At 45.6% G+C, this 68,307-nt stretch overlaps 9 protein-coding genes across 10 annotated transcripts in view; 3 read left to right on the forward strand and 6 right to left on the reverse strand.

Moving 5' to 3' along the window:
- Positions 1–5,966: 5,966 nt before the first annotated feature.
- On the reverse strand, positions 5,967–14,493 carry tdrd5 (tudor domain containing 5). Its single transcript, XM_067229453.1, has 16 exons — positions 14,265–14,493; positions 13,636–14,139; positions 13,043–13,251; positions 12,744–12,827; positions 12,302–12,358; positions 12,019–12,181; positions 11,602–11,780; positions 11,165–11,385; positions 10,774–10,983; positions 10,513–10,579; positions 10,195–10,395; positions 9,822–9,974; positions 9,121–9,189; positions 8,788–8,889; positions 7,067–7,259; positions 5,967–6,034 (listed from the first exon to the last, which is right to left on the reverse strand). Exons 1-16 carry the CDS (start codon positions 14,491–14,493, stop codon positions 5,967–5,969), a joined length of 2,709 nt encoding a protein of 902 aa, XP_067085554.1.
- A 1,644-nt stretch (positions 14,494–16,137) lies between these two features.
- nphs2 (NPHS2 stomatin family member, podocin) lies at positions 16,138–18,625 on the forward strand. The gene is made up of 8 exons (XM_067229930.1): positions 16,138–16,495; positions 16,596–16,699; positions 16,850–16,922; positions 17,072–17,154; positions 17,457–17,660; positions 17,836–17,891; positions 18,032–18,110; positions 18,371–18,625. The coding sequence occupies exons 1-8, from the start codon at positions 16,138–16,140 to the stop codon at positions 18,623–18,625; spliced, it is 1,212 nt and encodes a 403-aa protein (XP_067086031.1).
- Positions 18,626–19,070: 445 nt separating this feature from the next.
- Positions 19,071–27,822, reverse strand: axdnd1 (axonemal dynein light chain domain containing 1). Its single transcript, XM_067230040.1, has 25 exons — positions 27,714–27,822; positions 27,433–27,602; positions 27,192–27,295; positions 26,992–27,094; positions 26,697–26,782; positions 26,136–26,192; positions 25,777–25,885; positions 25,259–25,380; positions 24,894–25,034; positions 24,588–24,692; positions 24,199–24,319; positions 23,955–24,056; positions 23,496–23,662; positions 23,309–23,378; positions 22,855–23,089; positions 22,441–22,657; positions 22,107–22,200; positions 21,481–21,683; positions 21,252–21,345; positions 20,926–21,072; positions 20,651–20,737; positions 20,370–20,498; positions 20,161–20,252; positions 19,517–19,647; positions 19,071–19,301 (listed from the first exon to the last, which is right to left on the reverse strand). Exons 1-25 carry the CDS (start codon positions 27,820–27,822, stop codon positions 19,186–19,188), a joined length of 3,111 nt encoding a protein of 1,036 aa, XP_067086141.1. The 3' UTR covers positions 19,071–19,185.
- Positions 27,823–31,422: 3,600 nt separating this feature from the next.
- On the reverse strand, positions 31,423–42,554 carry nrd1b (nardilysin b (N-arginine dibasic convertase)). Its single transcript, XM_067229683.1, has 31 exons — positions 42,471–42,554; positions 41,511–41,720; positions 40,949–41,216; positions 40,756–40,837; positions 40,433–40,586; positions 40,047–40,120; positions 39,543–39,638; positions 39,153–39,275; positions 38,910–38,967; positions 38,746–38,819; positions 38,532–38,601; positions 38,367–38,444; positions 37,976–38,096; positions 37,821–37,879; positions 37,652–37,706; positions 37,378–37,482; positions 37,124–37,247; positions 36,771–36,857; positions 36,456–36,575; positions 36,321–36,372; positions 36,030–36,180; positions 35,596–35,723; positions 35,168–35,330; positions 34,957–34,988; positions 34,702–34,840; positions 34,540–34,587; positions 34,170–34,222; positions 33,868–33,951; positions 33,140–33,347; positions 32,675–32,764; positions 31,423–32,424 (listed from the first exon to the last, which is right to left on the reverse strand). Exons 2-31 carry the CDS (start codon positions 41,699–41,701, stop codon positions 32,200–32,202), a joined length of 3,312 nt encoding a protein of 1,103 aa, XP_067085784.1. The 5' UTR covers positions 41,702–41,720; positions 42,471–42,554; the 3' UTR covers positions 31,423–32,199.
- A 1,607-nt stretch (positions 42,555–44,161) lies between these two features.
- Positions 44,162–48,733, reverse strand: rab3b (RAB3B, member RAS oncogene family). The gene is made up of 5 exons (XM_067229647.1): positions 48,323–48,733; positions 47,327–47,551; positions 45,355–45,473; positions 44,801–44,925; positions 44,162–44,463 (listed from the first exon to the last, which is right to left on the reverse strand). Exons 2-5 carry the CDS (start codon positions 47,549–47,551, stop codon positions 44,279–44,281), a joined length of 654 nt encoding a protein of 217 aa, XP_067085748.1. The 5' UTR covers positions 48,323–48,733; the 3' UTR covers positions 44,162–44,278.
- Positions 48,734–49,080: 347 nt separating this feature from the next.
- atpaf1 (ATP synthase mitochondrial F1 complex assembly factor 1) lies at positions 49,081–52,242 on the reverse strand. Its single transcript, XM_067229847.1, has 9 exons — positions 52,028–52,242; positions 51,612–51,720; positions 51,399–51,449; positions 51,145–51,207; positions 50,981–51,031; positions 50,774–50,821; positions 50,363–50,458; positions 49,978–50,085; positions 49,081–49,738 (listed from the first exon to the last, which is right to left on the reverse strand). The coding sequence occupies exons 1-9, from the start codon at positions 52,240–52,242 to the stop codon at positions 49,556–49,558; spliced, it is 924 nt and encodes a 307-aa protein (XP_067085948.1). The 3' UTR covers positions 49,081–49,555.
- A 2,358-nt stretch (positions 52,243–54,600) lies between these two features.
- On the forward strand, positions 54,601–59,934 carry tal1 (T-cell acute lymphocytic leukemia 1). 2 transcript variants are annotated; one of them, XM_067229483.1, is made up of 4 exons: positions 54,601–54,715; positions 56,400–56,950; positions 57,514–57,605; positions 58,360–59,934. In XM_067229483.1, the coding sequence occupies exons 2-4, from the start codon at positions 56,433–56,435 to the stop codon at positions 58,791–58,793; spliced, it is 1,044 nt and encodes a 347-aa protein (XP_067085584.1). In that variant the 5' UTR covers positions 54,601–54,715; positions 56,400–56,432; the 3' UTR covers positions 58,794–59,934. The 2 variants fall into 2 exon arrangements, with proteins under 2 accessions (XP_067085584.1, XP_067085583.1); XM_067229482.1 differs by having other exon boundaries at positions 54,610–54,715; positions 56,314–56,950.
- Positions 59,935–63,799: 3,865 nt separating this feature from the next.
- On the forward strand, positions 63,800–65,937 carry pdzk1ip1 (PDZK1 interacting protein 1). Its single transcript, XM_067229484.1, has 4 exons — positions 63,800–63,953; positions 64,445–64,553; positions 65,043–65,129; positions 65,398–65,937. Exons 1-4 carry the CDS (start codon positions 63,890–63,892, stop codon positions 65,468–65,470), a joined length of 333 nt encoding a protein of 110 aa, XP_067085585.1. The 5' UTR covers positions 63,800–63,889; the 3' UTR covers positions 65,471–65,937.
- A 27-nt stretch (positions 65,938–65,964) lies between these two features.
- Positions 65,965–68,307, reverse strand: part of patj (PATJ crumbs cell polarity complex component) — a 67,989-nt gene continuing 65,646 nt past the window's right edge. Inside the window, 1 exon segment of the mRNA XM_067229454.1 lies at positions 65,965–68,307. This exon segment is cut by the window's right edge and continues 759 nt beyond it. The gene's annotated coding sequence lies outside the window, so the exon portion shown is untranslated.

Genomic DNA, 68,307 nt, shown 5'->3' on the forward strand with positions numbered 1-68,307 from the left:
CATTAACCACAGCCGATACACGCGAAAGGAAAATAACTGCAGAAAACAGCCCTTGGAGACCAACGTTACAGTTCAGGTCCTGACACATTTCAACTGACATTTTTTTTCCTCAACGCTGCAGCATTAACTAAAACCACAGTATATATTCCCTGGCAGTGTAGAACACGTCAAAGAGAGAGAATGACACGTGCATAAATGAACCTACTCAAAACAAGTGAATTTTTCTCATGGCTTGCCTAATCTCACGAATTTATCATGTTCTCATCAAATGTATATGAAACGAGCTAGACTGATGTTACACGTCGTTGACACTGGTCTATGTCTACAGAAATAAAGGAAAGGCTACTCACTCGTCTGGGCGGTCACATTGTTCGTTTCGTCAACTTGCAGTATTCCTCTCGAGTTGAACAGCGATACGGACAGCTGATTGTTACAGCATTATCGGGACAAAAGAGTCGAGAGCACTTGTAGGCTATGGGGAATGCGGTGCATGGTTCACATCGATCTAGTGAGAAGCTCAGCGCGCCGCCGATTTCCCTGAAAGAACGTAACGTAACGGTCCTGCTGAGGGATCGTGTTCGACAGAGGTCAAAGAGTACCCCAAAAGCCACGGTTACCTAGATGCATGTCAGGAAATACTCCATTGTGTTCTGCTGTTAGACAGAATCTTCTTTCAGTAGATTCTCCCGTTTTAGCGTTGTTTGTAAACCTTAATAATACAATCCAGGAGAAATAAGTAGCTTAACCAAGCCAACAAGTTATGTTGCAAGTTGCTTTATGCGAAAGGAGGAGTTAACTTGGAGGCGCTGCCCAAGCGGCAACGTTTTATGCTACAGGTATTGTTTCGCTTCATGGGGTGAAGTGTCTCAGCAAAAGACAACACTGAATATCCCTGTCGTTTGACAATACTAAGCTTTCTTTAGGTCTTCAATATTACTGACACAAGGTTCAAATACAGACAATTAAGCTATTATAATTGATTTGCCGCCAATTACGTCTGCCTCTAATCTCGTCACTTTCGAAATAAAGACTCCGCCAACACTGGAGTGGCTCTTAGACCTCCTCTTTATTGGAACTGGAGAGAGCTGTGCGGTCCAGAGATTTTCAAGGCAGCTGTCCAAGGTGCTGACGCTGGCCAAGGTGCTGACGCTGTCCAAGGTGCTGAAAGCCTGCAAGCGGTGCTTTGTGCTACTGTGGACAATGGACGACTCACTCTTTCGCTTGCCAGATAAACTAAACAAACAGGGAGCAGCCTACTACTAGACTACTAGCTCACTAAATACCACCTTACATCTACGCGGGGCTTATTGATCATCAGCATCTATGTGACTAAATTACTATAGCGGTACTAATGTTGATCTATTTTCTGAAACAAAATCTGAAATGTATTCTAGTTTTAGACTGTATGTACATTGTTTTTTTTTACCCACCAAACCTTTTTTGGATATTAGAAAACAAACAGTAGAGAATGTCATGATCTTGGAATGTGATACAAAGGGAAATGGTATAATTTTAAACCCAGAGAACCAGACGCGTACTGTCCAGACCGAAGTGGAGGTCACTAAAGCACATAATCCAGTGAAGGTTTGTGAACACGCTGGACAAACGGTATCGATGTGGTTGAGATGTAAGGACTAGCTTTGAAATCCGATCTCCACGTGAAGTGCTGGGTCAGTCAGTTCTCCAGACATAGGGAGCGTTCTCTCCCAGTGACCGTACAGTGAGACGTGACCTTAAAGACCAAACACTATGCATCAGCGCTGTCTGATGGTTATTAATGGGCCTCGGTTTGCCCATCGACTCTGATATTGCACAGATGCAAAAGGGTAAGATCAGCCTTGCATACAAGCAATCCATTTAAACTAACGACTATTCGGGCAACCGGCTTGCTCGCTCAAATTCCACCGCCCTAGCAACTGATGATTCAGTGAAATGGAGGCAGTAAAATGTACAAGTAAATGTTATTTGCTAAAGGACTTGATGGATAGGTCTATTAGAGAATACGGTTTAGATAGTTTGTTCCTACTAAGAGGACTCCACAAAAACGATGAAACACAGGCGGGAACAAACCCTGCTTTTAAACACCCGCTAAGACCAAGAGTGTGCCCCTGTCGGCAACACCTGGGTAGCTAGCACGAGTGGCTCCCACATCCTCCATCCAATCCCTTTTCTGTCGTTTCCTCCTCCCCCCCCCCCTCCCCCCACCCCCCCGGGGTCAGAGGGTGGGGTGTTAAAAGGCAGACTGACACAGAGCTGGATCATCTAGAGTCGTGGGGGTTGGAGTGTGGTGCGGTACACTGTTGCGGTTCGCCACTGTTAGATCTGGTGCTGAAGGACGCTGGCCTATCTCCAGCGTTATCTACGACTCTCCCCTGAACAGACCCCGTGATGAGATCCTGGGGCGGAATCCGTCGCATCTCCATGGCAACCGTCAGCTTCCGGCTGAGGGAAAGGTTGGTGTGCGTGGGTCAGCTCAGAGAGCTAATGTCATTTCCTGTACGGCTGGACGCTCTCACATGATGGCTATCTGGACCCACCCCAGGACTGGTACTACGTACTGTACCTTGCACATTTTCTCTCTTTCTCTCTGACAGAGCGAGGGTGGTGCTGTACTAGAATCATTCATAACTTTACCATTTCGTTCGAACAGAGCAGAGTGATCGAGATATACAGTCTGGTGTGTTTTTGACAAAGAGTTGAATGTTATGTTTAAGGTAAAAATCATTCATATTGTACTGTTCTGTGTGACAAGAGTCTATGCAGGAGACTTCATTAAATAACCTACACCATCAATATCCTCCTCAATAGCCTTCCCATGCTAGACCACGGACGACTAAGAATAGTCTTGGTAACTTATGAATAATGCTCTCTTCTTTTTATGCAAAACCACTCACCACATATTATTGAGACTGACATGAGGATATGAAGATGCAGAATGTGTAAGGGGACTGAATTACCTCAGGGACGGCTGAGAGGAGAATGGGAGATGATTGATCATGACTAAGCATTGTGCCGGCCTCACTGTAAGTGTATCCATCCGTCAGGTGATCACCGTCTCCGCTCCTCCAGTGGCTAAACCACACACACGCACACACACACACAGATTAGATCCAAACCACTAAGCGGTGACATTAGCTATGAGGATCAATCCTTCTTTGAATCAACAGTACATTTTCGGATGCCTCAACCCACATCTGTAAATAAGATGGGAGTTGATTTGTTGTCTTGCATTGGGGACTATTCTACTGATAAGGTTGTCAAGCATATCTCATATATCGTTTTTACACCACACCAATGCCAAAATAGATATCATTCCAATGTTCTAGAGCCAATCATGTTCCTGCTTACATTTGGGCATATCTGCATATCTATTATAAGAGCCGTCGTAAATAAGCTTTAATGGAACTGTCGTCTTGTGCCAACACATATTAACAGAGCTTCAATTCCAAACTGAGCTGACAGCTAATTGTGGTAACCCAATGGCACAACATCCATCTTAGCAAATACACTAGGACAAATGGGAATTATACCAATGTATAGTACACACTGCATGGTTTTTATAACTGCATGTTGTTGACAGGCAGGTATAGAACCAACAGACCCTATTGAGGGGAAAGTGTAAAGATTCCAGGCTCCAGTCCTCTTTCTCTTCAACACCCCCGCCCCCCATATCACAATCATGGCCCCTCTAAACATGAGCTGAACACGCCTATTCCATAATACTCTAGTTCAGTGGTCGAACTCCCGTTCAGCTCCGACCACTAACAGAGGGAGGGTTCCGTCCTCTTCCAGCCCATCCCTTCCGGCCAGTGAGGCTCCCCTTCATCAGGCTGAGCTGGAGGACTCTGTCCCCAGGGCCCCGTTCAAGGCCTGCATTAATTCACACAGCCATAAATTCTCCCTGAGAGGCCTGGACGTGGCTGCCCCGTCTGGCCCCCATCCTCCCGGGCGTGAGGCTTACCGCTCCCCTTCCTGCTGGAGTCTCCGAGGGGCCTCTCTGGGACTGACTTATGGCTCGATAGGTGGGGCTTCTGTCAACGGGAGGTTTTAAGAGGCAGCTGTAAAAGGACCGTTTCCTCGGACGCAGATTAAGCCTGACCCGACACTAGAGAGCCAGGGAGGGCAGCTTTCGTTGATTGCATCTCGTTGTTCCAAGATTTTGTTTTTGTAAATCTTAAGGGATACTGTTGAGGGAATATTGGTGGGGTTGGTGGTATAATGCCTCTATTCTGGAAGAATTTGGTGCAACTAGGAAATCTTTCATTATGGCAGTCCATACAATGAATGACACTGAAATACAGCTGAAATGCCTCTGGGTATTTTGAGGCCTCAAAGTGAAAGTGACTAGCTTCTCACTGGCTCGAGTTAATTTGTTCCTCAAATTCAGTAGCGGAGATAAGACTTTCAAAGGATGAAAATACCAAGGCCTTTCTTTTTCATGAATTATGCCGTGCAGCCTTTGCTGACTATACATACACACACACTCACATAACTTGAATATATTCGTATGCATCTTGATGAACTCAAATAAAGTAAATTAGAATTCAGCAGCCACGGTGCAGAGACAAGAGAACGGAAGGGCACAATCGAGCAGATGCACTGAGAAAATACCTTGTGGTTGTGTGTCAGGTCAGCACTGTCTGAATAGTACATTGGATTTCTGTAGGCCTGCAAGACCTTTGGAAAGTATTCAACCCCCTTTACATCCATCACCTTTTGATGTCTCACAGGCCTTCTGACGGCAAAAGCCTGCTCTGCTTTCCAGGATTCAAATGTAAAGGACGAAGCCTGGAAGGGCAAATGATCAGCTGTATGTACGCTCTCTGATGCTATATCTGGTCAGAGCTGATTACACCCAAGTTTCTGGGGCTAATAGGGTTTCTCTGCAGCTCGGCCCCCTCCCTCTGAGCTTAAATGAAGCATTAGCTCCGAGTTCTCCCCAGCTAAGGCCAGCTAAATGACCAGGCCCACTGGAGCAAGCCTCATTAAGACCCGTATGAAAAGACTAATTGGCTAAACGAGCCGAGGTCAGAGCCCAGCGAGTGAATATCCAAAAGACACAAAGCACGGGCGCAACCTCCCAGCCATGTGATCTGCGCCCAGATACATGCTGCTGATTTGAGAAATCCTTCTTTTCTTATGTTTTCCTGTTTCTATATCTATAACTCTCCTCCCTCCCAGCCCAAATGGAACATTTTGCTATTTCGTATGGAGGGACGGGGACGGGGGGCACGCAGGAGAGGGGGAACACGGCGAGCGGAAGGGCGATTTAGTGGAGGTAAAAACCTCGGCTCGCCACGGCTCGGTGAACAGCTCCAGCAGATGAGGGCTTACGTAAGCAGGGGCCCGGCTACTAACCGAGGTTGTTTTATTTATCGTTCCGGCGTTGTTATCATGCCTTTGGTTTGACTCGCTGTCGCGGCGTGGAGGCGTGAGCACGGCGGCAGTCCTGATCTGTTGTGACGCGCCGCCGCGAGTGAGGGAGCAGCACCGGCGAGGCCGCACCGACAACAGGATGGCTGCGGATTAAAATGGATGAGTCAGTGGGGTTGGTAGGAGGACAGCCTGCCACTGTGGCCGGGTCAGAGAGACGTCTCTGTCAGAGAGGATAGAGCGGCGAGGGCCTGAGGAAGCCTGGAGGAATATGACAAACGACAAGATGGAGGTTGTAAAATGAAGACGATTCTCATGTTTACAAAATAAGCAAAACTAAACAGTTCTCAGAAAGTTAAGGGACTTCACAGCTGAAGGGATACAATGAGATGTGTAAAAAAAATAAAATCAATGGCTGTCATTTTCTTAGTTGTTTCTGAACGTACAATTCGAAAAAAAAAAAGGTTTCTTCTCAAACCACTGAACAATTAACACAAACACATATGAAACACAATCAGTTCTACCAGTTTCCGACCATTCGGAAACACACAAGCTTCCCAGCTTCCCGAGCAGGTCTCATGATGTGGCACAGACTAGCCGAGTCTCCCAAACAGAGGGAAGATAAACTTGGTGGGCGAGCGGACAGGAGTGAAAGGCAGACCTGGAGAGAGAAAAACCATCAGAGTCAATCCAGAGTTCAACCGTGACTGTCATCAGAACATAATATACATTACAGTATTAACACCTACATATGACTGAATAATAACAGGATACATGAACTGATAACGCAATGGCTGATCTACTGAGTATGATAAACGAAGCACGTAAGAAATCTCCTTTCTTCCACTTTCTGAATGTGTGTCGCTCCAGATAAACACAAGATGATCATAATGAACGGTGTGAATCTGTGAGTGGGAAAGAACGCCAATGGACGACCAGGCTTTATACCATGGTCTGGCTGAATACTCGATTCTGATTGGCTGCAGGGGTGTCCATTATCAGGTGATATTGGACACCTCGTCGGGCATTACCCATTACTTATACAACCTTTGGATGTTTTTTTTTGTGTGCGAAGTGGGTGGTGTTCTCTTTGGATCTGAACTGGAACCACTGTGATCAGTGGTGTATCAATATCAAGGCCAATGCAATTAAAGAACACAACTGAGGCAGAGAGATATTGGAACAGGTCTAATTGAATCCATGTCAGTTCATCAGTGCAGGACTATCCAACACTGGGGCCGCAGCACTGAAATCAATACGCCCTGTATGCATCCATGGCACAGGCTAATTTCATTCGGTTTTGCTATAGCGTCATTAACGCAAAGGAAAAAGGCCTGCGCATGTCTATGGAAGTGTGTGAAGTGTGCGTTTGCATTTGTGTGTGGGGTGTTTGCTTGTGTGTGGGGTGTTTGCTTGTGTGTGGGGTGTTTGCTTGTGTGTGGGGTGTTTGCTTGTGTGTGGGGTGTTTGCTTGTGTGTGGGGTGTTTGCTTGTGTGTGGGGTGTTTGCTTGTGTGTGGGGTGTTTGCTTGTGTGTGGGGTGTTTGCTTGTGTGTGGGGTGTTTGCTTGTGTGTGGGGAGTTTGCCTGTGTGTGGGGTGTTTGCTTGTGTGTGGGGTGTTTGCTTGTGTGTGGGGTGTTTGCTTGTGTGTGGGGTGTTTCCATGTGTGTGCGTTGGTGTATGTGATGGCATTACCGTAATAGCAGCTCTGAGTCTCCATCAGTTCAGGGGTGTGGAGGCTGAGAGTCCTGATGCTGGAGGGCTGGGGGGCTGGGAGGCTGGAGGGCTGGGGAGCTGGGAGGCTGGAGGGCTGGGGAGCTGGGAGGCTGGAGGGCTGTGGGGCTGGGAGGCTGGAGGGCTGGGGGGGCGCCACGAGGGCCGGGCTCAGCTGCAACAGGGCGAGCAACAACACGTGAGCAAGGAATCCTGGGTAGGAGCATCACTGCTCTTTAAGGAGCTAGCTCCATCAGAACTCCATTCCAGGTGAAAGGCAGGGGAATAGAAACAGGAATACCAAGGCTTTAACTTCAAATGTGTGAAAATTAAACACATTTCCGTGGTTGGAACGATTGTATTTGAACATATGAGCCTTTTTACTCCCACACGCTTGTGCATAATGACTTGGCAAGTTAATAAAAACACCAGGGGTGAAAATTGCTCTCGTTCTCTTCCAATTAACAAATAATTAAGTCTGCCTTGCCGTGGGGTTTCCCGGGAGACTGGGCAGGGGTAAAGGCCTGATGAGTGACAAACAAGCCAACAAGAGGAGATGAGCTCAACTTGACACACACCCCAACAACAAGCTCCAGCTGCTTTCCCAAACATTAGGAACTCTATGGGACCAACAGCAGCTGTTTGGTAGCCAGTGTGCCTACTAGGCATGTGGCCAGAAAACAAGGCCAAAACTGTTATGTTTGGAATGTGGCTGGCTTGTTGATTGGACCGCGTTCATGTAGTAGCTTGGAGGGTGGTGTTTTTCTCTCCATTAACACCTAATAAATGTATTGGCTCACATTTATATGTATATCAAATTCCCAAACGACACCAGCAACTTGAGATCCAGTGCTTGTACACACCTGACCAAACTTGTTTTATATATATATATATATATATATGATATATCAAATGATATGGTTTAGATTGAATTTGATGCATTTTGCACAGTATTCGCTTTGCAGATGACAAATAAATGTAATCACTTTTTTAATTTAAAAACCTCAAATGATACGCAATGATTATCTTATCGCAACCCAAAAGACATGCTAAGCTCTGGTCAGCAAGTTTGTAATATGTAAATGACTTGCTACAAAGCAAGTGTAATCCACAGAGATCCCCCTCACTGATTCCATCCACAGCAAGGTCAGGCCTCTCACAAGCCTGCATCACATTACATTAACACAACCGGATCACAGATTTAAGCTGACGTTTAACGGATGTCAGTACCTCGGCTGCGTCTCTATGGTAACTAGGTTCCGTCTTGGGCTGTAAATACATACATTACGTTTGTATTTATTTAGTAGATGCTTTTAGCCAAAGCAGTAGTGCATATAGAAAGTAAAGTACAGTTATGTGCAGTATTTCTGTGGTTAGAGTCAAGAGTGTTTACTAGCCACATTGCCAAGTAGCCACATCTCAGCCTACAGGCACGATTAAAAAAAATACTAAAAGATTACTAACTCAGTGCAACAATTACATCTAAAATTGCTTACGTTTACACCAACAATAACATATTTATTCTAGTAGCTAGCTAAATAATGTATGGCGAATACATATAATAATACTAAAGTGCAGTAACACATTTCAATTCCTCAACTGCAGTCTTAAAATTACATCTCGATTCAACTTGACTAAATGACTAAATGTAACTTAGTGTCTAGTACAGGGCGGTGGCACCTCCCCGCTCTCCCCCACATCACCTCTCTGGGATCGGGGTCCGGTGTCCAGGCCTGGTCCCAGACGCTGCAGCACAGGACTGGCTCCTCCCTCCTCAGCACCTCAAACTGGTCCAGCTTGTGATCCTGGAGGAGGTCAAACCCACGAGGCATTACAAAAGAACCAGAACGTTCCAGAGTGTTCCAGCACTCATCTGTTGATGCACCCCAATACTCTCAGAGAAGGGATTTGTACTGTTTACACATTCAGGAAGATTACTGTTGAAGGCAGGGGCTCACTGTGATGACTGTACAGTGGAAGTCTACTCAATACCACTTGTGTCTACTCAGAGAGGTGTGAGAGGTCAGAGGTCATACCTGGACCTGGGAGTTCAGTTCCTTGAAGACCTCCAGTTCTGGAAGGTCGTCAAGGCCAGGATAAGGAGCCTGAAAATCAGTTACGTGCATAAACCTTTCTTTTACAAAGCATACAAATAGCAAAGGAATTCATATTATTACTGGTAATGATACCAAAAACGACGAGTTCATCAAGCAGATTCTTTTATCCTTGGAGACAAGGGAGGATTTGAACCTTGGATCTGGTGCTGCCCCAACCACTGAGCTATGCCTATCCTGAATAACCAATACAACTGAATATATTGGATAAATTCTAGCTCCACTGGGTAGCTTTTCTATTTTCAGTGGACCTAATACATTCTCAGGATTGATTCTGAAATGCATGGGCTGAACAGCCCCGAGGCCAGATCCTCCTCTCTCAGAACGTGCCCTGCTCTCAACACGGCTCTAAACTGGCCGCGAGTTATCCTCCCTGTCTCTGTAGAGCAAGTTTAACTGCCTCTCGCCACCACTCCCCCCCCCTCCCCTCCTCCCCCTCTCTTTGTCGTGCGCCTGGACACTAGTAATTCACCCAGGAGAGGGTGGGGCTCAGAGCTCCAGGGAGACAGAGAGGGAGCTAGGGGTAGTGGCAGCTAGGCTAGCAAGGTAGGAGAAAGAAAATGATGGGGGGAGGAAATGAAGATGAAGAGGAAAAAGAGGGAGCGTGGGAGAGAGGGTTTTACCTTCAGCGGTGGTGAGGGAGAGGGGCTGGGTTGTGGAGTTGTGGGGCTGTCGAGGCTGGGCTCTGCTGGGCCCGGCTCGTCCTCTATCTCCATCCCTTCATCAAACACGCCCTCCCCGAGGTACAGGGTCACGGGGTTCAACTGGCCACAGTGCTGACACGGACAAAACAAAAGGGCTCAGAGTGAGCAATATAGAACCCAACTCTCACTGGATGCAAAACATGCGTGTGTGTGCGTGTGTGTATAAACGGTATATGTGAAAGTGTGCGTGTATATAAAGCGGATGTGTGTAAGTGTGTATAAACAGTGTGAGTGTGTGGTGTGTAAGTGTGTCTAAACAGTGCGAGTGTGTGTGTGTGTGTGAGAGGCTGACCGCGGCGCTGGCGGCGGAGCTGCAGTGGAGGCCGTGGCCCTGGTCCTGCAGGGCGCTGTGCGCGTACACGTCCTCCTCCGTGTGCGTGTCGCACAGGAACAGCTGCAGGACGTCCCGCTGGTAGCTGTGGAGGGCGGCCACCAGGGTGCGCTCACAGCACAGCTTCTGGAAGGAGCCGGTGGCCTCGGCGCTCCACTCGGCCTGGGCGACCCGAGCGGAGCAGGAAGCGGCAGTAGCATTAGCAGCAGGAAGTTTAGCAACAAACTGCTAATCAGCCTTTGAGGTGGGAAGATTCTTCGGTGGACGATGGGTACTTACTCTGATAGGCTTGACTCCAACTAGACACGAGGGGACTGCTTGTGCTGGGAGCTCAGAATAACAAGACCTAGTAAGCACAACAAGATACAAGAAGGGCAACCACGTGTGATTGGTCAGGAGCATATAAATCAACGGCCTGCGGATAACCTGACACTAATGTGCCACGCAACATACATACAGACCCTATCGGTTAAATCATCCTAAGGGTTGACGCCTAGGGGAGAAGAGGTTTGGTCTACTAAACATGGATGGGGTTCCTACTTGAGGAACTTGAGGCTGGCCCGGTCCACGTTGGTGAGGTCTCCAAAGTCCACGTAGTAGACCTCGACCTGGGTGTCGCTGAGCACGCGGTGGATGACCACGCGGTAGAACCACATGTCCCTGGGCGCCACGCAGCACGCCTGGCCCCGCCGTACGTAGCGCGGGGGGAGACGGTAGCGCTCAGACACCTTGGGACAGGTGTAGCAGCTCCTGGAGAGGAGGGAGGGGTGAGACGTGAAAAGGTGGAGAAGGAAAGGAAGGAAGGGGTTGGTGAGACAGATGTCGAGAGATCTCATACTATCTGAGCAAAGCAGAGTACAAAATGACCTGACCAGAACATTCCCCCTCGCACCCCTCCTCTCGTCCCCCTGAGCTGTGCTTGAGGCGTCACCTCATCTCCATCATCATGTTCTCCAGGGCGCGGGTCTCCTGGTTCTCGTCGAAGCGCAGGTAGAAGTGGCTGGGCGACTCCACCCACTCCACCAGCACGGGCACCAGGGCCCGGGGGCTTCTGCGGGTGGGCGCCCGCAAGCGCTGCCCGCGCAGTGCGTCGGGGGGGACCAGCGCCTCGCCACCCGTGATCACCCGCATGGTGGGGTACGGATCTGCCATCTGGGAGCACACACACACAAAAGGTCTAGGAATGTAACACAGCACTACCATGGTAAAAATAGAAACATGCATGTGCACACCTCCATAGGTCAAAACATGGTGCAAAAAAAAAGAAAAAAAGGGATTCGACCCGACGCCATCAACTTTCAGTTCTTCCCTCTGTTGCCCTGAGAGACAGAGGCTCCGGCCCGCCCACCGAGAGCAGGTGAGCCTCACCTGGTGGTAGGTCTTGTTGGTGATGCCAAGCGCCTCGTCACACCCTGGGGGGTCATCGTCCTCGGCAACAGGGTCACTCTGTGGGCCTTCCCAGGGGGACTCCTTGGAGCTGAGGTAGTACCCTGCTCTGGACGGGTTGAGGCCCTCCCCACTCTCCTCTCCACCAGGACCGCTGGGCTCTGACACACACACACACACACACACACACACACACACAGAAGCTGAATGACACGTTCAACCCATTTAAACCTACTTCGCTCTATGGGCAAATGCATCAAACGCACAGCAGCACGACAGCACAAAACACTCAAGCTCCTTCAATAGACATCTATGACGTGATTTACATTCAATCCCACAAATGATTGAAATCTAAAGATTCACATAGGATGCAAGGCGCCCAGAACTAGAATAGCTGACCTGGCTGGGATTGGCTGACGTGTTTGATGTCCGCGACCATCCAGCGGACACCCTTGCCCTCCTTCACGGGTCTGAGGTGGAGCGTGTCGTTCAGAGCGCCCGCCATCTCCGTCACGCTCAGAAAGCCACTCTGTATCACGGGTAGCTCCTCCCCAAACGCCCTCTGAGGACAGAGGTCAGGGAGGGTTAAGGTCAAATACAGAGGTCAAGTTCAGCTGAGGAACCCAATGTAGTCTCACAACTGAAACACCATCATTGTACATTAACATACAGTACATTTTACCTTGTATTCTGAAGGGAGATCATGTACAGATATTCCTTCACTGTTCTGACTGACCACCTGGAAAAAAAGTTACAGGTCTATTTTAGGTTTCTAATATTAGAAACGCCATCATTGCTATGATGATGTACGACTTGAGCTTTCAATTGATGTCAGGGCAGACATACTAGTGCATCTGGAAACAGTCTCCTGCCTCCCATCCTTCATCCAGACTGATGTGAGAAAACAGAAAAATCACCGGAGCACGTTCCCCAAGGCTTCCCATAAGATTGCCTTCACCGGTGCTTGCTTCCAAACATCAATCAGGATGAAGGGGCAGATCGCTGATACACTTCCTTCTGTGTGTGTGCCGTGCTTATGTGTGCAGATGGACTTGGGTCCATGTCTGTGGACTTGGGTCCATGTCTGTATACGTGTGTGTGTGTGTGTGTCTGTGCAGACGGACCTGTCGGAGCCTGGTCTTCAGCTCTGAGCTGACTGTGCCTGCATGTCCATTCTCCAGGATGCACTGCTGCATTTCCTGCTCAAGCTGCAGTTGCCAATGGAAAATACAAATCATGGAATCAACTGGCAGGCAGGCAGAGCTGGATGGCAGACCTGAGTCATGTAGAATTATACATTCCTCATAAACTGCACACTAGAATCGATTTATAAACTGTAAATCTGTCTATGTATGCCTGTCAATCTATCGGTCTGTTCTCTCACTCAGTCCAACACTGCATTTTAGTAAAAGCAAAAGGCAACCTTGATGATACATTTCTGGAACAGCTGGTCCTTAGAGGAAGGCTGGGGCTCAGGTGCGGTGGGCTCCATGTGCTGGCCCCTCTCTGTGGCCCCTGGGCTGTGCTGGCCCCTCTCTGTGGCCCCTGGGCAGGGGCTTCTGGAGAGCGGGGCTTTGGAGAGACACGCCACATGGTTCTGAGTGCTCGGCGGCCTGGGGCTTTCCACTGGAGCTGAAAGGAGGGGGCAGATGGAAATGATGACCTCTTGACCTGCAGTCAAATGCTTCCCTACTGAGCATGACTATATATATTTATAGATCATCACAAATGTGAGCATACTTCCCTTTTAATATATGTATATGTATTATAGAATTTTACATTGCGGGCGCTCAGCAACTGCTGAAATTCAATAATCTGACAGTTCATAAAAAGAATAACATCGCTTGAGTTCAGTTTACCCATGGAAGTACAAGCTTGTGTCAACACGTTTTAGAAGCTGGAACGATGTATAAACCTTCCATCTGTGTTTTCAGTCTGCGACTATTCCTTCAGACAGAACATAAACATCTAATGTCGCCCGCGGTCCACACATCCCAAGGAAAAGCACCGACCCACCTTGCGAATTCACCGCTGGCCTCACGACCGCCTCAATTGTCAAGGCCGGCTTGGGAGGCTTCAGGGAAGGTGTCCTCGCCGGCTGGGTCCTGACCCGGGACGTGACCGGCGGCTGCCCCTTCAGGCTCAGCACTGAGCCCGACCGGCCCTGCTGGACCACCACCATGTCCGCCGCCGCCCCCAGCATCTCGGCGACGGAGTAGAAGCCGTAGTTGGTGACACGCAGCGGCTGTCCGAAGCAGCGGGCGAAGGAGACCTCCAGCGCCGACAGGCTGATGGGCCCCTGGGAGAGCAGCACGCGGAGCTGGGTGCGGAGCTGGGCGGGGAGGGCTGGGGGAGCCCATCCCCGCCTGGGCAGCACCATGGGGGTGATGGGACCAGAGCGGTGGAGGTAGCGGGGGGAGAAGAAGGCCATGCCTCCCCTTCGGTTGGAGGTCTTACCTTTGGCAACGCGTTGCCTGGCCACCAGCTCTTCAATGCCTCGGGTGCTGTCGTCTGAAATAGCTGTTATGGGGAAAGGCGGGAATGAGAGGAAGGGGGGAGAGAAAACAAGAGTAAGACATGACATCAAACATGAAGTGTACAGTTTGGTAAATAATGCAGAGTAACAGTCAACCGGGTGATCTTGCCTTTTAACATCAAGCTGCCATCTGCCAGGTAGTCCAAGGCAACCACATCAGGCATCTCCCTGACCATATCCAGCACGTTGCGGAACCCAAAGGACCTCAGAGGAAGTGGATGGCCAACCATGTTGGCGTAATCCCGTTTCAATTGGTCAGGGGCTAGGCCCATTTTAGCCGACATGAGGAGAGAGCGCACATCCTTCTTCAGCTCAGCGAGCATCTGTTCTTGGGTCATTCTTTCTATCGACTTCAAATCCTGTCAACACGTTTGGAGAGATGATCTGTCTCAGAAGAGATGGGGCATCAATTTTGATGATTTACGGGAGGAGGGAGGGAAGGGGGGGGGTCGTTGAAGAGTTAATAAAAAGGGTTAGAATGGATGAACGCATGCATTTACAAAGATAAATTGTGATTAAGGAAATAACATGTAACTTGGATGTCGGTACAATAACAAAGCATGCTCTCGATGGATGTGTGATGAAGATGGCTAGTTGGGTCAACAACTGCAGTATAATTGGCCAGCTAGCTACAGGTAATTAATTTGTGATTAAGACTTTCTCTCTAAAAAAAACTGACCAACAGGCCGACTGACCATTGAAACGACCAAGAATAATTTGGCCATTTCCAAATGAATCTGTTTGCTGTCTCTGAATTCAGAATAAGCCATGGCTATAGTACCTGCATGGATAAATACATTTAACATAAAAGACTGAAACTGGACTGAGTGTAGCTAGTTTACAGGCTAGCTAACAAACCCAGAGTTGCATTGCGTTTCATTCTTTTGGATCGGTGGTTAGCTGGGTTAGCTTCCCTTCAAAAATAATGCACGGTTAGAAAGTACTTAGACTTTTACTAGTACTTAGAAAATAGTCTGTAATGAACTTACCAAACTAGGTATTCAATTTCCAGTAAGGTTTATATACATTACGTTTAAGTGTGAATGTACATGATATCCCCAAAACAGGTGCACGTGCACTTTCAGTAACTGGTTCACTTAGTGACGTCATCATCAATGCCTTTGATAGAAAATAATAATAATAATAATAAAAAGCTTTTTAAAAGTAGGCTGAGGTTAGGGCTTTGGGCAAAATTATCACACATTGATATTATACATATAAAATGTTGCATTGAAAGGGTGCAAGCGCTATATAAGTACTCAGCTCTGCGATAATTAATGTTTGGCCACCTTCAGCAATCCATGTGTATTCATAAGATATTTCGGTGTAATTAAGGCCATAACAAGAGTCAATGATCTTCTGTTCCGCAAAGAAAATGTGGGTCAAAGACTTAATTTACAATTTAATTAAATTGTGTAAGGGAGAATGTGTATCTTTCCTGTATTTAAAACAGAGGAACCCTGACATCAGCGCTTTGGAAGAGATCAATGTCTGAGTCTGCACGTTCATAAAAGAGGCACTGAGCGACTCCCTAAAAGTAACTGCGTCATTGCCTGTGGCACATCACTTTAACATTAGCCAGATTTACACCAAGACATGTAATAAAACATATTAAATTCAAAAAATTTAAAGCAACACGTTTTGTTATTGTAATTTGTCCCTCGGGAAATGTGTCAACTAGATAAAATCCTAACCTCTTAACTACATGTTATACTTGGTTGAATCATACAGTGTAAAGTACTTTTAGCTTTGACATTCTCTCTTGTTTGGTTGTGCACGTTTGTGTTTGTTTGGTGCTGAAGATCCTCCCTCCATCCTTACCTCCGGTCTACACTCCCCCACCCTCCCCTTTCTCTTTCCCAGAAAAGAGCTTCCTCAAAGAGGTCCTAACCAACACTTTGCATAGTTGCTACATCTGCTCCCTCACAGCCACTGGAGCTTCCACCAGTTGAATGCTTCTTACCGATGAGATTCCACGTGCGATGGAGAAAAGACCAGAGCCTGTCTCGGCCTCGGCCCCTACCTCGCCTCATCACTCCTCCAAATCTGGCAAGGCGGCGAGGAGGGAGCCCTCCCCCGCCTCTAGGGGCCACCGTCCCAGGGCCAACAAGACGGTGAGACTGACGGAGTCGCGTGAGAAAAAAGACAGGAAGAAGAAGGTGACTCTGGAGATCGAGGGAGCGAAGGCAGAGGACGAGGAGGACGGGGCAGTGAAGTCCAGCTCCACAGTGAAGTCCAGCTCCACAGTGGTGGATGTGGACGCTGTGAGAGAGGACGACAGGGCCGGGGAGAGTGAGGAATCGTTGGGGCTGCTACTGGAGAGTGGGTGGCAGGAGGAAGGTGAGATTCAGGGATGGAATCGAAGTTAAACTGAGCATCCATGGGGTGAACATAACACGCGTGAGGTCAAATTGGAATGTTTCATACCACGTCTCACCAGGTGTGAAACCGAGGAATCTAGGCTTGTGTGAGTGGCTGCTCATGGTGCTGGCTTTGACCCTGGTTCTCCTCTTCCTACCCCTCTCCATCTGGTTCTGTGTCAAGGTAATGCATTTATTTCCAGTTGAAGTCGCACTAATTTAAATGAATGAAGATTCATTTTCACATTGAGATTAATACAAACTGTATCGAGCATCTCTGTGCATTAATTCCAAGGTGTTAAGGGACGGTGTGTGTGTGTGTGTCGATTGACAGGTAGTGAGAGAGCATGAGCGAGCTGTGATCTTCAGACTGGGTCACTTACTGCAAGGCCGACCCAGAGGACCTGGTCTGAGTTTATTCTACGAATAATTTATTTCAGTGTTATTTGTCTGATCACATCATAAGATTGAGGTATTTTGCTCAAGACAATTGCTTGGTTATGAGACAATCAACACAGCAGATCAACGAGTATGGACTGTGTTTTACTCTCTCAAGGTCTTCTTTTCTACCTCCCATTCCTGGACGTTTGCCAGAGAGTAGACATTCGACTGAAAATGCTCAAGGTCCCACCTCACACAGTACGGTAACTCCTTTGACAAGCCAAGACCAAAACACAACACACCATAAAATATTCAGATTAAATTCCTCTGAGCATAGAAAAGGCATGAATATTTGACTGATGTCAAACTATAGGTTGAGGGCTGTGTACAGTAAATTGTATGTGTGCATTTCACAAGCATGTACAGTACTTTGTGTGGGCCACAGAACATGCACGGTAAATGTTTGCTGTGATATAAATATGATGGATATGCTTTGCAAACAAAATAGGCTACATGGCTGTGGAAATGTATGAAGCATTGCACTAATCAAATGGATCTAGGTGGTGACTAAGGACCTGGTGAGCACAGAACTGGGAGCGGTGGTTTACTACCGGATAGAGAACGTGGTTCTGTGCTCCGCAGCCCTGTCTGGTCTGAGCACTATGCTGCAGGCGGTGGCCCAGGTGGCACTCAGAGATGTGCTGGCCCATCACAACTTCACCCAGGTGCTCCTGGACAGGAAGAGGATAAGCCGAGAGATCCAGGTTTGATATGTGTAGTCTCATCTTTAGTGTACAGTACATAGGGTCAGAGTTAGTACATATAAATCCTCTCCATACTGCCATACTTTGTTAGAAGAAGTCAAATGTTTGAGCCTATGAAGGGCATGTAAACGTTTTTTTGCCATTCCTGTCATCCTCATGTTTTTCATCTTCGCAGGTGGCCGTTGATTCTGTGACCTGCCAGTGGGGGATCAAAGTGGAGCGAGCAGAAATGTAAGTGTGGAGTCAGTAACAGAGTTTTACACTACTGAAGTCACACAGGGCTGAGCCCCTGAAGTGGTTTGTATTCCTAAAACCCCTGTAATGGTGAAACATTTGCCCTTGTTGTGTTTGCGTTTTCATTCTCTTTGAAGAGAGGACATTTGTCTACCGGTGGAGTTGCAGCATAGTCTGGCGGTGGAGGCAGAAGCCAAGAGGCAGGCCCAGATCAAGGTGTTTCGTCAAGCCTGATTTTGATTCAAACCTTAAAAAAAAATGACTTTTCATAAAACACTTCACGAAACATGCAGCATCATTAGCTTTAGATGTAATAGTGTTCATGGGATTTACGTTTTGAATTAATGTATTCGGTGGGAAAATATACCATTTAGCCTGAAGCGTATTAGTCTGTGTTGCTTGTCACTATAGTAGGGAACAGCATTAGCTAGCAGCACAAGTCAAGACGAACGATTCTACTTCCTGTCCTGTCCCAGGTGATCGCGGCCGAGGGAGAGAGAGCGGCCTGCGAGGCTCTGAGGGTCTCCCTCGACTCCCTGACGGGTTCCCCTGCCGCCGTGCAGCTGCGCCTGCTGCAGCTCCTCCAAACCCTGCGCAGCGACCGCCCCACCATGGTCCTCAACCTCCCGTCGGACCTCCTCACCCTGCCCCCCGACCTCTCCCTCCTGCCCGCCCGGGCCGGAGGAGGAGGGACCAGGGAAGGCCGCGACTCAGACTCTCCCATGATGTAAGGGACTAATGGAATGTTGTGACTGGGGAATGGAATGTTATGACTGGGGAATGGAATGTTATGACTGGGGAATGGAATGTTGTAACTGTTATGAATTTTCAAATGGAGAGGATGGTAGAGTGTGTGGACCTGATTCTAGGCTGGTTTGCCTGTGTTAGCGTGTCCATGTTTGTTTGTCTATTATTGACAGCAATCACAAAGGAAAAACAGTCCATGTGACAGTTTAGGTTTTTACATCAAAATAAATCAGTTATTTTCTTTGTATTTTGGGATGTATTATTGTCATGATATGCTGCAACATCACCCGATCATCATCGGATGTTCCACACATCAACATAAGATAATAGTACACGCCACTCCAACTATTGACTCCAACTACACTCCAACTATTTCAATGACATGACAAATGCAACAAAGACCAAACGAAAAACAGAACAAGAGGCACTTAAATAAATAGTCATAAGGTCTGACCTTTTAAGAATTCAACACTTCAAATACTAATTCATCAGAGGTTTTAGTCAAGTCGTGTATCACACTAACACTATGAATGCTGGTCTGGGATCAGCGTTTCCTGGGCCTGGAGGGTTTAGGGCTATGTTCGGGCTTCTGATTGGCTGGTTTGGGAGCAGGAGCGGACTCCATCTTTTGGGAGGTGGCAGCCACAGGTTTCTTACTCACTGAAAGGCAAACACATTCAGGATGATGATGATGATGTGTGCATACTGGGCATAAAACAACGATGCTTGTTAATATGACAAGATCCAGATCTATGGAGACGGTTCTCTTAAGTACTGGTAACAGTTACGAAATAAATAAAGCTCTTTATAGCATTTGATTGCTTGTACACGGTTAATGCTGTGTGTCAGCAGTGTGTGTCACAGAGGCGGCCTACCTTTGGGCTCCAAGCTGGGCCTGCCCTGCAGCTGCCTCTCCATGTCCTGGATCTTCTCCAGAGCAGCCTGGAGGTCCTCCTCTGCCTTCTGAGCTCGCTCCTCAGCCCCCTGGGCACGCGCCTCCATCTCCCTGGTACACACACACACACACGCAACGCACATGCACGTGAATACACACACACAGAAATACATACACACATAAATACATAACACACATACATACGTACACACACATCCACCAATAGTACACTCTTAAAAAAATTGTGTTGTTTTTGTGTGTACTTTTGTGTGTTATTACCAATCAGACACATATTGTGTTGTTTTCTACAAATTGTGTGTTGTTTGATCTTACGATAAATAAGTAATAAACATACATCTTTTCTACCCGGTCGCCCACCCACACACACACGTTCAATTCCACACGTTTTTCACGAGACCCCCATGTGGAGTCAGGTGGCTGAGCGGTTAGGGAATCGTGCTAGTAATCCGAAGGTTGCCAGTTCGATTCCCGGTCATGCAAACTGACGTTGTGTCCTTGGGCAAGGCACTTCACCCTACTTGCCTCGGGAGGAATGTCCCTGTACTTACTGTAAGTCGCTCTGGATAAGAGCGTCTGCTAAATGACTAAAGGTAAATAACTCACAGCAACTCCGTCTGTAGGAGTCCCACCGTGGCCAGGGCATCGAAAGCCCGCTGAGCGTTCACCGTGTGCGGACTGATGACCATCTCCTCAGTCTGACCAACACAAACAGTTCACACATCAGCGCTTTGGCTAAGCAGCAACATACATACACGGTAAGGAATTAAGACAACACATTGGAAGGGGTGTGTGGGGATCATCTCCAGACTGACCTGCCCCAGATGGACCCTGTCCTCTCCCAGGGTTTGTTCAATGACGTAGCCATCGTGTCCTATCAGCTTCATGATGCAGCCTCCCTGACTGCCTTCCTGCACAGCCTCCTCTTGGCTCTCTGACTCCCCCTGCGGGTCAAAACATACAACTACAAATACATTCCAGCTCACTGGCGATTTGTTTATCAGACGATGGTTCCAATACACTATGATTACATCATTTTGTACATGAAGCATTATGGCCATATCATTTTCAAGAAAACAAACTGAATGATTATTACCTCAGGGTTGTTTACATCAGCTAGGCGACTGGTCTCTGCCACCTGTGACCTTCCAGAGTCTTCCCCGTCTTCCTCAGTTCTGTGGACCTGGCAGAATAATCAAAACATCACTGGAACACCAGAACACAACCATGTGTGTGCTGGATACCAGTCTAACATGAACTCCCAGTATCACCCCAGGTCTGAGAAACATTTACTTTAGTTTGAGACACTCCCAAAAATTGAATTCCATATCAAGGCCCTGGTAGAAGTTAGAGTGCAGACCGTATCCTTACATTAGATTCTACGCTGGCTGACGGGGTAGGAAGTATATCAGTGGCGGACGTGGGGACCAAGTTGGAGGTGACACGCAGGTCCACGGGGCTGCCTTTGACATCTGACAGCAGGATCTTACAGGCGTCCTTCCACTCGTCACACTCCCTCTGAAAAACACACACACACACACACACACTAATGACTAAAATACACATCATGCTCACACATGTACAAACACTCGCACACGTGTTCCATCAATCCAAAAGAAAGAATATACATGAATAATGAATGGCCTCGAGCATGCATTAAACAGCGTGTGAGGGCACAGACGTGTTCCTGGGTGTACCTGCAGCTTGTTGAGCTCGTACAGCTCGTTGTCGGTGTCGTCGTGAGCCATGGTCCTCTTTTGGATGTCCTCTTCCACGATATCCTGACAGGAGCTGACGCAGAAGGGAGAGAAGGAGGGAAAAGAGAGATAGAGGCGCTCGGGTTTCAGGAAGAGCGTTCTGTCCCGTCCCCTCGACAACAGACGCGCGCTCCCCGCCACTCCCTCCGCGCGCTGAGCTTTGGCTGACCTGGTGATGTACTTGGAGAAGTAGAGCAGCTCCTGCGCCAGGCTCCTGGCGTCCTCCTCCAGTTTCCTCATGGAGGCCTCCTTGAGGGCTTTGGGACCGGGGCCAGTCACCGGCAGGGGCTCCTGTTCGTCACACTGGTCCGGAACCATCTGGAGCAGTAGGTCCACCATCCAGCGAGTCAGAGCTGTGTGGATGGAGCTCACCTGGGGCGGGTCAGGGGGACATGCACAGACTTTTTTGAAGGGAGGCCCGTTCTGGAATCATAAGTAGACTGTGTTTTGCAGTTGCAGGATGTCTACTATGGTAGGTTTAAATAGTGTTGGACGCCGTTTCAAACGCATTAGCTGTGCTCGATTGAGTGTGTGCTCAATCATCGCTCAATCATCGCTCATATGGTACCAATATGACCATGTGAAAATAATGGTCATAGTGCCAAACATCAACGCATATGAGATCATGCGTAGAGAAGCAATGTCCAAAATGTCTTGCCATGTGCATATTAAACAATAAAAAAAATGGTAGCTACAAACAATAACACAATACTACCTTTATAAGTTAAACATAGGCCTATATCAGGTCATTGATGCAACTCATTGAGGGCAATGCCATCAATAAGTAAACAGTACCTCCTCACAAAGCCTCTGGTTCTCACAGTCAAAGAAGTTGGACTGGGTGGAGACAAGCTCTCGGATGGAGTTGAACACGTCGTCGATCTCTATCCTATGGAATCACAGAAAGGCAAAAGTCTCAAAAGGGAACTTTTTCAAGTCAATGCATGATCAAGAGTATCAAAAGTAATCAGGGTCATTTTGAAGCAAGGTTGCTTTTAATGCCTAATAAATAACTGGTTGTCCAATAAGATCCATGTCATGTGTTGTGCTAGGACCTCCCAGTCTGTTGGTAGGTCCTATATGTAATATTTGGAGAACCAAACACAGTATCTGTTAGCGCTGGTCTCACTTGATGTGTGCTTTCTTCTTGATCCCCCCACTGTCTGGCTGGGTGCTCGCCACTAACACCAGAGCCTCCTCTCCCACCTTCATCCATCTCTCCAGCTCCTTCTCTAGCTTCAAACAATCACAGTGAGGCAGCACCTCCGCACGTCCAATCAGGACCTTCAGCTTGGTGGCCCACGAGTCCATCACCCCGGCCAGGGCCATCAGTTGCTTGTGGATGCCTGGGAATGCCGCATGGAAAGAGCCTTCAACATTAGAAGATCCACAAGATCTACATTAACCTGCAACTTGAGAAAATGGAGCAAAAAAGCTTTTTCTTCATCTTCATTCTGACAAACCAAACTGCAGTTAAGCATCAGCTACAAAACTCCTCCAGCTCTACGGCCTCAGTAGCTAGTAGCCAGTAGCTACTCCTCACCGCTCTCCCCGTTAATGCGTGTGTCGAGCTGTTTGTGCAGCTCAGACACGTTGCTGGCCAGCTCCCTCATGGCCTCCTGGCCCCTAGGGGGCTCTCCGTCCGGGGCTGGATGTCTCCTGAAGAGCCCCAGGCCCACCTCCCCCCAGGAGTCCTGCAGCTGGGCCAGCAGGCTGAGGTTCTCCTGGCAGGAGATGAGCTCCTCGCCCCCATAGCGCTCGCACTGCACGCTGAACTCCTGGGGAAGGGAGGGGGTCAGAGTCAGAACCATCGACATGGGTTTCTTGTCATGCATTTCATGGACCCAAATTCTTCTATTAAAGAAGGACATGTCACTTAGAAGACATGGTACAGCTAAAAGTGAAAAGTACCCTTTATATACAAATATTTCCAATCACACTGAGTGTTTTTTTTTCCCCCCACAAAGACAAAAAAGCATAACAGGAAGTGTTCTTACGTTGGACCACTTTTTCAAGTTATCATACATCTCTTCTTCGAAGGATTTCTCTAATTTTGGATCCGGAATCCTTAGAGAAGAAAACAGACAAGCCGTGATACAACATGGCTTGAAATAGCCGATCGGAGTGTGACAACATGGCTTAAAACATGTCTAAACACGATCTGAATGTGTGTGTAATACACACTTGACGTTGGTGCTCAAGCAGGCGTGACATGTGACGATGTCGGCCTGGACTTCCTGGATCTTCTCACACTGCCTGAACTCGGCCTCGCTCAGACGCTGCACGAAGCCGGTCATCAGCTCCTTCCACTGCTCTGTCAGCTGAATGATGTGGTTCATGTCCTCAGAGTCCTGCAGCACACCACAACATGGCTCGTTATGTCATATGTTCACTTAGCAGATGCCTTTAGTCAAAGGTATATCCATGCCAGCTATGTAGGTCAATTAGTCCAGATAGCACAACATTCACTTCAATTCAGTACACTTAATTGATCCCGAAGGAAATTCAAGAGTCGAGATAGCTTTGTAGATGGCACAGACCTGTACCTTGCCTTCACTATCGTTAAAGACAGGGAAAGGTAGAGGATTTTAAGGTTATTTCGGTTTACTGAATGGTTACACGATATCCAGCGTCAGGGTTCACCTTCGACATGAGGAAGACTGTGAAGTGCTCTGCGGTCTTGGTCCAGGTCTGCTCACTCACGTGGAGCTTGCTGGCTAGGTGCAGATTGTTCACCTTGATCACCTGCAACACAACAAGCGCTAACTTAACCATTCCAAAACGGTGTCCAGGAGTTGAGGTACATAGCTTGATGCTATCCTTGTGAACAAGATACACATTAGCATAGCATGACATGAATGGTAATAGATATCATACTGTTGATCACCTTGAGAGCCAGGTTGTAGGTGACCTTGCTCCAGAGGTCTTTCTCGTCGGTCAGCCGGTCCACCTGGTTCTCTAACCGGCGCCTCTGCATCTCGTACAGGTTGTGGTACTCCCCCACCATGCTGCAGACACGCACCAAGAGGAAGAGCATGGCAACAAAAAACTATGTTTAGGAAAGTCATATGAAGTATGGGCTGCTTTGTTCTGACTAATGTTTTGCCTTTGTGTGAATTCGAAAACTGCAGTTTTGTGGTTGAGCGGAGAGATTGTACATATTTTAGACAAATGCCAGGACCAGCAGATAAGTGCCTCAACCCACCTGTAGGATTCAGAGTATCGAACACTCTCTGTGTGTAGTGTCAAAGGTAACAGCAGCTTTGCAGAACTTACTCTGAGTTCTTCTGAGATTGTTCCAGAGCTTTGGCGAGCTGCTGCTGTGCCCTCGCTCCCTGATTGGTCACATACTCGTCATGCTCCCTCATGCTGCACAGCTCTCTGACATTTCATAGACACACACACAACCATTAACACACACACACAATCAAGTTCATGCATAACACACAAAAATAAAACTGAATGGAAAAAGAGAAGTATCTCTAGCCCTTCCAGCAACCAACAAGGTGGTTATAACTGTACATATAATGTCAATAACTGTCAACAACCAGAAAAAAAAAAGAAAAAAACACACAGCCTTACTTGTTAAGCTGGGTCAGGGAGCCCTTGAAGCAGATGATCTCCTCGGTGAGGCGTCGGTCCAGCGCTCTCTGGGCCAGGGTCTCCGTGTGGAGGCCCTTCAGTTGCCGGGGGATACGGTCCAACAGGGCCACATACCTCTCTCTGGGGCAGGAGAGACACACACTCATGGAACATCCCGGAACGTGATGCGTTCATAGAACCTGTTTGCATGTTGCTTTGGATTAGAGCTAAACGAATACTACGAATAACTCTATTCTATTTGACCATTCTAAACTTCACTGCCGCCTGCACACAGCACTGACCAGAGAATCCTTTCGTAGACAGATCTCGGAGGAGTGTGAAGGGGGCTTGGTAGCAGTACTGACCTGAGTTTGGCGAGGAGATGTCCTCTCTCTGCACACTCCACACTGACCTGCCGGATCAGCTCGTGGAACACGATGTTGTAGATGTTCTGCTCCACTCGCACCAGCTCCAGCAGGCCTTGCATCTGCGGGGGGGACACAAAGGGTGAGGTACAACACACATTCAAACAGTCTGTCGGATCAGGATGTTCAAATAAAATGTTGTTTTATGATTTAATGGTGCAGTCCACAGCTTAAATACCGTTTCAGTGTAAACAAGTTTGTGTCTTTAAAAAATAGAAAATATAGTTTGATTACAACATCTGTTTTAAAGTCAGCTGCTACAGATTAGACCAAAAGCAAATGTTAAACAATAAGAACTTCTGTTTAACGTCTGGTACTGAATAAACTCTAAGGTATCTTTATTTAATGCCTTGTAAAACAAGCACTTCCTTGCTTTGTTTGCTACAATCATTTTCCCCATCAAAAAAGGAATTGACTGAACCTGAATCATTCAGTCCATGGTTTCCTAGTTATCGAACCTGTGAGAGTCCAGTCAGTTCACTGTACTCCTGGTTGACCCCTGCTCGGTCCATCATCTCATCCATCACCTTCATCAGTTGGACAGCCTCCAGTCTACCACTGGGCTTCCTGTTCACACATAGAGAGACCAGTCGCACACCTAGGACAGTCACACGCCTATGCTTCCTCTCAGCTAGAACTACAATGACAGATACAGATATCGCTGTGGATCGTCTTGATATTTCTCCACAGAGAGGACCATAAGCTGGACATCTGCACACACAGTGTGTGTTGGAATGCAGAAGGCCCGGGAAAGATTGATGATCTGCAGGATTGATATTACTGAAGTATTTGTGTTAGATGTTACATCTTTACTCACATTGATGGGAAGACTTTAAGCATCTTTTTATCGTCCTCCAGCAGTACTGTGAATTTACTGAGAAGAGAAAGAGGAGAAGTTAAGAGGAGGAGTTAAGAGGAGAAGTGATTTGGGGGCGTGGACTAGGGGTTTGGTAGGGTGGGGGTTTGGTACGGTGTGGGTTTGGTAGGGTGTGGGTTTGGTAGGTTGTGGGTTTGGTAGGGTGGGGGTTAGATAGGGTGGGGGTTTGGTAGGGTGGGGGTTTGGTAGGGTGGGGGTTTGGTAGGGTGGGGGTTAGATAGGGTGGGGGTTAGATAGGGTGGGGGTTTGGTAGGGTGGGGGTTTGGTAGGGTGGGGGTTTGGTAGGGTGGGGGTTAGATAGGGTGGGGGTTTGGTAGGGTGGGGGTTTGGTAGGGTGGGGGTTAGATAGGGTGGGGGTTTGGTAGGGTGGGGGTTTGGTAGGGTGGGGGTTTGGTAGGGTGGGGGTTAGATAGGGTGGGGGTTTGGTAGGGTGGGGGTTAGATAGGGTGGGGGTTTGGTAGGGTGGGGTTCGCGCTGCACAGCAGACGTGACTTCACTCACTCGTCAAAGCATCCCAGGGCCTGAACCCCTTTGTTTTTCACAATGTGAAACTCTTCAGGGATCAGAGTCTCCATGTGCTTCAAGTCCTGCGGAGGGAAGCGGTTGTGAAATCAACAACTGGGTCACATAAACACAAACACACAGACACTGTGGCATCTCCAGGTCATTTATAGTTTTGGGGGAGATTTTGGTTCATCCCATTTTCCTTTCCTCCCGGTTACGCTTTGCGCTTGCCACAACACACACCCAGACCCCCCCACACACACACATGTACACATCTTGAGGTTCTGCTTGCCTTCTGAATCCCCTGTGTATTGCTGGAATTCCTCTCAGCCATGGGTGGCAGGGGGATCCTCTCCCTCTGTGATGCCATGGCGTCACACAGGAAGGAGATATCTCTGTGATAACACAGAACGTAAATAATAATCCAAAATAATGGAAGAGTACAGTTTTATTTGCATTTCAAACCATAAATCAAGCTATCTGTAATCTAACCTGCCAGCTCCAGTCAACGATGTTGGTTGGTCAAGAAAATATTTGTATTTTTTACGGCCAACAGCATGATGCCAAACAGCATCTGTGTGTCGTATTCCATGGATCTAGGGGAGACAGAAAATTAGTTAATGACAAGCACAAAACTAAAGAAGAAATAGATTAGTGAAGACTGTGACCGTTGCCAACATAGAAAAGGGTATGATATAAGACATGCCAAAACGTTAATAAATCACACCTTCACCTTTTTCGGGGGGGTCTTGCTTCGCTTTGAGGATCCCAGTCTGTTTGGGGGATAGATGGTTGAAGTGAGAGTGTCCATGAGTTCATCTGGGATATAATCATTCTGCAATGGGACAAGCTGCATCTTGGACCGATCTGTCCCTTTCTCTCTCAGCACCGGCAGTTCTGCCACTGAGTACAAACATACCAACGAAGCAAAAGTTAGACCCATACTTTAATATAGAATGTAACATTTTATCATGTATTTACGCAATGTGTCCATACGTAAATTGCTTAGCCTACCTCTATCATCTTCCCCAGTAGTAGGCATGACAGTATGACTTGACTTTATCCGCCCTCCCTCCGGCTTTGGTAGAACAGGCGGTGACGGACTTGCTTTGAATGTAGTCATACTGAATACTAACACAACACCAGCTGGCTAGTAAACTGTGATAGCTAGCTACAGTACTAGTGCTAATGAGCTACCGCGCAATAGCTAGGCTACTAGTAGCCTAACTAAGTAGGCTGAAGTTTACCTTTCGGCTGACAAAAACGCATTATATGCATTTCCAAGCAACTTTGTGCTGGATAGCGTTGATGCAAATGTGAGGCTTCGGAAAAGAACGACAAACCTATTCAATATGTGAACAGTAGGCCTATGTCAAAACATATCCTCTCAACTTTGTGGATTTCTCCTGTCATCTCAAATTCCTTGGTCACCCCCCGATGAGTTGTTGCTAGGGACGCTGGACTACGGTCTTGCGCTGCAAAAATGGCAGTGCTTGTTCTTGGCTCTATTTAATGTTTTTTTTTTTTTTTTTTTTTTTTTACATTGACTGGAGCCTCCTTTGAAGTGTAGCCTACATAAAGTTATAGTCTCTGACGGCTTACTTGATTCATAGTTTTGTTTATTGTCTTTCTTATCCCCCACCGCCCAGAAAAATAATTATAAGACCGAAACAGATGTTCACGTTCAATTGTATGTGAGCGTCTGTGTGGGTGTGTGTGTGTGTGTGTGACCTGAGCTTTGTGAATGTTTTTCTGAACTTTTAGAACTAACAAGGAATAAGAAGTAATCAAGGAATAGCAAATTATCCACAAAAGAATTGAGAAAGTCACTATTTTAATTGAGCGATGTGGGTAGCATGTCGGTGACATTAATTGTAGCCTAAGTAAAGTCACAATAAAACACAATTAAAACAAATTAATTCAAATGACATACTGCTTTATACATCTAGTGGTTATTATGGGGTTCTTGTTGTGAACTCTTGTCCATCGACATGATCAAAATGTTGTATTGTTGCGTCACAATGCCTATGCTTCTATACATGTAGATTCTCTGAGAAATCAGATCATTTGCGGTTTGACATCTTGAAACAAGGTAAGGAAAACGTCCACTACACCCTCTGCCCCTTGGCTTAATTGAACAATTAATAACTGTTTGGACATTATTTTATTTTTTAAATAGATGTAAAATGTACTCGACTTACTTTAGTATTTTTTGTTGCAATTATGTTTGACTTCGTGTGTATGTATTTGTACATGTTGTATTACATGCAGTAGTAGTCTTTTTATTGAAGATACCTGTGATTGTATATTTGGTTTGTATGATTTAGTAGAACAAAAGTAATTGTCTCTTTCTTCAACAGTAATTTTTAGCACCTGTCATTTCACCTAGAAGAAACTATAGTTGGAGGTGAGGATAAACAATTTTTTTTATATGAACAATGAACTGGATTAAACTGGAATATACAGATATAAAGAACACAAACCAAATGATGTATTATGATGTATTTATCAGATCTGAGCTTCAGTGCCTGTCATGAATAGAAGACTCCCCAGCCTGAATGGAGCTGGGCCGAAGTCCAAAGGTGGTCCACTGCCTCCTATCAGACTTCCCCAGGAGAGCGTAGGAGTCATTGATGCCCTAGACTCCTCCTCAAGGCCCTCTGCCCTCCCCTCCCTGACTGCTGTTCCCCGGCCTCCTCCATCTTCTGATGCCCGCCCCAAGAAGCGCACCAAGGAAGCCCGTCGAGACAAGAGTGACCGGCAGCCTCTGGCCCCCCTCCAGACGGGTCTTCCTGCTCCATCTGGATCCGACGGCATCAAGACCAGGAGCCCTATGCTTCTTCCAGGCCTGCTCCCCCAGCTCGGTGCACCGAGCTGCAAGGAGGTGCGCGACCTTAAGAAGAAGAAGAAGAATCTTCAACCTGATTCTCGTCCCAACAGCCCTGGGAATATATTTCCACCTGTCGCACGGCCTAGCAACCCAGTTGCTAAGCCTGTCGTGAAGCCAAGCAGCCCTGTGATGATGTGCCCTCCTCCTGGAGAGCGACCCCGAAACACAGCGCGCCGTCCTTCTCGACAAAAGCCTAGCCATCCGGTTGGCACCTCTAAGCCAGACGTGCGACCTCCGAGCAGCACCACCTTGTGCTCCTCTCCGCCTGGACGTCAGTCCAGCAGTCCTCTTCTGGTTCTGGACGAGCTGGAGCTGGACCTGCCGAACTCCAGCTTCAACAACGTCATGCTGCTCTCCATGCCGGAGTCTGGCCAGGCTGCGGCAGAGGCACCTGCCAAAGAGGTGAGCCCCAGCCCCAGCCCCAAGCCCGTGGTTCCCACAGGGCCCCTGCTGACCAAGAGGGCTGAGAAGAACGCGCCCATGCTGGTCCCTGCCCCTCCGCCGGCACGCCCCTGCCTGCTGCCTGCCCTCGGAGGCCAGGGAAGCGTGAAGCGGAGGAAGGTGAAGAAGGTCCAGAGTTCCAGCCAGGGCCTGTCAGGGGCGGTCTGCGAACGTCGGTTCATGCTGCCTTAGGTGCAGCAGGGACCGTTCCCTCCCCCCCATTCCTACCCCCCCCCCATTCCCCCACACTATCACTATCCTCCCCACTATCACTATCCTCCCCACTATAACTATCACTGTCCTCTCCACTATCACTATCCTCCCCACTATAACTATCCTCTCCACTATCACTATCCTCCCCACTATAACTATCACTATCCTCTCCACTATCACTATCCTCCCCACTATCACTATCACAATCACTACCCCCCCCCACACACACACACACACACACACACCTTGACACAACAAGGGAACAGAATTGTACAGGGGCACAGCGCCAGTGAGCAGGACCAGTTCGCTTCTCTGGGCCCAGACAACCAGACCAGAGATCTGGAGATCCACCCTGCTGCTGGAGCTGGGTCTAAGTCCAAGGGTGGTCCACTGCATCCTAGCAGACTACCCCGGGAGAGCAAAGGAGTCATCGATGCCCTAGACTCCTCCTCAAGGCCCTCTGCCATCCCCTCCCTGACTGCTGTTCACCAGGCTCCCCCATCTTCTGATGCCCGCCCCAAGAAGCGCACCAAGGAAGCCCGTCGAGACAAGAGTGTCCGGCAGCCTCTGGCCGCCCTCCAGACTGGTCTTCCTGCTCCATCTGGATCCGACGGCATCAAGACCAGGAGCCCTCTGGTTCTGAAGAAGAACCAGCTGGTCCCTGCCCCTCCGCCGGCACGCCCCTGCCTGCTGCCTGCCCCTCGTCCAGGGAAGCGTGAAGCGGAGGAAGGTGAAGAAGGTCCAGAGTTCCAGCCAGGGCCTGTCAGGGGCGGTCTGCGAACGTCGGTTCATGCTGCCTTAGGTGCAGCAGGGACCGTTCCCTCCCCCCCATTCCCCCCACTATCACTATCTGGTTCTGATGGACACCAACGGACCTCTGCCGTCACCTTTGTCATTAACATAATTACCTGATTTTAATAAAGTGGGCAACACTCTCATAATGACTATATAACATGTATCTTGTGCCGGTTAGCATTTGGTGTCTTCCTGTACCACTGCTGCAGTGCTGAATAAACCTCTCATCCATCTTGGCTTTGAAAGATATTCCGTCTCAGTCTCTGTTTTTGATCCAAATCCTTCTGAAGTAAATGATCCTACAATACTAAATACTTTTAAATAAGGAAAATACATTTTGCCAAACATTTAACCTAGTTCCCTTAATAAGTAGTAGTCAGGACCTTGGTTCTACATTCACTTTTAATAAATATATACATTTGAGTTGATGACAGGTTATTGATTAAAACATGCCAGTCCAGTGGTTAAAAGGAAGGAGGTAGGGATGACATTTTAAATCGAAAAAGATCATGACGCCTTATCTTTCTCCCCTCTGCGCAACCTGTCCGTTAAAACAATACAACAAAATCAACTTAAAAGTACAACACTGGCCACCATTTTAGGTCTTCGTCACACACAATGATTATTTGGATTCTATCAACAAAATCTTTCAGCCTGAAACATGTATATATAAACCCTGATGAGCCATTATCAAAATACAAGTTTCTTCCAACATGTTACATCTGTTAGTGATACAGTGGTCAGTGATATGTAGTTCAAATACATGATTGAAAACCAAATCCCTGTTTCTTTGCTACTTCTTGTTTTTCTTATCCCTTGTTAACCCAACATCCTGAGTTGTTAACACATCAATAACGTTCTATCAGGGGGCACTGGCCAGACAAACTAATGACGAAATACTGGAGACCCATCAAGGTTTACCATCTCTCCCGACAACCGGTTCCTCTTTGTAAAGTGGTCTTTGCAATTATAGATACTGACCGCTGTGGTCGACCCTTTATTATTTTGATGGAGAGAAGAGAAAGGAGAAAGGGGAGGGAGGCAGGCAGGAGATTCCCTTCTGTAGAAGCCACATGGTACCAGGGCCTTGTCATCCTGAGATACAAGACGTCTGACACCATCTCCCACTCCTCCCAAGGTCGGGGGTGTGTGTGTGGGGGTTTACTTGAGGATTTTGTGGTAGGGGTGGAGGGTGAGGGAGGAGGTGAACGCGCGGATGTCGGTGATGAGGGTGACGTCGGGGAGCGCAGGCGAGGCCGGCAGGAAGGTGAGCCTGGACACCTCGCCGTAGGAGGAGGCGTTGCCGGGGCCCTGGCCTGCAGGGCCGGCAGGGCTGCAGGAGGGCTGCTCAGCCGGCCCGTCCTCCTCCTCGCCAAAGCCCACCACCTGGGAGGGAGCGAGGAGGGAGCGAGGGGTCAGCGAGAGGACACGGAGGACTGCCCTACAGTCTCTCTCCCATAGTGAGTCACGACCAATGACTCACTATGTTAACATGTTGATATTCTCGGTAAGATTTCCTTTTCAACACGCTCTAATCGAGACACTATTATTCTAACCACCGCGTCTGACTCACTTTTCTCATTCTTGCCCTCTCTCTCACACACACACACACACACACACACGCACACACACTTACATGAACACTGAGTCTCCTGCTTGAGGAATCCCTGTGCTCCATGAACCAGGACACCAGCTCTGCTTTGGTGATGATCTTCAGGGCTTCAATCTGCAGACCACACACAGATAAACAGGAGTGAGACACACCTAACTAGTCCTGTAAAACCCACATGGCGCAACGATAAGATAAGGGGATATCTGTGGATGTGGAACTGTCTACGTAGCCTGAATCAGTGTGGACCCAATTCAGATATCGGATGAGAGCAGTGATAAATGAACATAACAGACATCATACATTTACATCAAGAAAGGTATCATATGCTTCTATCCAAAAGCAACATGCAAATAGTTACTATAGACAGTAGGTCAGACAGTCAAGAATCAGAAGTGCATTGTTCTAACGGCATTGCGGTGGTCAGTCATGATTGGTGCTGCTGGGGGTTGGCGCCCCCTGCAGGGCCGGAGGGGGGACACACACACGCACCTCTTTGCTGAGCCTGTCGAAGATGTACTGCTGGGTGACCACCTCGAACCAGTTGCGGTCGACCTCCTCGCCCAGGTGCGTGTCCTCGCACTCCTTCAGCTTGATGAGGGCGGTCACCTGCGTCCGGAAGCCCTCCTCCGTCAGGCTGCTCATCTTCTCCCCGAACGACACCAGGAACTCCTCGATCTTGGACTCCACAAAGTCAGTGCTGGGAGGATGGGGGGTGGGAGAGATGTGTCATGGTTGAGATTCCCTGTTTAGCATATCTGATTCAACTGACTAACTGTGTGCCTGGTGGACTTCAGTGAGATCAGATTGGCTCAGACTTCCCTAATTCTCTTGCGGTGCTTTCTGTATGCACCATTTGAACCTCCCTTTGGATAAAAGCGTCTGCTAAAGGAATACGTGTGAAACTTTACTCGTGAGTCTTACGCTGCAACTTTCACCTTTCGGTTCTGTTAAAACCAACTTCAGAGACAACCTATGAGCACGTATGATGGCTGTGCAGCCGATGGACATGCCTGTGGTTCTAACCCTCTGTTCCGTCTAACCTGCATACGCTGCTGAGATCCTTCTCCTCTGTGCTGCCCCTGACAACACACGTTATCCATCACTGACCCCGTCACCTCATCAGTTCACTGTTGCTAAAAATCATCCCAGAGTTTGTTTTCCCCTGGGCTGCGTTCAAGAAAACTAATCCCAAATGCAACAAGGTGACGAGGACTCACTTGAACTTGGTGGCCTGTGTTTCCACGGTGATGGAGAAGCCAAGGACCCCGGAGGTGTTTCTGCAGGTGGGGTACACCTGGTACCTGCAGACAACAAGGTCAAAGGTCACCCCCACCCAGCTCTGGAAGCAAAACTTGCTTTAATGTCAGTTACTAAACATTGAAACATTAATTTATTTCCCCCCACAAAATGTACTCTTCAAAGGACTTGTAGGGTTGTCCTCTAAATGATGCATGACCTCAAATATAAGGATCATATAGTATATTATAATAGACTTTTATATTTCCCATAATCTACAGACCCGAGTGTCTCCTTTGTTCTGAGGAAATCGAAGCAGGGCTCCTCCATGTGCATCTGAAACAGGAAGGAACAAGAGCGGCTCTTATCTGTGCTGTTGTGCCCTGTGCTTCAGACTCAGTCAACTGTGTTATTGGAGCAGTTGAAGCTGTGGGACGCAGGGCTGGTGTCGACACATAGGGAACACGTTCCTGCTGACTGCACTGAGTGGATGAACAAATGGCCTTCTCGCATTCGTAAATTCAGCCATTCTGGTTTGTAAACCCTCTACTCTTAAAATAGTCCTTTCACTCGCAAGGATTACAAGGATACTTGTCAAATAGAATGACAAATTGCGATGTCAGTCAGGGTCTCTTAGCAACAACAACACTCACCACCAGTAACTCCATCAGAGTGTGATCCCTCAGGTTCTTGAGGCCGGACTAGAACAGAACACAGACAAACCATCATCTTCACTGTTGTACTAAACAACCACCACGTGCTAACCCTGCAGCAGGGCTGCTCCACCGTGTGACAGGCGCAGGGTGCGCCCCTACCTGGTAGTAGACGGTGACCTCAGAGTTGGCGTCTCCCTTGTTGAGGGACTTGACCTTGCACAGGTGGTGCTTCTGGGGCAGCTCCACCACTCGGAACAGAACGGGGACCTCTACTGACAGACGCTTGAACTGCAGCTTGCTGGGGAAGACGGGAGGAGAAAAACACGAGATGTTTACCGCCCCTCTTGGATTCTGACACGGGTTTACAGATGTGAAGATTTCCCAAGGAAAGGGCCAAGGAGATGGGACACCTACTCAATGAAATACTGCAGAAACTCCATGGACTCCTGTTGAGGGAAAATTGATAAAACAATCAGTATATGTGGCAGATAAACAAAGAAATAAATTCCTATCATTCATTAAACAGAGACAAATGAATGAAAATGAAATATATATATATATACAAATATTTTTAAGACTGGAATAGTTGTGTGTGTGTTTGAGATTGAGTGCGTCGGTGACTCACCACGCTGTTGAAGTTTCCCTGCACCAGCCCCTCGACGTACAGCTCGGCCTTGAGACCGCCCACGAACGTCATGAGGTCATGCACGGTCAGGCCCTGCATGATAGCCTGGTACTTCTGGATGACGGACCAACGGCAGTGCTCCAGGATCAGGAGACGCACATCCCTGAGGGACGAGGGAGAGGACACGGATGAGGGATGGATGGGTGGTCGGGAACGGGCGAGCGAGAGAGACACACACAAGTCAGACGTTGCACTCAGGACTTTCACCACGAGGCAGCCTCAGACTCACCACAGCGAACGAGTGGAGGAGAGGCACAGCAAGAGAGAGAGAGAGCTGAAGAGTCACAGGCAGTCTGGGGTTCTGCCTTAGTGACAGGTCAGGACAGCTGGAGAGGGAGAGAGAGAGAGAGGGAGAGAGAGAGACCTACTTTCCCAGTCTCTCTGGCTTGATGAGGATGTTGAAGTAGGTCTTCTTCAGCTGCTCGGCGAACATGGTGAACACGCCGGGCTCGGCCGTGAAGTCGGCCAGGTGGTCCACGATCAGGCTCAGCAGCAGCTGGGAGGGCGAGGAGGGGAGAGGGGGGCGTGAGACACACACGAGGGCGTCCAGAGACAAATATGTTTGCATACAGAGCGGCCCTCGACTTTGAGGACCGGACTGTGTGCGTTTCAGCTTGTGGTTGGGAGCCCTTGACCCTGATACCCACACACACACAAGCCATGGTTATGTGTCCCTTGGTGTGTGTGTGTGTGTGTGAGAGAGGCACTCACGGGCAGCTTGTGGTTGAAGCCCTTGACCCTGATGACCATAGCGTGTGTGTGGGTATGTGTCCCTGGGTGTGTGTGTGAGAGAGGCACTCACGGGCAGCTTGTGGTTGAAGCCCTTGACCCTGATGACCAGGCCGTGCTCTCCTGCTATGAGTTTGTACTCCAGCTGGGCCACGTCCGCCTCGTAGGCCGGCTCCGCCAGGTTGTGAGCCAGGATGTTGATGAAGATGTCGAACAGCACCAGGCTAACAGGGGGAGACGGCAGGACCACAGATCAGCCGAGGAAGCTCAGGGGAGCGTTTGAACGTCTCTCCCCAGGTTTTCTAGTGTGACTTGCTGATGCCGAATGACGACGGGTGTGTATTTGTGTGTGGGTGCTGCTTACTTCTCTGGACACTTCTGAATCATCGGGGAGAGGAGGTTGAAACGAACGTAGGCTGGGAGGGAGGGGAACGTGGACGTGTTAAATGTTAGTCACATGATCACAAACACACATTCACACACACATTCACGTTCACACCTTTGGGTATTTTGAACTTGTTGTCCTTCTTGAACCAGAGACAGCCTCTCTCGTTGTTCACTATCCTGACAGGGACGTCTGTGTCGGGGCAGTCCGATGCCTTCAGAGTGAAATCCGTAGCTATGGAAACAGGACGGACAGCGAGTTGTAAAATCATGGGCGCCTTGCTGAAATGAATCAGTTTAAACTGAAAATGTATTTAACATTTACATCTATGAATGAAAATCTTGTGATTTACATTCTTATAAATATCTTACCTTATAAATTGCTTCATTAATTAAAATACTCAAGGATAAAACAACCGATGATACTAACCAATGAACTTGTTCTCTGCGGGCAGATGGAGGTCAGGGTGGAGGTCAAAGTCTCCTGCCCAGCGCTGGGCCCACTCCTCAGGGATATCTGCCGAGACAACCACACCACTCACTCCATCACCACACAGCACTTCAAAGGACCTCAAACAGCTTTGAACCCAGAAAAGGGACGGTCCCTGTGTTGAATCAGGAGTGAAGTGTAGCAGAGTGCTGGTGGAGGTGTGTGTGGGGCCGGTGGAGGAGGTGTGTGGGGCCGGTGGAGGAGGTGTGTGGGGCCGGTGGAGGAGGTGTGTGGGGCCGGTGGAGGAGGTGTGTGGGGCCGGTGGAGGAGGTGTGTGGGGCCGGTGGCCGTACCCTCCATGCTGTAGCTGGTGCCAAACCACTTCTCTTTGAGACAGCAGTGTCCCTCGTGCTCAGGGGACGTCAGCAGGAGGTTGGCTCTCTCTGGGGTCAGCAGGGTCACGGCTGCAGAGATCACCTACGGGGGGGGGGGGCATTATTACATTTGCTCAATACTTTGCCCTTGAGGGTAAAGCTGGGAGTTGGTGTAGCTTGCAGGGGCTCAATTGTAAAGCATTTGACTGCAGAGCCCAGGTTCTCCTCCTTACCTGGGGGTTGAACTCAAACATGAGCTGGTCTCCGGTCAGGAAGTCCTCTTTGGGGAACAGCTGCATGTTCTCACAGATGTTCTCCACGTACTCAATGGGGTCGGTCTGTCAGAGGAACACAGGAGGGTCACACGCCGATAAAACACACACACACACACACACACAGAGAGAGACTCACGATCAGAACCGTAGTCACTACCAACAGTGATAAAAGTTACAGGAATACAAGTTAAGTTCGACATCAACCATGTAAAGATTAGTAGAGTGAGCGCACCTGCTCCTGATAGTGAAACTCATTTGCTTCTATCTTCTGAATTTCTTCATAAATCCTGAGACACAAGAAACGGGACAGTGAGACAGAATGAACATGTCGGTCTTTAAGGGGGCAGGGATATCTCTCGGGTGCGACAGGGTGAAGGGTTAGAGGTTTAGAGGACTCCAACCTCTGTTGAGGACCGAGGGTCTGGAGCATCTTCAGGTACTGGAACACCAGATGCACCACCTGCACACAAAAGTTAGTGTTAGTTTGTGACACTTGTGAGACGGGGGTGTTGTGTGTGTGAACAGAGGGGGGAGGAGGGTGTGGGGTGGGGCTGACCTGGTGGAAGTTCTGGAAGCCCTCGTTGGTGAGCGTGATGGAGATGGAGAAGATGGAGTAGGTGGCGTTCTGGTCGAAGCCCGTCTCGCTGTTCCCCCCAAACAGAGCCAGCGCCCAGCATCTGTGACCCGACACACAAAACAAACGGCTTGGGCAAGGCACTTCACCCTACTTGCCTTGGGGAGAATGTCCCTGTACTTACTCTAAGTCGCTCTGGATAAGAGTGTCTGCTAAATGACTAAATGTAATGTAACACACACAAACTATTTTGAAAGACGTGCCCACCAATGTTCACACATACACACAATGCCCACAGATTTACACAACACACTGTTGACACGTATACACTCGCACAACGTTGACAGACATACGAAAGGGACAGTTAACCCACTTTTTGCGGAGCAGAGATAGGATGCTTCCGGTTCCTTCATGGCCGATCAGCCAGGAGAGGTAGTGCAAGGGCTTCACCCTGAGGGAGAAGAAACAGCAGGTCAGTCATCCAGCTAGTGCTGCAGGGAGACAGACCCACAACTCCTGGATATTCTGGAACATTCACCTGTAGTGCTGCCCCTGAGGTGGCAAGGCCCAGGTGATGGTGAGCGCATGCACCTTCCTCACAGGAACCACTGTAACACACACACACCCATATATAAACGTTGAGATTGTGACGTGCAGGTGGAAATGAAGAACTGGGAATTGAATCTCACCAGAAGAATTCAGAAAGTGAGATTTGATTTGATGTTTAAGGAGGTCTTGGTGGGCAACGTTACCTCTGTAGAGCTTGTTGAAGGCCGGCGTGTCGAAGGGATCCTGGAGATCAGAGAAGTCTGGTATCGGCTGACCGCTACACAGGATGAGGAACAAAGACCGTTACAAACCAGACCACGGTTGTAGACCGAGTCCATGACCAGCCAGCCGGTCAGTCAGAACTTACTTGTTGGGAACATTGCTGAAGATCTCCCTCACCCACTCCTCCAGCGTGTCCAGGGTTTCTAATGGTCAAACAGGACATGTTACAAGTCAGCTAATGTGATTAAAAACCCTTAATAAAGCACATAACACAACTGATAGAGCAGAGCATACAACCAATAACGTCATGCACACATTTCCTTCAAATCGAGAGATTTGTTCAGTTAATTTGCGTTTGTTAACTTGGCATAGCGGTTGTGGTTGTGACCTTTGGACTGTACAGTGAGGGTCATGTAGTGGGCAGAGTAGTATCTCTTCCAGAAGTCTCTGAGACGCTGGTAGGTGTTGATCTGTTTCTCTCTGGGTTCGTGTTTCAGAGTCTGGGCGTTGCCTGCGGAGGATAACAAGGAAAACAAGGATATGGCTCGTTGCTGCTCTCCAGAGGCAATGTGTATGTTGAAACGTTGCGTCTTGGGCTCTCAAACATTTAGGCTCAGTTTCCTAGACATGGATTAAGCCTAGTACTAGACTAAAAAGTTTTTCAATGGAGATCGTGGAGGTCAGGCCATTGTCCTTCTTGTTTGGGGACTAGGCGTATTCCATGTCTGGGGAAACTGGCTGTTAAACATTTAAAACCAATAGTCTCTGGAGTCCTTACCCCAGCAGAATTTGCCCATGGGGTGACTGGGCTTGGCCAGGCTTCCAAACAGCATCTCCTTACGATGGGAGTCTGAAGGCCTGGCGAGCTGGTACTCTACATCAAAGAAACAGGCGGAAAATCAATTACAGGGCCGGAGAAGGACAGTATGGGAGACAGAGAGGGATGAAGGAAGAGAAAGAGGGAAAAGAAGAAGCAGCAAAAAAAAAAAAAAAAAAAAAAGAGAGGAAAGTCATCTGTGAGAGAAGACGACCTGATAACTTAAAGGCAGTTTTCCATCAGGTCTCTCGCAGCAGGACATATTAAATAATCTCCTCTTGGTTTATACCTGATAGACTTAGGTCACAGATCTGTGTTACATACACTGTGCCCCTGAGAATTAAGAATACCTGACAGACGTTTCAGATTAGAAGAACAGATACATTAGGTAGATTAGAGGATCTGTAACCGGGATAGCGCCAAACCACGTCAGTTTGAGCTAATGGTCCACAAACTGAGACTCACCACTGTCCACAGCTTCCACTTCTCTGTCGATGGCGTCTTCAATCATCAGGGGACAGATGAAGAACTGGGCCCACCTGGGAGAAAAGGAGAACATCCCAGATCAGATTGAAGGCCACTTGCAAGTCTTAAGACAACAGCTTCTGAAGACAGGAATGAGATGATTCCCTCTCACTCAAAAGAACAGACTGTTGCCCTTTCCAGCATTTAGTCACAGTGGAGATGAAATATCTGTTTATACATATGTTAAGTCAAGGAGGCTACATTGGGCAGCTTTTCCTCTTTACCAAAAAAAATAAACGTTTCACAAAAATAACTTAAACCTACTGTATCTACACAAGATGTGCTAACTATGACAAACATTACAAGTATTATTGTATCGGCCCCACCGGTCCAGGGCATCGCGGAAGTACTTCCTCTGCACGTCAAACTGGAAGATGGTCCTCTCACAGTCTGTGGAGGCATTGTCACTGCCACCGTGCTTCTTCAGAAAGGCATCAAACCCGTTTTCTGCTGGGTACTTCTCACTGCCCATGAACACCACTTAAGAGAATGAAAGAGAGTGGGAATGAGAAAGAGAGGATGAACAAGAGAGAAACAAGGAATGAGAGAGAGACATTGAAAAGCAACGGTAAGGTCCGGGAAACAGACTAAAAACGTAGATCTGCGGCTATGCCACAAAAGGAGGTCGACTGATAAAAAAAACCCTCACTGTGCTCGAGGAAATGGGCCAGGCCAGGCAGGTCCTCAGGATCGCTGAAGCTGCCTACACTGATGCACAGAGCAGCTGCCGACTGGGACACACAGAGGGGCGGGGTGGAGGGGGTGAGAACCTGATATCAGGCCTGCACAGCAGTGTGCACACTGCAAATCTGAGATATGCATATATATACACACACACTCACCTGCTTCTCAGAGCAGCTTTTCTTCTGTTTCCCCTCATGCTCCTCATCCAGCTCTTCAAAGTCACTGTCGTGCTCCTCTTCCTCCTCCTCGTCCTCCTCCTCCGTTCCTTCGCCCGAGTCCCCCTCCTCTTCCTCCTCGTCGCCACCCCCTGCTTCCTCCTCATCATCCTCCTCATCATCATCCTCCTCCTCAGCGCCTCCCTTCCCTTCAGCACCACTGAAGTCTGACACAAGAAGTGCTCGTAGGCCATTGCTTAACTCGATGTATCTGTGGAGTAGAGTGGTAAAAGACTTTTGGTCTGTTTGATTGAAATATATTAGACTGTGTTAATCAACTCATTTTAGGATAATATCCCTTAATAAGGCAGACTCAATGCTAAAAGAGACACATACACACAAAACAAATTATGAAGATGATCTTCATAGGACATTCATGCATGTGTGCTTATTATTGGTGATGGCTGGGTGTCCATACCTGAATCAGGGGCCTATACAGCACCATACTAACAACACAACATTGTGTTGTACAAAAGTGACGTTACTGCACTTCAAACACCTTTACCTGTACTTCTTTGGATCACTGGGAGATTTGATGATGTTGAGGTCTCCTTGATCCTGTGCTGTGGCTTCCGCACCATCCCCTGTTGCCAACGGATCTCTAGCGTCTGGGATTGGTGGGGGCTCACCTCGGTCTGGCGCAGAGGCCTGTCCTGGACCGCCAGGACAACTTATCGCCTTATTTGTCTGAGGCATTCTTGCAGCCGTTTTGAAACTAGAATTGAAAAGTATTTATTGCATACCCTGTGTTAGCCCAAAGCAGTTGCAAATCACAAACGTCTCAAGCGCTAAATTTTGTTGACATGGAGAAATCAATTTAGTTTAGCAACCTAGTTACAGGTTTGCAGCATACAGCATGCATTTCTTATAATTGTAAGTGTTTTCTTTCAACAGTTATCTAGCACCAGAAATGGCAAGGTAGTATCTACAGTAGCTAGGTAGCTAACTAACTAGACTTAACTAGCTAGTTGTACTAGTACCACCTGTATCACAAGATTACAGTAGCTATAGGACGTCAACATGTCAACTCGCTTGCTAATTTAACTACTGTAGTGTTACGTGCCATTAGTGGCTAGCACTACTAATACTATCTACCAAGCTAACTATATGCTGTATTCTAGTTTGTAAGCAACCATTAGCCTAGCAATGTCAGCTAGCTAGCTAGCTCCAATCCAGTAGAACAACCACAGCGTGCCAAACAATTTTGCTAGCTAGACAGTGGCAAGCATTATTGCTTCCTTTACCGCAGCACTACAATAGCTAACATTGCATGGGTCTTGTCTGGTTAATCCGAGTTAATGGAACAGCGAACTGTCAATAGGCACGAGATGTGCTACGTGCTATATAGCTAGAGCTAGCCTAATAGTATCCGCTATGAAAGTGTACTGTACAGTTAAAGTTTTCTTACACTTCAAACTATAACTACAGAACATACAATTAGCACAAATTGTAACATAAAACTCACCTTTTGAGATAAAACGGTGAAAATGACTTGTTTGAGGTTCTAACAACCTATTCAACCTAATCTGCGCCTTGGATTTGTTTAACAGCACTGACACTGCAAGACGCAACGTGATTGGGGGAAATGACTGTACCAGTACTAGAAGGGAGCATCTGATTGTTCCAAACTGATCAGTAATGATTGATTGGTCGGTGCAAAACATTTTAGAACTAAATCCGCCAAATGGCAATTGTGTGCGCCGTTATATACAAATATGCATGCTTTTGGACTATCAATGAAGGGTTTTGAAAAATTGACTAATTGATCCCTTATCCCATTGATTGTCTACTTACCATATATTGTCACAGCAACACAAAAACATGGTTATTTTTAGTGGTGAGAAAGATTATGAATTAAATGAAGAAAATGTCACTTCAAGCGCTTGCGCGTTTGACTGTACATTCAAGCTAACACATTTGTTCCAATCATCTCCGACTGTTATCAAAAAGACTGACGTATTCACTATTGTGATGACCGTTCTATCAAACAGGATGGACAAACACGTTTTCAGTTCTTGTTGATTTGCTCAAATCACAGCAAACATTCCCGTTGAAGTAAAGATTGTGCTTTTATTATACTAAATCGAATCTATAATATACAAACATTCACAATATTTTGTACAATCACGTTGTGCTTCTCTTGAAGTCGTTTAAGTTATAAATGGCAAGTTTACATAAATTCTCTAGGTATATATTTTTCCCATACAGCATAAAAATAAATCCATACTTGGCTAACACTATTATAAGTTCTAACTATTATAAGTTTTAACTATAATTTACAAATTAACTTATAAAATAATCATATCATCACATGTAAATATTTTTGTATTATTCTCAATATAAACATAAAATACACATGATGGGAAATTACAGTTAAATATCTGCTATTTAATACAGAATATATTCACATTTGCTGTCACAATTACAGTCAACAAGTTTTTAGCACTTTTTTTTTTTTTACGTTTCTACTTCTTCCCATTCACTAATTAAATGTACATGTATGTTGGCTGACATTATCAACATGTAACACACCTGTTAAAGATACTGCACAAAACTCACAACCAAACAGTCAATATTATGTCATACACAACAGCGTTTGCTCTTTAAACACGTTTGTGAAAATAAACACTGTAAACATGAAAGCCACATAGCTACATTAGCGGGGGGTAAGGAATAAGCATCCTCTTCACTGAACTTTTGAGTCCGTCAAAAGAGTCAAAACACCCTGATTTACTATATAATATACATTTTAAGAGTGGCAGTTGCAAGTTATGTCTTTGTGTGCAAACTTGTGGTTCTAGACATAATAAGATAAGTTATAACCTATTTCACTCCACTAGAGGCAGCTGGTCCCTGTCAATACACATTAGACAAAAGGTGTAAACGACTGAACTTCACGTTATGCAGCTGACAGCTATATCTAACCTGTAAACATGTGATGTTAAGAGCTGTGGTTATGTGTCTATTGTGCTATGAATCCACACTTTTTCAAGGAGAAAGGCAGTGCAGTGCTCCTGTTTAACCTGCTTGGAGTTCCCTGTCCTCGGAATCTGAAGGTCAAAGGTGACATTAAGGGTGCAATCAATACTAGATAATAGTAGTAAGCAGTTGTCCTAGTAATAACAGATGTGTAGTGCTCACTTTCCTTCAGGCTGATACAAAGTGACAAACAGGCCTTGTGGACAGTTTTGGGGAACTGCAGAATTGTGAGAGTGACAGGGTGACGGTAGAGAATGAAGGGACAGTTGTGGAATGAGAGAAGTTCCTGGTGAATCAGCAGCACTTCTGAGGCAGCTGGGGAGGCTTGTCGGTCAGTCTGGTCGTCTTGGTGCCAGGCGCCATGGGTGGTTCCACGTCTACACGCTCTGACATCTTCACACAGATGATGTCGACCAGGCGCTCGAAGACCTGCCGCACGTTGATGTTCTCCTTGGCGCTGGCTTCGTAGTACTCAAACCCTGCCGTTGGAAAACAGGAACACGCAGAGCTTGAAATGACTACCAATCCAGACACTGCCTAAAGCTAAAATTAAATTATTTAAATTTGTAAATTATTTAAACCTGATCCATGTTGTAAACATAAATATAATTTGTCATTTCATGAACTACAGATTAATTTAGGGTAAGAATAACAACTAAGAATACCCTAACGATATGTACATGTAAAGTAAAGTGACAGTTGGGTGAGATGGACTAATGGCTGCTGTTCAGGTTTGCTCACTAGCAACAAAAGTACAGTAATCACCATCATCTACTGCAGTTATATAGTCTTGTATTTAGACACTTATGGGCGCACCTAATTGCTCAGACAGATGTTTGCCCTTCTCAGGGGGCACCACCCTCTCCTCATCCATGTCACACTTGTTGCCCACCATGATCACCTGAGCATTATCCCAGGAGTAGGTCTTGATCTGAGTGGCCCTGAAAACACACACACATTCACACACACACAGGCACGCAGACACACAGATTTAAGCAAGCACAAACACATACATTACATACACAAACAATGCAAATAACATAATCTACCACATCTTGGAGATCAATTACTTATATAACAGTCATAGTCAGTCAAATCTGTGCAGGAACTGAACCCACAACAGTTCATGTGGAGCACGCTGCATGAATAAATGTTCCCTCAAACGTAACCATCTGGAGCACAGAAGGGTGGCATCTCACTGCTTTCTAAATATACTCCTTTCTTCATCTCCTCGCCTTCCCCGCCACTGCTCTGACAAGACATGACAGGGGAAAGACGAATGGACGACATCTATCTGGGCCTTCTATCTGGGGACAATAGGAAAGGCGGCCATTTGAAACCACCTCCTCTTCCTTTGGTGCAGCTCTTACCAGTCCTGCACAGCGTTGAAGGACTCCTCGTTGGTGATGTCGTACATGAGGATGAAGCCCATGGCTCCACGGTAGTAAGCAGTGGTGATAGTCCTGTACCTCTCCTGCCCTGCAGTATCCTAGAGACAAGAAACACACACACACACTTTTCTGACACTATTTCCATGGACATTTACGTTTTTCCTGACTTCGTAATGTAAGCTACAGGAATTGTGATGAACCAAATGCTGTGGGACAGAGAAATCTAGCCAAGTGCAGCATTTGGCCTGCGATTAGAAGATCTAGATGGTAACTGACAAGCAAGAAGAAGCAGGGATGGAAAGCTACACCAGCAGGCTTATCTTCTGTCGTTCCACATTAGCTTCATTCACTGAGGAACAGTTGCCTTGGCAAAGCGACACCGGAGCGCCCATCTGTGAACTACCAGGAGAAATCAGAAAGATCGACACCTTCTCACCCCGCCCGACGGCGGGGTGAGACGTGCGGGCACGTGACGCAGCTTCACACTGACAATCAAAACAGGAAACGCACGCACACCTCGCTGCTCCCATTCCACACTTATCATTTAATTATAGATTAAGCTGTGGTGTCTCCGCTGAGGAAGATCAGCAGCCAAGCTGGGAAAGCGTCGCCGGAGATTCAGATCGTTTGTGACATCTTACTTCCAGCGTCCCACCTACTGCACAGCATTTCTGAATGGAGTCTTTGTGCAGACCTATCACAGGATATGGTCCACCAAACAGAAATACACACACCGATTGAAATGCTTTGTACAGCATTTTGACATGCAAATGTTATATTGCTGGCTGTGAAGAGGGCTGTATCTCCATATTTAGAGGCATCATATTCATTGTACTCGGATGGCATGATGTCACTGTTTATCTGCGTCTGTGTTTTCATTAAGTAAATGTTCACTGGCAGAATGCAGGACACAGTGTAGCACTTTGTTAAAATCCAATTAATTATGACTATACATGCAACGTGAAATATAGATAGCGGTGCGAGCATTCGACTCACAGCAATCCACTCCTACCAGAGGACTGGTTCTATGTCCACACAGAGAGATGAGTTCCGAACCTTCACAATATATTATGAGTTAGGGAGGGAGGGAAAAGGGGAGGGATGGGTGTAGCTCAGTGGTTAGAGGAGTAACAGATCAAGAGGTAGCAGGTTAAAATCCCCCTCTGCATGTTTGTCAGTCAGTGTACAGGTGAAAACAACATGCACCTGTCTGTGTTTTCATAGTCTATAACCAAGGCATGGATGCAGTCTTGTAGCTTCACTCAGTTGCTAACATTCATAGCTCTCCATCTGTTTTGAAATGTGCTTCCGTGTTTGTTTTTACGTGTGTATGAAAGAGTGTGTGCGTGTTTCTTCGTGATCTATATTTATATCGCTACCGTGTGTTCAGGCAGGATCAATAGGCCCCGATTATCCCTCTCTCTTATCACAAACTGCAATTAGCTCTGGTCGCTCTGTCTGCCTACCCCACTTTGCCCCCCCCTCCCTACCCACCAGGCTCCTGTGTTCTACCCCTTCACCCGAGGGCGCCACTTTAATTGCCTCCGAGGACATCGCTGTTGGGGAGTGCGGTGTGAAGAGCCGCTGCCATGACAACCATCCTCGCCGATGATGCAAGCTCACCAGAAGCTTCTGTCTCCTTTTCTCCCCTCCGAGCAGATTGCTCTCTACATTTCACTTTCTTCAGATCCAAAAGACAGGAGGATGTCAACATGTGTTTTGGCTCTGGATTCGATGTGTGTGTGTGTGTCTGCGTTTGTATTGTACATGATTGTTTGTGGTACTGTATATATTTACATAACCATCCTCAGTGTTAACATGATGATACAGCACTTATACCCAGATGCAAACAGCTGGAAAACAAACATCATCTGTACGACAGAACTCACCCCAACCTCCAGTGTGGCATGCCACTCTAATACAGAGGAGAGAGGACCAAGCCTGGACTCACCCATATCTGCAGCTTCACCCTCTTCTCATTCCTGTAGACTGTTTTGACTTTAAAATCGATCCCCACCGTGCTCACAAACGAGTTGCTGAAGGAGTCGTCGGCGTAGCGGAACAGGAAGCTGGTCTTGCCCACGCTGCTGTTGCCAATGATGAGAAGCTTGAACATGTAGTCAAAGTTCTGGTCTGAGCCGTCTCTCTGCCCGAAGCGCTGGTCTGCTTTCGCCATCTGGGGACCAGTGATGATATGTGGCAGACTGATGAGTCAGAGACAGGCTTGGGAGAATTTGGGATCATGTCACTGAAGCATTTGTGCAATATTGATTCACTATCTGGAAGAATGTAGTATTCTGTGGAAAATAAAATAATCAGTTATTTAACTTTCTACTGAATACTGCATTCTGCCATGATCTCTGCTATGAGCTGTTAACCAATGGACATGGAAGCAGTACCAAATCCATGTTTGAAAGGACTGACTGACACCACAAAAACATGGACACAGTACAGCCATTTTCCGAGTTTACTGACATAATGTGTGTTTTTGACATAAGCTATTCAGGTCAATCATAATTATGTTCACGGTTAAACGATTTGCTCTCCTTTTTTCTATGAATAGGTTAGATAGAGTATATTATCAGACAACAATCACTATGAGAATGCATGTATAAAATCGTTTTAAGACCTGGTGCAAGCCTCTTTTTCAATGTGTGGGAATTCGATGCAAATAATTCTAGCAAACAGGTTTGCAACTCAGGTGTGCTTCTTATTTAAAATGGGTATTTTTTTAAACATCCAGTAGACTGATTTTTTTTTCCATAGAAAGAAATATCTGTGTAGAAATGTCTGAATAATAAAACAGTTATCAAGCCTACCATTATCCAATTGGCTACAGTCGTTATGCCTGAGGTACAGTTGTATTCAAGCGTTCCGGTTGTCGTGCGTATGACATGATTGTTTATTCATTCAGTTTATTTTTATGGGGACGTGAATGAAATCTTACCTCAAATAGGGTTATGGGTGGTTCTCCTCTCCTGTCGTTTTCAACTCGCTGATTTATCAAGCGGAGTGAGCTGTGCGTAATATTCTACTTGATGAAGAGATCTCGCTATCGGTTGTCTTGGTTATGAGGTAGTTGCTGTTCCGCGACCAAAAACGCTTAATAATGCACCGCAAAATATCTGAAATTTTTTTTGGACGCCGGAATGTAAATATTGCTTTTAAAAGGTAAATTAATAGATTACTATGTCCTGTAGCCGAGTAAACTCTCCTTTAAATTAATCTGCATTGTATACAACCCTTGGCATTGACGGCAATATCCTGCCAGGGGCATACAGTATGGGACTATAATTCTCAAAGGTGTCAGCTGTTTCACCTCCTCCCTCCTAGAAAGGCCCTAAAAATATCTACTGCTATGAATGAACCAATTTTGTAACCAGACGGTGGCTCTGTGTGCATGAGCAGTGGCCGGCCTATCAGATTGCAGTATAGCAGAACGCTCATTTTTATCAGTTGAATGACTCACAAGCGGGTCAGTGGCGCTTGTAATCATTTCTTAAGAAAAAATGCAAATATATTAATAGTCTCCGGTCTCTAGGGGTAAATTACATAACTAGATTGCAATATGCTGCACAGCCAACATATGTCTAAAATATGCCACATTAAAATGCCTAAATGGCCAGTTAGTGACATTGATCATCCTAACATGTTGGGTTTAACAAGCACACCCGAATAAACAAAGTACACATTCAAGAGACAACATGTCCTTCCACCAACTCTGTATTTCACATTTGACCATTTCTATCCACTAAGAGAGATGTTCATACTCTCCTTGAAAAAACAAATTGAGCTTGGACAGTCAACTTAAAGGTATTATCAGGTATTATCAGGTATGTACAGTATATTACACAGAATATGAATGGGTTAAAGCCATACTGAAACCGAATCTGTTCTGATAGCACCAGGTTTTCATAGAGACCAGTGGCAAAAGTACTACAATATGATGGACAGGGAATAAAAAGCACATATTTAATTAGACAAATAATGTTTGGGGATTAATTTCCATTCATCATTTTGACCATATAACTTAAAAGGATGATTAAGTATATTTAAGCCTGTGATGTCCCACCAGTCCTCAACAAGTTTCCAAAAAAAAAATTGTGCTAGCATTCCTTTGTGATTTCTTACGCCACGGCATATTGGTGCTCAATTTTACAGTCCTGATTCCCATCTTGATCTAGGAGTTAGCCGCGACGACCGTGGGACCGATGCCACTTAGCTCAAGCTCAGCTATCACAGACATGTGCCTGAAATCGGCTGGTTTGTGGTTGAAGCTCTCAACCAACTGGAAGGTCTGCTGCCGCTTGGTTGCGTAGAACAGTTGGAGTTGATTGGCCAGACACTGGGCCTGGTGTACGGTCTGAAAGAATATTAGGTTTCAAATATGTCAGAACCATATAAAAAGTAATATCAATATCACAAAGAGATATAAGCAATACAAAAGCCTTAAGAATGGGTATAGCTTAGTAGTAGAGTTCTGACAGATGAAGAGGTCACAGGTTCAAATCCCCCCATCCCCCTAAATTCAAATGTTCTAATTTTACATGAGTGAAAAGGCCTAGGCAGGCTCTACAGACAGATTTTCTAGGAAAGACTTACGATGAACTTGGGGTCCATCTCGGCTGTCATGAGCACCATGCCCTTGTCTTTCTGCAGATCTGGGTAGTGGTAGAGAATCAGTTGACTGGGAGCGTTCTCACCCATGGTCTGGGGAGGTCAACAAAACTAGAGTGAGTTCACACTCACAAGAGCAGTTGAACATTATGGTCCTCTCTGAAAAGGTATGGTTAAGCAAGTCTAGCTGTAATAACATAGTATCGATGTTAAGAAATAGGATCTACAAGATTACAACAAGAGTACCTGGCACCCAACCTGTTATGTCATAGTGCTGGTGTACATAAACAATATATGAGTAAACTGTACATTCTGTTGAAGTTGTCGGGCATCTACAATATTTTTGGAAGATAGAGGGCTGTATGATTACCTGGACATTGATCAATGATGTGAAATGGAACTGATATCCAGACCACTGTCCCAGGAAAAACTCATAACCCTCCTTCTGGGGCAACGCATACAGGAACTGCACACAGGGATAATAAGCTGCTTAACAACCATCTTTTTCAGAATGATTCATCAATTCATTGCTTGAATTTTTTTGTTGTTGTTTTGCTTATGAACATGTCGTCAAATAACACTCCTGTGAGAATGTTGAGTGACTGAATGCCAACTACACAAGCTAACCCCGAAGAGGAACCCGTGTAATTGCCAGAGATGGATTTATTGAATTAATTGACACAACCCTTAATGGTTGTGTCTTTCAAAAGATCAGATACTTCTGCATTTAAATACTCTCAGCCAATAAAGAAGATTACTGATGTTGAAGAATGACCCTTACCGTGGGGCATGTCTTGGCTCTGTTGAACATCAACTCAAAAATCTGATCCTTAAACACAAACAAAACAAATGACATACTTGACCTCGGAAGAGCATTAGATTAGATTTATTTGAAATGAACACACTGATAATGATATGGAAATAATTATAGTTTGTTATGAAGTAGAGTACATTATGATATGAAGTATATTACATTAAGAAAACTTACTGGTATGACAGCACTAATAGTGTCCTTTGTGGCATGATATCTCATCCAGATCTAGAAGGACAATACAAAATGGAGCACTTTCATGGCACAGCTGTGATAGAAAACAATAGAAGATTTTTATGATTTATGTGAAATATTTTGTCAAAACATGCAAGTGTACATACCTCACCAATCTCATCGCCTGAGTTATCCTTGATCAGCTCTAGATTTATGATGGATCCAAGGCTCTAAAAAGAAAAAAATATCATAAATGTCATAAAAAGGGGATAATTTATCTTAATATGTGGCTTGGTCGTAAAGCAAAGCAGAGTCACGCATTGTCTGGTGCTGAATGAATCAATCTTAAATGTGGTTGGTGGATGAGAGACGATGATCTTGGTGGAAAAAAGGAATCTGACCTAAGAAAAAAACAAGTTACCTTGTCTTTGGTGAATCCAGAGCCAGCTGGTTGCTTGTCACGTTTTTCCAGCTGTAAATAAAACATTTAGGTGATTTATTTTAATGTAAAACAAGAACAAATTCTCTTCTCAAGTGGGCAAACTGTAAGGCATCTCATCCAACAAGCCTAGTTCATTTACCCACTGCTCACATGCTATTTGTACACATTTTTAGTATTCTACTGCAGCGATACCTCGTCCTCCATGAGTTTTATGAACTCTGCTTGTTTGGAGTGTCCAAGTGGCTCTTTCCTGACTTCATCTCTTTTTTGTAGCCGAGTTTTGAACTCCTGGGGTTTGGCACTGAAAACGAAAGGTTAAATTAAGCTGATGTTACCCAGTCACATTCATTACACCTACACGAAACCGACGCCCATCAGAATCCAATATGCTGCAGTTTACCCTCGGGAACTACATTGTTACAGTAGGCTACACCCATGTTTCAAACAGTCCAATATTAAATCTAGCTAAATTGCTACCTGAGATAACATGCCATTGCCAACGCTGTATCTGGGAGTGACAACAGGACGGGGAAAGATCGAATGTAAGAACAGCCTCGCTAGATTTAGCTACCCTGTCGCATTCAATCGAGGCAGTTGACTTTGCTCACCGGCGCAGTTTGTTGATCTTTTCCTGATATTTATTGTAATACGGGTTATCCTCCAGGTCTGGTTCTTTCTTCACTGAAAAAGCTCTAAACTGCGAGGGCACCAGCCCTGGAATGAACGGTCTGATTCCCGTCGCCCTGACGGCTAACATCCCACGATACAAACATGACATTTGGACTAAGGCCGCCGCCATGTTTCCACTGCCTTTGTCGCACATCTATAATGTTCCGGGTAGAAGAAAACGACATATATGTTCCGAGGCGAGCCGTAGTCTACATAAGCATTGCGGTGCTACGAGACAAGGGATGATGTGAGAACTGAAAAAGTGTATAGAATCATCTTCCGACATGACAGCCGTTGAATCAAACGAGTAGATTGAACCGGCTATGTAGGCTATAATTTTGATGTGTGTTATTATTTATTTAATTAATTCGTTGCCACCAAAGGAATCTTGCAGTAACGTAAGTTATAGGTTTTTTTTTTTTTGCAATATTCTCATCGTATGGCAAATGGGAGTTCTCCACTGTCACCACTAGAGTGTAGGCCTACTGCTTAATGGCATTGATAATATAAAAAATGTAGATTATAAACAACTTAGGTGTTTGTTTCACAATGATCTCTATAGTAAACAAACAGAAAATCAAGACATTATTTTCAATGTGATATATTCAATTTTCCATGAACATTCATCAGGCAAATACTTTTTTTTGTCCACATCCAGTGTATTTACAACAGATAGCCTACATGCATAGGCCGACATTGTGTTTATGTCCCTTCCAATGGGTTATTTTTTTTGGGGGGGGGCCATCCGATTTAATATTAGTTTACTGTAGCCTACATCTTGTCTTTGTGCCATCCACTTCGGTGTAATAACGATACAAGGACTACAGAGGACGCTAAAGGCTCGATTAAACTACTGGGGTTACAGACCATAAACTAAGAGTAGGCTGTCCATGGCTCGAACCTAGGCTAGCTAGCCGGTGTTGTGCGATCAGATGTCTCACATTATACTTTCTTTGTTATATAATTCAAAAAAAGAATGTCGGTTATCTGTGTAAATGACAGATGTTATTCTCAACACAAAATCCTAATCGTATAGTAACGAACGCGAACCAACATTCTTGCTCCACGACTTTGTATTCTGAGTAAATATACACCAGCTATGATTAGGCTACCAAAGGAAATGTATTTTGTTGAGCAGGTTCAAAGTATTTCACATTGCTCTTCTTACTAATGTATAGGTTCAAAGGCATGAGATTTGAATGCAGTTAGCCTGCGCGTAGGGTGGGCTACTCAGACAACAGCCTTCTGATCCAGAATATCATCTGTCCTGAAAACGGACCAAAGGTTCACATTCCTATAGCCAACAAAAGACAAGTACTAAAACCTCTATGCATCAACATCAAAAGAAATATTCTCACCATCAAATCCTTTTTTAATATAGGAAATATTACTGTTATTTTTTAAGTCAATGAAATACATGAAAAAATTACATAATAATCCCTAGTATGAGTAACCACAGTAAGTTTTAGGCATGTAACACTTTCCTAGTCAGGGTTAGCAGGGGGTGCATTTCGTGGCAAGAAGGAATACAACAAGCCTGCCATGAAATGCACCCCCTCTATTGTCTGCTCTGTATATCCCATCATCAAATGATTCTTACTGTACACTGAGGGCACTAGTATGTGTAACCAGAGTAAGATTCAGGCATGTAACACTTTCCTAGTCAGAGTTAGCAGGTGCTACGGAGAGAGTTGAGCAGAGACCGGATGGTGGTCGTGACAGTATTTTATGCATTGGGGAGATAACCATCTAAGGAAATATTTGGCGTAAATAAAAAATGATGTACACGGTTGTTTACACAATCCCCAAAGAGTCGTGATGGATAAGATACAGTGTATAGGCCAACAGTTGATACGGGGTGTTTTCACTCCCCATCATCACCACCTTTCAAGATTTCACCGAGCAAAAAGAACAAAGTGATCTGACATTTTCCTTCGTGCACAGCCTATAAGGCAGGTTCATGTGACAGGCCTACTGCCTATAGGCTGAGAAGAAGCGTTTGATAATCGCATATCGGTTTCTCTATCTGTAAAAAATATATATAAATAATGTCATACCTAGGCCTATATCATAAGCGACAATCCCTACCGTTATTTTCCAAAAAATCAAAATCCATTATTTCACAATTCATTCTCCATTTAATTAGTGAAAAAGCAGCTAAAGGCTCATTTCAAAATAGCACAGGTTTATTTCTCTTAATTGAAATGCACATTTAGCTACATGTCTAATGTTGCATTATGCCTATAGCCTATTTTCAGGACCTTTAGATTTCAAATTTCCCGCTGAATTAGGCTTATTTATGTGCATAGCAATTTAAAATGTAAGTCTGTATTTTTTCCCGGCTCTTGCCTTCGTTAAAAAGCCTAATAATAATGAATTATTTAATAAATAATGGATTTAGGGGCTTATCGAATGAGCAGCTCCTGCAACTGGGCGCTTATCTCCCCTGGCCACATTGAAAACGTGTTCCGCTCCCCATACTAAGCAGAGCACTGGACATGATGTGGAATAATCTAGACCTCACTTCCCAGCTCCAAACAGCACTTCAGTGAATCTAAAACCTCGGACATGGATGACCATCGACAAAATGGCTCCACACATACTCCTTCAACAACATTCAAGCAACGGTAAGAAAATCATGGGCTATGGCCTACTAACAGCCTTTGGAATGTCAGGTTATTTTTTTGGGGGGGGGCGAGATTTTGTGATAGGCTATCCATTGATCTGATTATGAGCATAACCAATTTCCATCGAAAAAGCTAAATATTGTTTCCTATGTCGGAAAGATAAATGAAGGCCCATTTGTTCCATAAATGTTATCATTTTGGCAGCCATTTATGCCACTATCAAAACTATATGTTATTAAATATTAAACAAATCTATTAGGCCTATTGGCTGGCTATGACCATATGTGTTAAGTAGCCTAGAAGGATATTTCGACGTAAAACGATGAAGTGCAGAGGGGCTATATTATTGACATAATTAGCCTGAGGAACGTTATTTTCGTGTCACCGCCATACAGCCTATTTATTTTACATTCATGATAGGCTATCAACAGACAGATTTTAACAGCATGTCTGTTAACTGATAGCCTAAATATATTGTCAGAATCAGAATTTGTTCACTAACACGGAATTTATTGTCAGCTGCAACTAAATAAAACGACAACTAGGATACAAAAAGAAGACGTAGGCCTATTTAAAATGTTTGTTGGACATAGACCTTTAGGTTAACCAAAGGTATAATCTTTCAAACACTTAGCCTATTCTAAAATATTTCCCAACCCATTTGTTGAAAAGCTGCATAGCACACGGAGACAGGGAGATTGTTTTGAGCTATCAACATGCCTACAGGCAACAAAAGGATGCATAAACCAGGGGGAAAAAATACAAAATAACAAATCTACGAATGGTGTAGCCTAAATAAATGAGACTACCCGAACATAAAACTGAAAATATGTATATAAGTCTATCGGTTTACATTAACTATAATGAAATAACTTAACTAGTTCTCTCTAGTTTTGAAATATAATCTGCAGTCTTGGCCATGTTTAGGGCCCCGTGCAGGTTGAAGACGTATATGTGAGATAAAGGTCTGTTAAAGCAAAGGGTCGGTTCGTTCGTTAAACAGACCGACAATGTTGAGGAAGATGATAAACGCCTCCCCAAGACTGCATGATTGTGTAGGCTAATGATAAGTCACGACAGTTAATTTGGCCAATAAGATCAAGGTCAAGAAGGAATGAAACACGTATAACTAATTCTGGCGAAGTCCCCATAAAATCATTTATGGGGACTCCAGACAATCATTGATTGTCTGGAGTCAAGGTTTATGGATTATTAGAAAAATTGGACAGACGCAGAAAATGAATGAAATAGAAATCGACACAATCTTTTTATTTCATTTTTTTTAAACGATCAACAATTACATTAGGACGCAGGTGAAATGTGTATGAACAATCATGGTTTATAGTAGCCCATAAAGATTGTGGCGTCATGCATTAGGAGCATAACAAGATTTCCATAAAGTGTATAGTTTATCCTAAATTAGTTAACCGCATGCATTTTTTTTTTCATTCTGTGTGTGTGTGTGTTTGTGGGGGGTGGTGGGGCTCATAAAATTAAGCTACTGAAAGTACACAGTGTCACGCAAAGGGGGGCGTGCGCTGCAACCCACAGTTCAACACATACAAATAAGATAGCCCAAAGATGTCTTTCTTTTTCAGGTGACAATCTGGAATAGTAGGGTAGCTGTAACACTGGACAAGAGGAATTTGGCTTTATTCGTGTAGTAAACCATTGCTCTTAAAAGTTTACGCACATAGGCAAATCGAAAACAGCAGAAATGATGGACAAACTGAAACCAGAGAAGAGGCCGCGCACTCCGTCGGACGAGAAGGAGTTATCATGGCACGACAGCCCAACTTCCACCATGGGTCGTGTCAGCGCTGAGGGGCTGGCGGGTGAGACACAGGAAAACACGACGGCAGCTTCGGTGGAATCTGCTGTGAGTGAGCGGAAAGGGGAATATGTCCCCGGGGAGCACTGCAACGGGACTGTCATCATTAATGGCGTTACCAAGGAAACGGCTTACCACGCCAGCGACCTAAAAAAGGAAGTGCCGGTTATCGAATTGGCCAGGAGAGGAGGGAGTGCAGATATAAAAGCCAGAGAGCAGACGGCACACAGCATCCATAAGGTGCAGACCACCGAGCTGTGCAGACCACCGATACCTCTGCCTTTACCGCCCCGGGACCCTCTGAGCGACACTCGAATGGTGCAGTTGAGTCCACCCGCGTTCCCTCTCCCTGCACGAGCAATGCTGTACAGTAATCTTGCGCAACCGCTCGCCACCATGAACAGGTAAGATTTGATCCTTCGATTATTGTGCATCCTTGTTGATACTTTGCTATTCAATGGATGTTTGAGTTATTTGTTCAAAAGCCAGTTTCTATTTTTCACAGTTTGTGCAAAGTCCTGGTTTTGATTTAGAATATAGATGCTGCTATTTCACCAATGCTTATTATTTATTTGTATTTTTTCATCATGCGGACAAATATTTTGTTGTTATTAATTAATAAAGGCAATTTTGGTGATAATTGAATCAGGACACTCATTAGTGAAAGGAAGCGTGATAGTCAACACAATGTGTTAGTCTACACTCAGATCATTCGTTTGACATCACTAAGACTGTTTTACATTCAGGATCTCATCTGTCTAGTTGCCAACGCATTTTCTCATCAAACCATCTGTGGCCTATATTCTGCAAGTGAAAGCAAAATAAGAAACCGTGAATTTCATGGAAATCGAAGAATAAAATACTAGTGTTAGACAAAAGCATGTAAACGACTCATCTGTGACAAAATGGTAGCACCTTCCAACGGATTTCTATTTAACTTACTTACCCAATGTTATTCCTTGTGCAGTGGCTACAGTGGCGAACCGGAACAGTACGGCATGTACCCCAGCAACAGGATGAAACGTCGACCTGCTCCATATGAGGTTGAAATCAACGACGGTATTATACATTTAGATGTTTTAGACTTTTTTGTATTTATACTATCCTATTTGGCTCTTAATCCGATTATCTTAATTTGACACAAAATTATTACTTTCCTGTTCATACATCCAACAATAATGGGGAGCAACATTTCAGAAACCATAAATAGTCCACAAGAGGATAGGCCACAAAAGGAGGTACAAAAGAAATTAGGTAATTTATATATAGGCTACAGAAATAACATTCAAAACATTTCATATAATTCAAATGGTGCAGTTCATTTAATTATACAGATACTGTGATGTAAAAGATCATAGTTGGAAGAGGAGGTGGGCAGAGAAAAAGAGGAGTATAGAGGGGTAGAAGATCTCATAGAAACAACACATTTGAAACGAACAGCAAGAGGCTGTCTGTAAACAAAGTGTTTGCCTGTCTGCCAGGAAAACAGTGTTAGGAGAGAAAACAGAACCAACCCATGATGTTACCACAGCACAGCCTGCAAAATAGGTTTGGCTGTTGTCTGGGAGTACCCACCAGATACTGCATTCCTTTAGCTTTATAAGGAAGATATCTGTCGCTGTTCCTACCTTCATAAACATGCTATAAAAGTGCAAATTAATTTAAATCCTTACATACTTAGGCTATGGCACTAGTACATTTCGAACGTGAATGTTGTAACACAACCAAGATATGTGAAAATAGTTTAACTGTATGCTAACCGCATGAAATGGAAGACTTGACCTGACCCATGACCCTCCTCTTCTCCCTCAAGGCTCGCAGCCCAAAATCGTGCGTCGGATCTTCACCAACAGCCGCGAACGCTGGCGACAGCAGAATGTGAACGGGGCGTTCGCCGAGCTCCGCAAGCTCATCCCAACCCACCCTCCGGACAAGAAGCTCAGCAAGAACGAGATCCTCCGATTGGCTATGAAGTACATCAACTTCCTGGCCAAGCTGCTGAGCGACCAGGATGATGTGCTGGGGGGCGTGGACGGCCCGCCGGGGCCCCGGGTCCTCGAGGGCCGGGACGAGATGCTCCAGGGCATGCTGTCCCCCGACTCTAGCTGTGGGAGCCTGCTGGATGGGGACGCCAGTCCGGATAGTTTCACAGAGGACCAGGACTCGTCTGTGGAGACTCACCTGCCCGCCGCCAGAGGCCTCCACAATCCCTCCAGAATACACCTGGAAGGAGGCAACCAGAGATGATCCGCCATTTTGGATCTGGAGAGGACAAAGGCCGGGGAGAAGAGGACAAGTGGAGGAGGGCTCGGCTGGACTACTGTTGTGAGGGTTTGGTATTTGGAAGTGGATGAACATCCACAGTTTTGCAAATTCTCTGACTTTGATGGCTGTTTTGAGGCCAGAGGAGAGATTGTTCTCTGTTGCTTGTCTCTGCTGCTGTTATAAGTAGCTGATGGATTGTGATTTGTGGAAGTCACACCTGAAAGAACAAAAAAGGATTTCAGAAAATGTTTAAATGGAGATGTGCATAAAGAGAAAATATTATATTTCGAAAAAGGCATGGGGTACAGTATGGTGCCTTGCCATACAACAATATTGTATTATTTAAGGTACACTGCCCTGATTTAAGAACAAACTTTTTGCTCAAATGTAAACTGTTCTGTTTTCTCCTTTGTCACCTCAAATCTTACGTGGTTGTCCATTTAATTCATTGAATGTTGGGCCAGAAACAATAATATTGATCAAAAATGATGTTATACCTTCAGAGAGCAGCAGTTAGATAACTGGTAGAAGACCTCCATATGACTGTTTCTGCTGTGAGAGTTAAAGGCATTTGAACATTTGAAAGTGTACAAGGTAATGTGATATTCACAGAGACTGTATGGTTATTACAATAATAGTATGTCTCGTTTAGGAAAATGTTCATGTAAAAGGCACACACACAATAATATTTGTCTGTTTAGACATTAAGTGAGAGTTGCTTGCAATAGAAAAGGTACAAGTATTCTACCCCATGTGTACATACACAACAGTCCTGTAAATCTCAAATGGAACAAACGTTAATTTTGTACTTCTTTTCTCGACGTGTGACTAAGGTACATAGATTACTATGTTTTCTTCTTTTATTGTTTCCTCATCTCTAGATTCTAGAATTATATTAAATTGTATAAGTGTTTTATCACTGTATGAACACGATGGAATTCTGCTTCCTCAGCAGAATATTGAGTAACCACAATTGGTACCTTTAATTCTTGTATGTCATCAAAAACATTTTATTATTTTATTGTGATGATTGGTAGATAAATCTTTGTTTCGGTGATGAATATATCTATAAATACTTGCAGCATTATATCACAGATTTTTTAATTAAAATCACTAAATAAAAAGAATGAAAACTATTTATGACAAACCTGTCTATTCCATTTTGTAGATTTGTACACTACCAATGATCCATGCTTTTGTATCTGTCATTTTGTGCAGGACTGCTGTATAGTTTAAGTAATGCATAAATAATAATGTACTTATCTACAATTACAGCAGCAATAAAACAGCATATTGGCACACAGCACATTAACCTATAGCACATTTTCCACCATCTTAAAACCCTTTTCACCTTCATAATCCACAGTCATGAGTTAAGGTATATATGTCAGAACAGATGAAATGCTCTGAACCCACATAACCTCCCTCTTTCCACCATGAACACGTCATTGGTGCAACACCCAAATTTGTGATGAATCACATATTAGGGTGTTGCACCACTATTCATCACATGACCCATTCATGGTGGGAAAATGGAGGTTGTGTGGGTTATGTGGGTACACAGGGGACTGGTAGGTCACTATTATCTTTCCATGTTGATTGGTAGTGGTAATGGCTGATAACAATCTAAGCCAATCAAAAGGCCATTGGATAGGTGGCAGATCCCAGTGGAAGAGAGGGTTAATTTCCAATTCCCAGCACAGTCACGATGCTGTCTCTGTGTCTCTGTGTCTCTCACACACACACACACACACACACACACACACACACACACACACACACACACACACACACACACACACACACACACACACACACACACACACACACACACACACACACACACACACACACACACACACACACACACACACACACACACACACACAGCGTATTTGTATGACCATGCTAAAATCAAATTCGGAAAAGGGGAAGGAGATGTGTCATTGAGTGCGTTTATGAACACTAATACCTAGTAGGCGGGGTTTCTCATGGTCATGTAAACGCACTCACTGTCTGGTGTAACAGGGGTACTAACTGGAAGCATTAGGTGAGTGGTGTTTACAGTTTTTCACAATTGCTAAAACACATTTCTTGAAACAGTCACCCAATTTCTCAAAACTAAACACAAAACCTCATCTTCAAGCACGATTTACAAAACCTCTGAATCCTCTTGCAAAATGAAACTTTAGCCTCAAAACTGTTTTACCTGTGCTCAAAATAAAACACTACTCTCAAATCATAAACAAAGTGATCAAAATGATATACACTATCAAGCAGTCAGTAAACAATACACCAAAAAATAGAAAACACATTGTTCAAAACATATAGTTCTCAGGGAGAAGTATTTTTTAATCAAAAGTCAAAACAAATTTCATATTTATCCATCATTGTCTTTTGATGAACGAAAACATGTTATATCATAGCAGCTCAAAATTGATCAGAAATTACTACTCTACTTTGCAATTTTTGTGTTCTTTCTCCTCCTTGTACCCCTATACAGTACTGTACCCTGCATCTCACTACTCACAACTCACTCTTGTTCTTTGTTGATATGAACCTGCAACCAGTCAAAATCTATTGAGCAGTCAGTACTGTTATTGTAACAAATGGAAAGCACAATGTTCAGGGCCATACAATGTGTTCATTGTACAGTATACAGCCTACAATACACTGTATTACAATATACAATACTAAAAATGTGTTTTGAGAATGAGAATGTGTTTAGAGTTTTGCTGAAAAGTCGAAGTGAGATCTGCAAATTGTGTTTTACCATGTGAAATGGTTTAAGGTATTGACAACAGACTGCACAGTTCGCTACATGAGTTCAGGCAACTGAGAACTTTGTTCAGCCAATGGGCTTAAGGGTTTTAGCAATTGAGAAAAACTGTAATATCACAATCTTACCTCCCCCAACCGCTTAAGGGACTCCGGATAGATCGGGGAGTGATAGACTCTAAACGGCGTTTAGGATGTCGTGTGTATCGCAATAGGGCGGCCTTTATAATCTCCACTCATTTATGACCCACGAACACGAACATATTGTATTGCAGAACACACAATATTTGACCAACAACACGTAATATGACAAAAAAAGAAATGTAGGCTAATGTCATTGATAGGTTACCCCCAAATCTTTTTTTAAATCTGAGTGAATACAATAAGATGTAATGTAGCTATTATTGTGTCTTGCATTCAAACTCAATTAAACAGGCAGGCGTAAAGAGTTCAGGTTCACCCAACCCACGTTGATTTACACTTGTATCGTCGTGACGACCACTCAAGCGTACCGAGTTCTTTTCCCGCCGCCAGTTCCCACTTGAAAAAATAGGATTCAATCAGAACGAAGAAAGCGCAGTGCAACCGCGGTGTGACACGGCCTTGTCTCTTTTTAATTAACTCCAGCATCAATCTCCCATTTTCCCATAAGAAGAGCCTGGGAGGTTAGTGGGTAAACCCACACTTGATAGATCTCCGAGGAGAGCCCTTTGACAGAGGCTCAGCGTTACAGGCAGATAACAAAACGCCCCCTTATGGACGGAGATAACTAGGGGGCGGGAGAGCGAATTCAATTAAGGAGCCCCTCCCCTTCTCTCTATCCTCGTCTCTCTGTGGTGACACGATGGCCCATTGGGGAGTTGCGTGGCTCCAGAGAACATGGGATTGGGGAGGTTCTCAGCGGGCAGAGAGACAGTGGGGAGAGAGACCGCTAGTGGATCTCAGGACTGCTATCTGGCCCCTCCATCAGAGTAGCTCACTCCCCTGAGGCATATGTGTGTCTGTGAGTGTCTGTGTGTGTTGGGGGGGGGGGGGGGGGGGGGATGTGTGTGAGAGAGAGTGTGTGTGTAGGCCAAACCCACACTAAATTAGCAAGCTCTTTAAACCAGCCCTGCCCCCTCATTAACACCGAAGCCAACTTCTTCTCTCACGTCTGCTGTTCCTCTCACATAAACACCGTCTCTCTTTTTCTCATCCCGTAAACACCTTCTCTGTCTCTCTCTCTCTACCACACACACACACACACACACACACACACACACACACACACACACACACACACACACACACACACACACACACACACACACACACACACACACACACACACTCTCTCTCTTTCGTTCCCCCTCACTCAAACACTCAGAAAAGCGGTCCCAAGGGTCCAGAGGGGGCGTGCTCCACGCCCTCAGCCTGCCCGGCCCCCCTCCCTTCCCAGTTATCCTCTCCTCTCTATCTGCTCTTCCAATCAAGCCTGTTCACCCCCCCTCCCCCCCCCCCTCCTCTGCCCCATGTGGCCACCTCAGAAGCGCTCGGTACAGTCTCAGGGCTGAATAACAGCTAGACGGCTGATGTGTTGCTTAATGAGCCACAGTGCTTCTGATGACCACTTCTCCCCAGTTCTGCTTAGCCAGTCGTGTACAATGGCAGATATATCACAAAGTCTGAAAAATGTATAATGTATTAATGTATAATTATTACATGCACCTCTATCTTTATCCCAGCTAATATGCTGACAAGCGAATAACATCATCAGCATTGAATAGATGACTCTATAACTCAGGTCTGCAGTGACTTATTTGGAGATCTGTCCAGAGACTGACCCCCTAACCCAGTCTCATGAAGCACACATTTAACATGTTTATTTTGTCATCCAATCCTAGAACAATATGTCGACCTACTGTAGTCTGGTATTAATAAATCGTTATTAGGGTTTCTGTACTTTATTGATGTGATGTTATGAATGCTTTAAACACACTGCCTGAAGATGGAAGAGCAATATAAGTTATATAAGCTTATTAGTGCATGCATGGTCTATGAATGTGAATAGTGATTGATTAGTGTTTCCAGGTAACGGCTGAAACCTTTCTATGGAATCTTGGTTTGTTTGAGTAAGCATGGTTAACTATTAACTGGATTAACTACCATTTTGGTCAGGAGGTAGAACAGCACTAACACTGCGTTTAGTTGTGACACTTCATGTGAAAAGCAGATCACCGAGGTATTGTTGGTGTTTAGTTGATAATTTTGACCCTCTTGGATGTTCAAACGCAGACTGGACTTCCTCCGAGATCTAAACCATGGGGAGAGTGAACTCTGTTTTGTTTCTCATGCTGACATTTGGTGTGGTGACTGCCCAGACAGGTAGGGTTTCGCAATGGACTTATTATTGTAAAGAAACTTCACTGCCTCTGATGTATTCTTCAGCACCGTTTCCTGTTTACATTGTGAATGGTTGAATGACAGTATGGGGGAAGGATCGGGCATTATTTTTCTTTTAAAAGTCTCACCTTCAATTCCATCATTGCTCGATGGCTTTGGCATTTCGACTAAGTCTGAGCGCAGCCTATTTCATCTTTGAAGCTCAGCGTGTGCTCCTTTTAGAGGTAAAGCTGGTCAACAGCTTCTTAATCCTGTATCTGTACAGCGCTTCCTGCTGGAGGAAAACCCCTAAACACAACAGCCATGCTAGTAATACCATCCACAGAGAGAACGTCAATCACAGAGTACATAGACCAGGAAATTGGCAAAGTTTAGGATGTGGGATAGTCTGCAAGAGTGGAAGAATGGTTGATCATCATGTACTGTGGGTGTGGTTGCTGTACCAACGGTCTCTCCTCCATCCTGGCGCTAAGCTGAGGGCCGGGCGCTGCCACAGTGGCTGACGGGCTTCATCGCCGTGACTGGCTTCCTCTTCCTCGTTTTCGTGACGTTCCTCGTCAACAAGGCGTGGTGCGACCGCAGGTAGGAGAGGATCTCTTTTTCTTCCTTTCTCTGGTCTGAGACCTGTTTAGTATAACAGCTCGTCACAGATGACCTGAAGGAAGTTGGCATTAATATCATTCAGATGAAGCAAGCTTCTTACTGTATGCCATAGGCTCACCAGCAAACAGCATTTTTCAAGGACCAACATAAAAAAAATACTTTTGTTTTTTGAGAGGGAGAAACCCCGAATTATGAATTAATCAAGAAGATGAGAGGATAAAACTAGTGTTAAAATAAATAACTTTCTTCTGGTTTAATGTTCTGTCCATACGTTGGTAGTAAATTCGACCTAGATACACTCAAATAATCATCTCTCTTTAATACCTTTAGCTGTAAACTAATGTCTAATGAAGAAAATAACTGTTTCTGGATCAGTAGGTTTTACACTGAAGACACCTTTTTATGTATTGCTAATGTGTGACGGTAAATAAGCTGAAGAAATAACTGTCACTTACTTGACCTGTGAAGCAAAGAGATGAGAGCGGAGCCGGTGATGGTGGAAGACCATGCAACGACGAACGGAGCGACCTATGACACCTCTCTCAACGTGCTCAGGTAAGCTAAGCTGCCAGTCCTGTCTGGAATAAATGAAAGTCCTGATAAGATAGAATGGGGTAGCCATTACCGTACAACCTGATAACATCCTTAATTACAACCTTATATTAAAAGATAGTGCAGTATAATACAACTACTGTATTGGTTTGACCATATTGTTTTTTATTAAGACCAATATAGTTTACTACTGTGCTTATCTGAACCATTTTATTTTGTAATCACAGTGGTTGCTTGTGTGTGTGTGTGTGTGTGTCTGCGTGCGTAACAGGAGTGCTGAGCACGAGGGCGCCTATGAGAACTTGGCTCTTGATCACAGAGAAGACAAAGTCACTGTCATGTGACTGACGTGGACCAATCCAGTTCACTCCTTCGCTGTTTGGTTTTCGGCCAAGCTCTCTTTCACAACATAAAATGATAGGACAACAGAATGCACCAGATTACAACTGGATCTCCTAACTCCACACTTTTAACAACACTGCTTGAAGGTGATAGGACAAATGATTTAAGTAAGATACATAAATATTTGCATGAATCTGTATGAAAATCTAAAACTGCCTCAAGAAAATTTGTAAGAAGTGTATACAATTGACCCCATCAAGTGTATATGTGTTGGTGTATAGGAAGACTGGTCTTTGTTATTCACATTTAATGGGTAATCCTGTCAAATCACCTGTCCTTCTCCAGTCTAAAGTATCATGTGAGTAATTATTAATCTCACAGACACAAACATTGTCCCAGATGAATCATCACAATAATCATGCAATTATTCACTTCTGGCCGTATATATATATATATCCTTAGCCCAAAGTTAACATGACGGAAATTGTTTTGCAAATGGGTTGTACTTTTTTTAATAAAACATACATTGTTGATCTTAAGACAAATCATGAGAACTGAAATAATAAACATATGAAATTAAGCAACAAACACACACATACATAGAGGAGAAGACTTGCATTATTGATCACAGACTATATATTTGCATACCTTTTCCATAGATACAGTCTTTCTATCCATTTTAAGACGGCATCGCTGGTCACACACAGTCTACAAATGTAAGGGTTCTTTGGATTAGAAAATGCTGTGATACTCTGTGGATCAGTGTTGACAACGTTCAATAACCCAATTCTGCAGCTTGTGTCACTAACTCCATAAGGATTAAAACACGAGCATGAAGGCGTAAGGATGCACACACAGGTACACACACACACACACATTTACTGCTGACTCGCATACAGGGAGAGACGGAGAGAAAGAGAAAGGAAACAGAGAGGGAGGGAAAGAGAAAAGGAATTCAAGAGAGAGAGAAGTATGCAGTAGGGCTTTCAGCAGTGGGTGGGTTTCCTTTAAAGGGATCTGGCTTTAAAACGACAGCACAGCACTTAGCTTCCACAAAATAATAGTAGTCCTCCACAATCCAGGTCTTCCATACCCCTACACACACCTTCCACACACACACAGCATCAACACGCATACACACACACACACAAACATAAACACCATCCACAGATACACCAGACAGATGCAGTGTGCCTTACTCCGTAGCAATAATGGGGAGCTTCCCAGTGCATTGGCGGTCAGTGATGTCACTTCCTGTGAGTGTGGACGGCTTGGAGTGACACCAGCAACTGACCGTGGCCGAGACAGGATATCCTGTCATTGTTTGGCATGGTAAGCATCGCACAGCTGGACTGTGGGCAATTGTGAAACACACACACACACACACAAATGTTTGACTTTAACAAACTAAAGAAAAATCACAGATTGACTTGACAATCTACCTTTAGTACCTCTATGAAGCACAACACGAGATTACATATTCAAATAATAATTCCCATCGTAATATTTCCACGGGTAACCTCCGCAGGATCCTACCGACAAACATCCCATACAGCTCCCATCGCTAACCCACAGTACCAGCGCTGGGTGTGTGTGCTGCAAACACACACGCGTACACACACACGCGCACACTACTGCAGGTCCAGAACCTAAGCTGCCTGGTGCCAACTTCACCAGGCTCTCATCCTCCAAGTAATCTCCTTTCACAGGACTGGACACTAACTTGACACATTTCCCCCTCAGACAAAGCAACATAGGACATATTTGGCAACTAGTTAGCATCTAATATTGTTAGAGAACACAGAGACACAGAACTGAGAACAGACACTTGAATATTTTTCACCATATTCACAGACAAGGAGTTCTTCCTGAGTGTTACCTACATACTCTGAAAGTTCTACCGTGAACCACCTTAGTGGACGTAACAGAGCTTACTGAATAAACATGTTCAGATTGCCATTCCTCTCCCTGCTTTTCCAATGAGTGTTTTCAACTGGCAACCTTTGGCAAAAACCTCCTACAACAAAGTGGAACAACACTGAAAGCTTATGATAAATAACTGCAGTGTGACTTGGTGGCAGGTGACATACTGGTAGGGCTGTTTTATAAGTGGATGAAGATTCTGCTGAGTCATGCTAACGTGCTAAAATGGGAGGGTGTAGAGGGTGGAATTGTTTTCACTGCTTAATCCACTTCACGGGGCTTGCTGGAGGCCGACGCATGTAGATACTGAGACATTAGTTGGTTCAAAAACAAACTAAAAACTAAACTACTAAAAAGGCTTTGCCCTCACAAGCGTGTGCATTAGCAGTAGCTGCAGCTAATGTTGCTACCTCCTCACCAGTACTTTTCCCATTGACGCGTGCTAAGCTACAGGGATACAGAGCCATACCTTCCGATCCCTTCATATTGCTCTTACAGTCTTGCATGAAAAAAAAGACCCCCAAAAAAGTGCGTTCACAAAGACGGAGACAAAGTAATGTGGAGATTCGAGTCACAATTCCGTGACCTCACTTTCCCTTTTTGTACCTGCTTCAAGTCCATTGGCGGCCATTTTACATCCTGTCTGTCTGTTCGGCGCACTGTACCCAGAGGAGATAGAGCTCACACAAGTGATTAGGAGGCACTGGATCTGACGATGACTTCCTGTTCCTCCACGGTCTACAGCTGAAGTGGCACCCTTCCAGGTCAGTGCTAGGGCTGTGGGCAGGGCTGTGAGCAGGGCTGTGGGCAGGGCTGTGCACTGGGCTGTGGGCAGGGCTGTGCACTGGGCTGTGGGCAGGGCTGTGCACTGGGCTGTGCGCTGGGCTGTGGGCAGGGCTGTGGGCAGGGCTGTGGG

This window comes from Osmerus mordax, chromosome 26, assembly GCF_038355195.1.
Source record: "Osmerus mordax isolate fOsmMor3 chromosome 26, fOsmMor3.pri, whole genome shotgun sequence".
Classification (NCBI taxonomy): Eukaryota; Metazoa; Chordata; class Actinopteri; order Osmeriformes; family Osmeridae; genus Osmerus; species Osmerus mordax.

Coding starts and splice junctions, on each gene's coding strand:
- nrd1b (XM_067229683.1), bottom strand. CDS start 41,701: ATGCCTCAGACAAATAAGGCGATAAGTTGTCCTGGCGGTCCAGGACAG. Junction 36,181..36,320: donor ATTCAGAAGTGTCCAGAGAA/GTAAGCAGCACC, acceptor TCCCCCTGTTAG/CCTGGTGCTGTTCGACATCT. Junction 32,425..32,674: donor GCAGGAGACTCAGTGTTCAT/GTAAGTGTGTGT, acceptor GCTCCCTCCCAG/GTGGTGGGCTTTGGCGAGGA.
- tdrd5 (XM_067229453.1), bottom strand. CDS start 14,493: ATGACCCAAGAACAGATGCTCGCTGAGCTGAAGAAGGATGTGCGCTCT. Junction 13,252..13,635: donor GCCAGCGGTGAATTCGCAAG/GTGGGTCGGTGC, acceptor CCCTCCTTTCAG/CTCCAGTGGAAAGCCCCAGG. Junction 10,984..11,164: donor AACATGATGATGGAGATGAG/GTGACGCCTCAA, acceptor CCTCCTCTCCAG/GAGCTGCTACACCTGTCCCA.
- tal1 (XM_067229483.1), top strand. CDS start 56,433: ATGATGGACAAACTGAAACCAGAGAAGAGGCCGCGCACTCCGTCGGAC. Junction 56,951..57,513: donor CCGCTCGCCACCATGAACAG/GTAAGATTTGAT, acceptor TTCCTTGTGCAG/TGGCTACAGTGGCGAACCGG. Junction 57,606..58,359: donor TGAGGTTGAAATCAACGACG/GTATTATACATT, acceptor TTCTCCCTCAAG/GCTCGCAGCCCAAAATCGTG.
- atpaf1 (XM_067229847.1), bottom strand. CDS start 52,242: ATGTGCGACAAAGGCAGTGGAAACATGGCGGCGGCCTTAGTCCAAATG. Junction 51,450..51,611: donor TAAAACTCATGGAGGACGAG/GTATCGCTGCAG, acceptor TTTTATTTACAG/CTGGAAAAACGTGACAAGCA. Junction 50,822..50,980: donor CTATTAGTGCTGTCATACCA/GTAAGTTTTCTT, acceptor TTTGTGTTTAAG/GATCAGATTTTTGAGTTGAT.
- nphs2 (XM_067229930.1), top strand. CDS start 16,138: ATGGAGAAAAGACCAGAGCCTGTCTCGGCCTCGGCCCCTACCTCGCCT. Junction 16,496..16,595: donor GAGTGGGTGGCAGGAGGAAG/GTGAGATTCAGG, acceptor ACGTCTCACCAG/GTGTGAAACCGAGGAATCTA. Junction 18,111..18,370: donor AGAGGCAGGCCCAGATCAAG/GTGTTTCGTCAA, acceptor GTCCTGTCCCAG/GTGATCGCGGCCGAGGGAGA.
- pdzk1ip1 (XM_067229484.1), top strand. CDS start 63,890: ATGGGGAGAGTGAACTCTGTTTTGTTTCTCATGCTGACATTTGGTGTG. Junction 63,954..64,444: donor TGTGGTGACTGCCCAGACAG/GTAGGGTTTCGC, acceptor CCTGGCGCTAAG/CTGAGGGCCGGGCGCTGCCA. Junction 64,554..65,042: donor AAGGCGTGGTGCGACCGCAG/GTAGGAGAGGAT, acceptor TGACCTGTGAAG/CAAAGAGATGAGAGCGGAGC.
- axdnd1 (XM_067230040.1), bottom strand. CDS start 27,822: ATGACTACATTCAAAGCAAGTCCGTCACCGCCTGTTCTACCAAAGCCG. Junction 25,035..25,258: donor CATCTCCTCGCCAAACTCAG/GTCAGTACTGCT, acceptor CTCCTGCCCCAG/AGAGAGGTATGTGGCCCTGT. Junction 19,302..19,516: donor GCCCAGCTTGGAGCCCAAAG/GTAGGCCGCCTC, acceptor TTTGCCTTTCAG/TGAGTAAGAAACCTGTGGCT.
- rab3b (XM_067229647.1), bottom strand. CDS start 47,551: ATGGCGAAAGCAGACCAGCGCTTCGGGCAGAGAGACGGCTCAGACCAG. Junction 45,474..47,326: donor GGGTGAAGCTGCAGATATGG/GTGAGTCCAGGC, acceptor TCTTGTCTCTAG/GATACTGCAGGGCAGGAGAG. Junction 44,926..45,354: donor TTCAACGCTGTGCAGGACTG/GTAAGAGCTGCA, acceptor GTGTGTTTTCAG/GGCCACTCAGATCAAGACCT.